The sequence below is a fragment of the Thalassophryne amazonica genome, chromosome 4 (genome assembly GCF_902500255.1).
Source record: "Thalassophryne amazonica chromosome 4, fThaAma1.1, whole genome shotgun sequence".
NCBI classification, from domain to species: domain Eukaryota; kingdom Metazoa; phylum Chordata; class Actinopteri; order Batrachoidiformes; family Batrachoididae; genus Thalassophryne; species Thalassophryne amazonica.
The window spans coordinates 4,127,199-4,199,287 of NC_047106.1; the positions used below are offsets into that span (position 1 = coordinate 4,127,199).

The 72,089-nt window shown below is 43.8% G+C and overlaps 1 long non-coding RNA gene across 1 annotated transcript; it reads right to left on the reverse strand.

The window, feature by feature from the left end:
* Nucleotides 1-29,587: 29,587 nt before the first annotated feature.
* LOC117509082 lies at nucleotides 29,588-37,246 on the reverse strand. Its single transcript, XR_004560228.1, has 3 exons — nucleotides 37,166-37,246; nucleotides 30,520-30,524; nucleotides 29,588-29,599 (listed from the first exon to the last, which is right to left on the reverse strand). It is a non-coding gene; the product is annotated as an uncharacterized LOC117509082 (long non-coding RNA).
* Nucleotides 37,247-72,089: the final 34,843 nt, after the last annotated feature.

A 72,089-nucleotide genomic window follows, 5' to 3' on the forward strand; every position in this document is an offset into this window, starting at 1 on the left:
TGAATGTTTGGTCTTCAAAGTAAAGGTCAAACAATGCTGACGTCCATTGGATTCTATGACATGTGGTTCTCAAGACCAGGAACCTAAGTGGCTCTACTCTACTCTACTCTTTTCTACTCTCCTATTTTACTCTTCCTTTTTAGATATTAGATAGACCTTTGTATACTGGCATAATTCCACCTTAGAATTGGAATATAATATATAAGATATACCTTACTGAATTTTCATGTGACATATGTTACCCCGCAACATGATAACTAAGCATGACACATGGTGCAAACTATTCCTTTTTAAAATCCTACTAACTCAACCAATAATTTTCATCACTTTTTACCAAAATTGGAGCAACTTTAACTTTTGACCCCTGTACAAACTGAAATTGACCTTGGTCACCATTTCTGCCATTTTTACCCCATAACTCCAGAACATTCCATTATAGATAGTCCAAACTATACCTTTTTGGAATCAATATGACCAGACAAATAATGTGGTATACATTTCAATATGATTGGAACATTGTTCTATTTTGACCCCTACCTGGCTGCAGGTACCACCCTGGTTGACCTCCAAACGTTCTGGTGTAGGTCATGGTACAGTGAGGCTCAACTGTAAGTGTTCTTTAGTCCCTTAAGTAGTACCAAAAACCTGCTTGGCACATGGACTGTTTGCAGGGAGCACTGCAACTCAATCATCACGGCAGAAAGCAGAAACCGCACAACTCCAAACACACACCGTCTCTGAATAAGTGCACGTTAACTCACAGAATCTGTTAATGATGTCAGGAAGTGTGTTGAATAAAGCGTGTTTGTTAACACCCTGGGGGCTGAAAGAACCTGAGACAGAGAGTGTTTAAATTGATGATCAAACACCCACCAGGTGTAAATGGATGTTGTTGCTTTATATGTGTGTCCGAGTGACGCACCATCATCTGTGTGTGAGTGTGTGTTCACACAGGAGATTTCAAAGAGCCATTCAGCGCGCAAGGCTTTCATATTGACCTCAGGGTGACACAACGGCAGCACGTGGTGCGGATCATCAAGATGAAAGCAGCAACAACACACACACACACACACACACACACACACACACACACACACACACACACACACACACACACACACACACACACACACACACACACACACACACACACACACACACACACACACACGCGGCTGTGTAACTCTTATGAAATTCAAATTGACCTGCGTCAAATGATTCGACACCTAAACACCTCTTTGATTTGATGCCATGGAGTTCAGTGCTACATCAGCCGGCTCTAAATTAGAAAGAGAATGAACACAAGAATGACATCTTTCAGGACAAAATAAATCTTCACCATGAACATTCTTCAACCACATGAGTTTGTGTCACATCCCAGTCACAAGCCGGATACATTCTGCCGGTGACGGGACGGAGGAGCCAAAAACGAGCTGTCAGACACACCGAAAAGATCGACACTTTACTGATGTTACAAACCAAACAGCAAATGCAGCCGCAAGAAATGCATAAATACAAACTCCACAAGCACACTAAGTGCAAGACTGAGCAAAAATCCTCATCGACATTTGCCCTTTTTGCTGAAAAAAACAACAACAACAACAACAAAAAAAAAACAACTAAATAAAGCTGAACTCATAAGACCATCAAGCAACCAAGGAGCAATCAATCATTTGGTGTCTCCATAGTGAGAGAGATGAGAAGATTGCTGTCACAGAAATGGGCCACATTTTTCCAAGCCCCTTTTACTTTTTACCAATTCTCTCTTTGTCTCACCGACACAGGCATGCATGCCTGCATACACACACACGCATGCACGCACACATGCACGCACACATGCACATACCAGTGTTGGCTGCCTTCACGTAGGGGTCTGATTGACTAACTTTGTGTGTTGGGCTTATAACAAATCAAACATGAATGTTTCCTTGAGAATGGGAGGTGCTCAGTGTTTGGCAAAGCTTGATTTAAAGTGTGTTTAAGGTTATGATCTTCAATTGTGTGATCCCACGACAGCGCGATCGCTCTGGAGTTAATGGTTTCTCTTCAGTTTCACATAATCGGCAGGGATGTGACACAGAGTGACAATCATTTGTGTCTGTTTTATATGGAGATGGCTGTGGCTGCTGTCCAAACTGTCCACGGAGCTGTCCATGGTCCCGACTGTACACTGTGGGACGTTCAACACACTCAGGTGGACACACTCAAATTGCGTGTACATGAAGGCAAAGGTGAAAAATGGACAATATGTGTTATTTTGTACTTCTGTGATTCTGTTTGAGTACATTTTTTACACATGCAAACCTTCAGCAAATCAGGTCCTTAGACTCCTCTATCTCCCACCAGAGCTTCTGATGTCACCATGACAGGTCCATCTGGAAAAGCAGGGGGTGTGACATCAACGCTGAATGAACGTAAAGACCTGGCCCAGTTTTACAAAGAATGAACTGCTCTAAAAACCAGTCAGTTTTAAGGTTTTTGATTGTACAAGTGGCAGGCTAGTTAAGGCAGCAGGGATACTACAGACAAAGTCAGGTCCATAAGTCCACTGGACACTAATTCCATGTTTGGACACCACCACATAGGAACATTCAAGATGTACTTGTAGTTCAGGATTCTTTCAGAGTTGTCTGGGTGTATTGATAGCGTCCCTCACTTGTTCCTTCTTGCACATTCACTCACTCACTGTCTTGTTTTTTAACCCTTTGACTTAATGGTTACACTACAATCACATCTTCATTGATTCATTACGACACAGTTGTGGTATTTTTCAAAGGCAAAGTGACAAAAAGCTCTGTCACTGTCCAGTTACTTATGGACCTATGTGTAGCAGACTGATAGTCACCTTCCGCCGGCTCATCCCGTTTCCACTCATTATTCAGGTGTGTCAAAAGTCTTTTTATATTCCTCGTACACTCAGGAGTGTTTCATGGGATTGGATCAATCTCACCAAAATAGCTCATGATCCCAACAGCTTTTAATGTAATATTAAAGGTATTCAGTAGGCGGTGCTGTGGAGCAGATGCACTCAGTGGCTTTGTTGCATGGCAAAAAAAAAAAATCAGTGCAGAAGATGAACACAGTGAAATAAATGAAAGCTGTCCATTGGATGGCTAAAAGCATGTGTGTAAATAGAAAACTGGTAATTAAAAGTACTGCTGCAAAAAGTGATTCACTATCCTGAATGATTGCCGGGTATGACGGACCACAAAGAGTCATGCTGGTTTTAATGTTTGCCACACAACTTGGTTCCTAGTTGTGGGCAGGTGTGGGCTTGTCTGTCAAAATAATTGATGATGTCCGTGAAATGAGTGCGGAGACGTCACACTGGGAGAAGAGTGGATTAGTTGCGTGAACATGCATCAGTGGAGTTAAGTGGTGTTTGTGCAAATGTAAAACTGTCCTCAGGAAACATCTCAACCAGATCCTCAAAATAATGTCTGAAGAACGCAGACGCAGATGTTTTGTTCTTCAGAGTATCTGAAACTGTTTCAGACCAGTTTAGTTGGAAATAGTCATAGAACCTGATTTTACTGCCATTAAAGTCAACCGGGTTTAAGTCGCGATAATGCAAGTTTTCATAAATTTAGTATGCTGAATAGATCCCAAAAGGATGGTCATGACACTTTGAGCCATGATAAAAAGGCGAAGCTTGGAGACTGATGAGAGAAAGAATGCTCCAGGATTCCACCCCATCAGGTTTGGACCTGGGCACTGCCTTGCAGTGGATAACACTCAGCACGGTACCTGTCGTGAAGCTTTTAGGGACCACTTAAAGAGGACTAAACAACATTTACAATCCAGCCTCAGTATTCCATCCCGTATACTCGGTTGTGAGGCTCGTTGGTGCCGTTTGTTGCTCATCTCCAGATTCTGTGGATTCTATAACTTCCCCTGGATGGGATGGCAGCATGATGCAAGTTGATTCTCAGCTAAGGCTGGTACCCATTTTTATAGCTGGGTGTAATGAGATGATGCAGATTAAGTGTTTTGCTCAAGAACACAGGCAGATAGTGTGAGCAGGATTCAAACTCAGGTCTACATACTGGCAGCACAGTTAATTATCCAATGAGCTACCTGCTCTGCTAAGACTTAATAGGATTAATTAATGGAACAGTTGTGACTGTGTTAAATGTTTGGCCTCCAATGTAACAAACAAAGAAAACATCCATTGGCTTCTATGACATATGACATACTGTATGTTTGAGTGTCCAAATCCAACCCCTCATCCCCCTGGGTGATGGATCAAGTAGGAGATTGCATGTTGGAATGAAATACGGTGGGGACCTTGTATGTCCTGTGACCTCTACAGTAACCATGAAGGCCCAGCAGAAACCCTGAACTTGAGATGGCTAATGGGGCTCTGGTCAAACAAGAAGTCCTCAATGGCAGGGTTGGTTGAACATCACAGGGTTTTTGACCCCTGAGATACAGATTTGAACAAAAGCTCATAATGGTCAGTATTTGTGATTGACTGATGATGAAGTCACAAAGCAGGGGGCACCACCCTGTTCCTGGAGAGACCCCGCCCTGTACATTTTCCACATCAACCTACTCAAGTCACACCTGTTTTTTTGTAAAGTGGTGTCTTCCAGCTGTTGATTGGCTGAGCTCACCTAATTGCCTGGGAGCGGAACAGGGAGCGTTAGAAAACATGCAGGTCAGGAGCACTCCAGAAACAAGGTTGATGACCCCTGATGTAAACCATATATTGATCAGCAAAGTATTTGTGATTGATTGGTATGAAGTCATATTTATGGGTACGTTTCCACTGTCGTGTGTCGAGCATGCAGCATGTTCACCGGCCCTCTGATGGTCTTCCATTATCTTTGTAAATTTCACTGCTGCAGAAGGACGAGGTGGATCGGGCTTCAAACACGACGTGTTCCTGAGTGGAGATGTCCCTTAGTTTTTGTCCTTTCTAACTCTGACTGCAGGCCTGCAGATAGGTTAGCTCTATTACCAATTCACCGGCCCACAAATATTTAAAACAAATTGAATTGCACACCCAATACCCATCACAATTACGCCAGGCACAATAACTAAATTAGCAATTCAACACAATAATTGGAAATGCGGCTTGCCTGGACCTGCAGGCCTCCCTGGAGGGCTGGCTGATCTGTGGAGGCACGTCAAGCCCGCTAATTCCTCAGCTAATTACTGATGCACGGCGGAATGAAGTTGTTTGTCTCCCAAATACCATTTTCAGTTCACGGCGAGAACGCGGGGCCGTGCTGAGATAGACAAAAACAACAAAGACGAGTGGCCACGCTTCGTCTTGTCCTCACATTCATTTACTGGCCTTGGTGTGTTTTTGATTTTCTTTCCTGATGTTGAACGCCGCATTGAAACAGACATGTTTGCAGGAAAAAGGGGCTGAAGTGGAAAAAGCATGTGGCTAATGTAGGTAAGACCATCAGGAGCTGAAATCAGAGCCAGGAATGAAGAACTGACATTTGCTGTTCTGCTGCCACCGGCTGAGCAAAAAAAAAAAAAAAGAAATCACAGAAAATCCTGAACTTCCTCAATGATGATATTTAGTTAAATCAAAACTAGAACTGAAATTTTTTTTTTTTTTTTTTTTTTGGTGGGTTGGGGGATTCAGATATTAAGGAGTAAAAACAATCTACAAGTATGATACTAATATATCTGCTAACATAAATGTAAGATACTGATATATCTGCTGATACAAATGCAAAATACTGATATATCTGCCAAAATAAATGCATGATACCGATATGTCTGCTGATACAAATGCAAGATACTGATATATCTGCCAAAATAAATGCATGATACTAATATATCTGCTGATACAAATGCAAAATACTGATATACCTGCCGGAATAAATGTATGATACTGATATATCTGGTGATACAAATGCAAAATACCGATATATCTGCTGAAATAAATGCATGATACTAATATATCTGCTGATACAAATGCAAAATACCGATATATCTGCTGAAATAAATGCATGATACTGATATATCTGCTGATACAAATGCAAAATACTGATATATCTGCTGATGCAAATCCACAACATAGATATATCTGCTTATATAACTATATGATACTGATATACAAAGGGTGATTGAAATGTTTTGAGCCTAACCCAGACAAAGTAGGGTGTAGTTCTCCATCTTTTGCATTCTGAGAAACCAACATTTCTCAACACTGGACCCACTGAGTCAACACTTCACACACTCTTGAGAAATGGTGGTTTCTGAGAAAGCAAAAGATGAAGAACCACACCCTACTTTTTCTTGGTCAGGCTCAAAATGTCTCAATCGTCCACAGTTTAAACATGTACATTACTAGAAATAACTTTAAATATAACCAACAATCAACCAACCTACATCATACTTCCATCATTCAGATTAGCAACCGCTCCATTGCCTAAAACAGACCTCTGGACTATTTTGACACCACTTGGGCCGCAGTATGTGACTGAATGTCTCTTACTGTAAAATGCCCACTGTGTTTGAAAATGAATGGCAGCTGGTCACTATGCCACTGCCTCTTTTAGCTAATGTGACCAAGGGGTGAGGGGGGTTCCAGCCTTGCTTGATAGCATTGTAAACAATACTGTTAGAGTGCCCTCTGCTGTACAAACTACATAATGAAACCATTTACAACATCCGCAGCGGTTTTCTGCATTGTTCATTCAGGAAAATAAAAATTTTCATATCTGGAAAATTAATCAGTTAAATTAATAAAGTTTCAAAGTTGCAGCGTGCTGCTCGCACAAGCAGAAAAACAAATGTTACACAGAAATCCTTGGAAAAATACATCAGAATGAACATGAAGTAAAAGCAGATACAGTGATCACTTGATATGTGAATGACCCCGGGTTTAGACACCGACAGCAGGATTCTCGAGTGACACGGTAAAGACGGAACACACAGTCCCGTCTTTGGGCTTTCTCAGCTTCGAGGTGTGAATTAGCGGCCAAATTGACCATGTTGAAGCATCAAAAATTTTCTTGCCAGTCAGCCTTGAACATGACTGACAGCAGAAGAAAACGAGCCGTCGAGCCTGGTATGAGCGCACAGTGTGAGTGGAAAAGGACGTTTTGGGCTGGGTGACTGAGGCGGGCGCTAATTTGGATCCTGTCCTCGCAGCTCACCAGCTAATCCTCTCCATCTCTATTTATCCTCTCAGCATCTCATCAGGGGGAGCAGGCGCACATTAACAGCTGGAGCCATCTGAAGGGCTTCCTTTTGAGATGTCGGCTGGCTCACGTGCCGAGAGCTTAGCCACCGCTAAGACTGGTCGCTGACGTGTCCAATTGAATGTATAGATTTGTTGTAGGGTTTGAGGGACTGAAGACGGTGTGATAATATAATCTGACTGCCTCTCAGCTGAAGGGTTGTGTCCAAGTTGTGGACTTAAAAAGGACGAACACGAACAAACACTGTGACCCTAAACTGTCATTGTTGGGTGAGAAATCAAAAGTCAAGAGGCAGATCCAGTCAGTAACAATCCAGGGCTTGAGCTGCACTCGACCAATCAACGGAGGGGAAAAAAAGTTTGATATTATCCTGTAAAATGTTGTGGACCATAACTGTTTAATCTGATAATGACCAGACTAGGATTACAGCCAGCTCAGATTTGATCCTTTTGATCAACATAATGACTGCAGAATTTAGCAATACTACTAAATACTTTTTAAACTCTGTGTAAATCATCTTGTCGTGGATGTCAGATATGCACATGTCCATTTTTATGCAGATGACACTGTAATTTACCATTTGGCATCGACTCAGAGAACTTGTGTTACATTGCAGTTCACATTTAACACGATTCAAAGTCACCTCAAAAAATTCAAATTGGTTTTATGTGCCGATATAACCAAAGTCACGATATTCTCAAACTCCAAAAAAAAAAAAAAAAAAAAAAAAAAGCATTCTGACCTCTGGGAACATCCATGCATCCACCACACCATGAACCACCCAAGCAGACAAATGGCCCATTTCCACCTCCCTTGAGTCAAGATCTATCTACTGCAGTGAAGTGAACTGTGGACGTGTCCTTGCTCTCCTCCACCCACTGGGGGGTCCTCAACACTCAGGCAACAATGTGCTGGATCATGAAGAGAGAAATGTACCATATGGACAACATGTTGAAACTGATGCTTCCACACAATGTCAGGAATCCTCCTCATCTCAGTCTCACTAAGTAACCGCTCATTTGATACAAAGTGGGATGCAAGGATCCTCCGCAGAGACCTGGTACCAAAGACAACCAATAACTGACTTAGGTCACTAGTTGGAGTCCAAGTGTCTCAGCCATCCAATAAGGTAGGAAGCACCAGGACCCTAAAGACTTGGACCTTCATGGACAAACACCAACACAAAGCCCAGCAGATAATATCCAGAAACTACCAACACAAGGTCAGAAGAAGAAGTCTTCTGCAGCATCTGCCATTCAGAATCAATTTATTATTATTTTGTTTTTGAAAATAAACAATGCACCTTATTCTTAAAGATTTTTGCAAACATTTTTGGGGGGTGGGGGTGGGAGGGGAGTGTTGTTTAGAGTTTCTGAAAATGAATTTGTGGGTGTCACACTATCGTAGGATTTCACCCGGCGTGTTTCAGCTCGACTCCAAAAAACATGCCAGAGGTCCTTCAATTCTAATCCAAAACAACTGCACCGACCTTCAGAACCAGGTTCTGCTGTCCTACTGATGACACGATGAACCACCAACAAGGTCTCACGCACGCACGCACGCACGCACGCACGCACGCACGCACGCACGCACAAGGTGTCATTTCTACCAATGTCCAAGCTGAAAACCATCACTTCACCCAATTCTGAAAGTCCCCCAACACACACACACACACACACACACACACACACACACACACACACACACACACACACACACACACACACACACACACACACACACACACACACACACACACACACCTCCTCCTCCTCCTATTCCCTCCTCACTGATTAAAATAACCTCCACTCCCGTTGGGGAGGAGTCGAGCTATTTTAGAAATAAATATTCCCCTGGCGGACAAATAGGACAGTCTGAAATCTGTGCAAGTCGATTCTCAGCTGTGTGTCACCCCCCGATGCCTTATCTCCACACCCCCCAACACACACACAAGTCTTTATCACGACCCGACACTTGGGCTCGGGTTGGTAATCAGAGTGCCGAGCTCCCTGCCTGTCTCCCCCGTCTCCCCCGTCTCCCCCTCCCACTGAGGGACGAGGCGCATTCTAATCTCAACTGTTGCATATCTAATACTAATTGGAATCCTGCAACTGGGTCACTCTCATTGTTTTTCAAGTATTGTCATGTCGGGAGGGAAACATATGAAACTGAAATGACACCCCCTCCCTGCGCTCTTTAGCTGCAGTGATTGGATTCTTTCGCTCGAACCGATTTGCGTCCGAGTCCGAGCGAAAGAAAAAGAGAGATCAAAGGAAACAGACATGGCTTTGTAGAATTGATGCTAACGCACGAACACCGCGGCTATGTTAGCTCCTAGCAGTGTACACTTTGGTCGGGAGTGAAAGTTAAATGATGATGGCGTACGTCGAGGTCGTTTTGTTGATGTTGAATTCATCACTTTAAACATTTTATACTAAAGTCTTTGTAACAGACAGTCAAATAGTAATAAGGCCCTTATAGGTCCTCAAACGATACTTAATAACATTATTATATGTTGGTAAAAGGACTGCATTCATATAGCACTTTTCCATCTGAATCAGAAGCTCAAAAACGTTTTACAATTATGCTTCACATTCACCCATTCACACACCCACACACACCAATGTCAGGGTTCAGTTCCATTAGTGATTTTCCACCAGATGGGGGTTTGAACTGAGCTGAGGCTCTTAATAATTATTAACTATTGCATACTGTATTTTTTTTTTCTCAAGATTTGTTTTTGCATAAGTTTGAAAAAACAACAGATCAAGTTTAGGATAAACTACTTATCATGAATTTAATTTTTGAAGTGGCACTAATGACAACACTCATACTGAACATAATTTCGCTTGCATAGACTGATTTTGGAGATCAAGCAATAATTGCAGATGGGCTTTCTGAGGTCCCAGATTGCTTTTCTGATTTCCTTTTCTAACTTTCAGAATTTAGTCAATTAGCATATGGTCCATTGATACTTGTGTGTAGACACTAGTCCCTAGAGGCAACTATTTCTGGTTTCAAATCTGGGCAAATGCAGTCCCAGAAAATTCCAAATGTGACAAACAAGAAACAAGTGTTGTAAACAAGTCAATGCTGCTAAAAATACAAACTTGCAGAAACAAAGATACAATTCTGACATGGTTTTGCACACAATACTGGCATAGCATGTTTCAAGTACACACATAAATGTCAGAAGGTGGGGGAGACATACCATATTCTGTCCCCCCTGGTTGAAAAAGTGTGGGGGGGCATGTCCCCCCTATCCCCACCAAATTGCGCCCATGGCCCTGTCCCACTGGGGAGAGGATTAATTGCGCATGAATTAAGTACACAAATTATGGGCATTTGTTGTCGTCCACAACAAAAATGGCTAAAAATGACAAATGCATAAATTAGGGATACAGTGGTCCCTCGCTATAACGCGGTTCACCTTTCACGGCCTCACAGTTTCGCAGATTTTTTTTAAAGCAATTTTGCATGCTTTTTTTTTTTAACAGCGCATTGTGTTCTGCGTCCTTATCAGGCAGGTCGGTTGCGGCACCGGTCGGCATCACCGCGATTGCTCTCACTACCTCCGATGCGCTTTCTGAGTCTGCGGGCTCGGTAAACGCCGCAGCGGGCCACTCACACCGCCCTCCTGTCTGCTGTGCAGAGCTGTGCCAAATCTGGGAACAGGTCCAGAGACTACGCTCGCTGTTTTGATGCGGATGGTGACCGCAACTGCAGAGCTCCGTGACCACCAAGAGAGGACTTGGATTCTTTGCGGGTCCTGTATCCGTACCTCCAGAGGCAGTGAGCGAAGGGAGAGCTGCGCATTGTGTTCTGCGTGTGTCTGTTTATAATCTTCTCGCCCAAAAGAAAAAAGAGAGTGAGAGAAAAGTGAGAAAATGTTAATGCCTGTTTGAGAAAAGTGTATAAAGTGTGTAGTGAGGGGTTTTACAGCCTTAAAACATCTATAATAATTGCAAAAAATAGCGCTGACTACTTTGTGGATTTCGCTTATCGCGGTTTATTTTTAGAACGTAACTCCCACAATAAATGAGGGATAGCAAATATATGATGAACAATCACTGTTGTATAACGCATGTAGTGAGGAAACGGATCCGACGCATTGTGATTATCACAGCAGTATTACGGGTGTATTCTGAATGCATCGCACACGTGTTTACGTGTGCACGGCATCTGCAGCTTCCTCTGTGATTCAGGAGGTGATTAGAGCCATTTTCAACAGCCAAATTGCAGAATAAAATGATTAATCCACCACGAAATAATTATTTTATATACGCAGAGTCCAGCGCAGAGTGCTTGGCAGCTGGTAGAATAAAGAACGGAGTCCAGCTGTGAACACAGCGCATCTGATTTGCATGGATGCGATGTGACTTTCCTTGTCTGCGAAAAGTGCTATATAAATAAACATTACTTACTTACTTATCTGTTAAGTCCGTGACGAAGAGTCATCAGACTTGATTTCTTATAAAGTTTACCATTCACCTGTCTGGCTTCCGCGTAAAATCGACCAAGTACTCGTCAAGCATCTACCTGTCATAAGTTTCAAAGTTGGGCGCATGTCCCTTTTCAGTGATGTACTTGTCAAACAGGTTGGCTGCTGACTGTGTATTTCTGCGGCTGTTCTTAACATCTTTTTTGTGTAAAATTCGTTTTATGTCAGCGTCGCTAACAGACGCAAACCTGTCTTCTGCCATCTTGTCAACAAACTGACAGCCAAAGTAGGCGTTATAACACATTATCTGATTGGTCGTTATCAATAGAAGGCATTGCTCGATTAGCTAGCACTACGTTGCACGCAAGGTGTACTCGTTTCACACGCGTGGTCTACTCGTCTCCACCAGGGGTCAACTCAGCATGTGGTACAGCTCAGAAAGTGGCGACTGGGCTAATCAGAAGTTGGCAAAATCCCATCACCATATAAAAATTCCAGATTCAACATTATCAGTTAACTCGTGGATTCAGTGAAGGACTCTGTTTTTGAAGGATCTGACCTTTGCAGAGAGGTGTGTACCAAGTTCCATGAAAACCTTCTGAACAGTTTCAAATGTGTACCAGAGATTTTTGGGGTACTTAAGGTTTAAAGCATAGACCAGTTCAAAGACGTACGCAAAAGCAGTTGGCAGGTCAGGAAGATCTTGAAGGACAATCTCTTCTTCCACAACAACAGCAACACTCACGACACTTTGAGGAGCTGCAGTGTTATCATCCTCCAACACAGTGAGGAACCCCACGATGAGGCCCTCCGCCTGTCCTCTTCTGGCTCAGTGGCCTTGTGTTGACAGACATACACAAATCAGCTGACATCAATTAGACTACATCAAGTCATAGGCAGGACAGGTCAACTACTGAAACTACTGCTATCTTTAGCTAATGACTAAAAAGTTGTTCAGTATGTATGTCGCCTTTTAAATGACACAGCTCCAAATAAAATTCCATACCATTTTAACTGAATTTAATTAAAAGTTACTTACCTGTGTGGACTGTTATGTGTCGGACGCAGCCCGAAGAACCGACCAGCGTTTGAAGGACCCAGTATAAAATAAGCAGAGCACGGTACAAAGGATAACAGAGTTTAATAAACATAACAGTGACGTGCTAATACAACAAATGAGTGCGCGGTCTGGCGTGGTGGATTACGGTGCGCTCCCAGCAGCACTAACGGCCCAGAGCCAGAAACAGTTCGGACCCAAGGACCCCGCCGACACCCCCCAGGTGGCCGCGACAAACCGAGTCTGTGAATGAAGAAATCATCATGTGAGTCCACACTCCACACACAGAGAGACCGCTCAAAGGTGTACAAACAGCAAACACTTCCTGGCTTAATTACTAATCAGCTTCCCACCCTGCAGGCATGGAACACCCTGTTCACAAACTCACTGCAGTGGAAGCTGATTAAAATGACTAACATAACAGCTCAATATAATAAGGTGTGAGGGACACCACATTTACTGACTGTACAAATGTTAGTCACAAAACCTAACGTACCTCAGGAAGTGTGCTGACGTGCGTGAGACCTCACCCTCTCCTCTTTCACAGACCATGCATCAAACCTGGACGCTCTCTGCATCCACTGATGATGAGATGGCTCTCGAGACGACGATCTCACCCGTCTGGTCACAAGGTCGAGTCTCTGGCAAATACACACTGTGTACTCCAGACTTAAATGCCACCATGTTCCAATCCGTGTAGATGCACCACAGCTGTGAGTCCTGACGAGCCGCACCTGATCAGCCTCAGGTGATCAGGGTGAGGTCCTGATAACTCAGCCACACAACCACTCAGTCCTAAATGCGCACCACCTGGAAGGAAAACCAAAAGACAGAAACAGAAGACAAACAAAAGCCAGCCAGACACGCCAGCCACAACATGGACTCCAGCTCTATGCAGCACCACCACAATGACACACCAAATGAGGGAAAGTTGGCTTTCCCGCATTTCACTACAAAGAAATAAGAGTTTGCACAACTGTTGTCCCTTATATTGAACCCCAACTTAAAGCTCTAAGTATTATCAACTCACCAAATTGTTTTGGAGCAATCACCTGGCTTGCTGTGTTGCGCTAACTGATGTTATTGCCCCAAATGTAAATAATTTTTATTTTCAAGTTTTACCAAATTAAATGATTAAATGTTTTAGGCCAAAAAATACAAGTTGTTCTTTTTTTCAGTGTACAAATCAAACAATAAAAACAAGTGTTAAAGACAGGAAACAGAAAAGAGATACTTCTTCAATCTAGAGTCTCCTGGCAAACCAAAGAAAAGGTGCTCGATAAGAAAAGGTCCTGTGACTAGCTGACTTCTTCTTCACCCTCAGAACACACAACAAACTTAGATCCTCAAAACGGACGCACCACCAGGTATATACACTCAGAAATATTTAACCCTAACTTTTAAGATTTATGTAATTTTATTAAATGACAAATTCCCATTTACTTTTTTTTTTTTTAGATAATTTTAATACAAATCTACCAAATAAACCTTACATGATTCATATTCATTGCTGTAATAAATCCTATTTATTTGAAATGCATCAGCTTTATGTATTTAGTATTTGCCCCTTAACATCTGAACAGCCCCCACTGTAGAGTGTTTTAAGTCTTGTCTAAAGACACATTTTTATGCTTTGGCTTTTAACACCACGTGAGTGTGTGGTCCTCTGTGTGTGTGTGTGTTTTTTTTTTTTTTGTACAGCACTTTGGAAACTATGTTTGTGAAATGTGCTATATAAATAAAGGCTATGGTACGGTATGGTATAGTATTAATAAAATATAATTACTCTAAATCAATAATAATGACAGTATTTATTCAAAATACATAAAGTATATTGTTTGAAATGCATAATAATTATGTTACCTATACAAGATAAATGTGTATGACATTTGTAAATCAACCAAATATGAAGGTGCAAGTCCATGAATAATTTTATATGTTAGTACCAGAAGTTTCAGTAAGTTGGAAAATATATACACACACACATGTACATGTGTAACACATAACCTGATGTTGTAATAGACTGATATTATTTGTCAAGGAAATTTCTAAAGGAAATAGGGCTGGATGCAAAAAATGGGAGAATTTGAAAAATAAATATCAGGTTAACAGAACTAGATGCAGCCCAAAACATCCATACAGGTGCTGGTCATATAATTAGAATATCATGAAAAGTTGATTTATTTCAGTCATTCCATTCAAAAAGAGAAACTTGTATAATGTATACATTCATTCCACAGACGGATATATTTCAAGTGTTTATTTGTTTTAATTACTAATTATTAATTAATTAATTAATTACTAACTAATCAATTAATGATTAATCATTTAACAATATTAATTATTACTATAATTAATGACTAATCATTAATTAATTACTAACCAATCAATTAATGATTAATCATTTAACAATATTAATTATTACTATAATTAATGACTAATTATCAGTATTATTAACATTAATCAATTACAAATTAAGTAATTATTTATTAATACTATTAATTATTATTCTAAATTACAAATTAATTAAATTAATTATTAATACCACAAAATTCTCGACATGATTGCGATGTGTCGAAGAAATCTGCGACTTCTTCTATTTCATTGCATTTACGCAGAAAGGCGAGAAAATAAAAAGAGCAAACAGGCTACTGCAACAGGTTTCATTTCGGTTGCCATGTTAACAAACAGTGAAGACGGGCAGTTTGACACAGGCAGGTTTTTTTTTTCCCCTAAGGGTGTCTCAATTCATAGGGCTAGAGCTATACCCCTTCACCTTACCCCTTGTTTTAAAGGGGTAGGCCTAGGGGTAGGTTTAGGGCCAAGGGGAAGAGGTACAATAGAGAACTGAGATTGGGCCTAACTCTCTGTGCACGTGCCGTTTCTGTGACAGGGTGGAAAGCATCAGAAACTCCAAATCCACCAAAAAAATGGAAGAAAACAAAGTTCTTTAAAGTTTGGCCAAGAAGCCGCAGAAGATGAGTTACTTTAAACACCATTGAACTCCGTGCACATGCAGGAGTCACACACTGTGCACACGCAGGAGTAACACACCGTGCACACACAGGAGTAACACACCGTGCCCACGCAGGAGTCACACACCATGCACACACAGGAGTAACACACCGTGCACACGCAGGAGTAACACACCGTACCCACACAGGAGTCACACACCGTGCCCACACAGGAGTAACACACTGTGCACACGCAGGAGTCACACACCGTGCCCACGCAGGAGTCACATGCCGTGCCCACACAGGAGTCACACACCGTGCCCACACAGGAGTAACACACCGTGCACACGCAGGAATCACACACCGTGCCCACGCAGGAGGAACACACCATGCCCACACAGAGTCACACACTGTGCACACGCAGGACTCACACACTGTGCCCACACAGAGTCACACACCGTGCCCACACAGGAGTCACACACCGTGCACACGCAGGAGTCACACACCGTGCCCACACAGAGTCACACACCGTGCCCACACAGGAGTCACACACCGTGCACACGCAGGAGTCACACACCGTGCCCACGCAGGAGTCACACACCGTGCCCACACAGGAGTCACACACCGTGCCCACGCAGGAGTCACACACCATGCACACGCAGGAGTCACACACCGTGCCCACGCAGGAGTCACACGCCGTGCCCACACAGGAGTCACACACCGTGCCCACACAGGAGTAACACACTGTGCACACGCAGGAGTAACACACCGTGCACACACAGAGTCACACACCGTGCCCACACTGGAGTAACACACCGTGCACACGCAGGAGTAACACACCGTGCCCACGCAGGAGTCACACACCATGCACACACAGGAGTAACACACCGTGCACACGCAGGAGTAACACACCGTACCCACACAGGAGTCACACACCGTGCCCACACAGGAGTAACACACTGTGCACACGCAGGAGTCACACACCGTGCCCACGCAGGAGTCACATGCCGTGCCCACACAGGAGTCACACACCGTGCCCACACAGGAGTAACACACCGTGCACACGCAGGAATCACACACCGTGCCCACGCAGGAGGAACACACCATGCCCACACAGAGTCACACACTGTGCACACGCAGGACTCACACACTGTGCCCACACAGAGTCACACACCGTGCCCACACAGGAGTCACACACCGTGCACACGCAGGAGTCACACACCGTGCCCACACAGAGTCACACACCGTGCCCACACAGGAGTCACACACCGTGCACACGCAGGAGTCACACGCCGTGCCCACACAGGAGTCACACACCGTGCCCACACAGGAGTAACACACTGTGCACACGCAGGAGTCACACACTGTGCCCACACAGAGTCACACACCGTGCCCACACAGGAGTCACACACCGTGCACACGCAGGAGTTACACACCGTGCACACGCAGGAGTCACACACCGTGCCCACACAGGAGTCACACATTGTGCCCACACAGGAGTCACACACCGTGCCCACGCAGGAGTCACACACCGTGCCCATACAGGAGTAACACACCGTGCACACGCAGGAGTCACACACCGTGCCCACACAGGAGTCACACACTGTGCACACGCAGGAGTCACACACTGTGCCCACACAGGAGTCACACACCGTGCCCACACAGGAGTCACACACCATGCCCACGCAGGAGTCACACACCATGCCCACACAGCAGTAACACACCGTGCCCACACAGGAGTCACACACTGTGCCCACGCAGAGTCACACACCGTGCACACGCAGGAGTAACACACCGTGCACATGCAGGAGTAACACACCGTGCACACGCAGGAGTAACACACCGTGCCCACGCAGGAGTCACACACCGTGCCCACAGAGGAGTCACACACTGTGCACACGCAGGAGTAACACACCGTGCACACGCAGGAGTCACACACCGTGCCCACACAGGAGTAACACACCATGCCCACACAGAGTCACACACTGTGCACACGCAGGAGTCACACACTGTGCCCACACAGAGTCACACACCGTGCCCACACAGGAGTCACACACCGTGCACACGCAGGAGTTACACACCGTGCACACGCAGGAGTCACACATCGTGCCCACACAGGAGTCACACACCGTGCCCACGCAGGAGTCACACATCGTGCCCATACAGGAGTAACACACCGTGCACACGCAGGAGTCACACACCGTGCCCACACAGGAGTCACACACCGTGCCCACACAGGAGTAACACACCTTGCCCACACAGAGTCACACACTGTGCACACGCAGGAGTCACACACTGTGCCCACACAGAGTCACACACCATGCCCACACAGGAGTCACACACCGTGCACACGCAGGAGTCACACACCGTGCACACGCAGGAGTCACACACCGTGCCCACACAGGAGTCACACACCGTGCCCACACAGCAGTAACACACCGTGCCCACACAGGAGTCACACACCGTGCACACGCAGGAGTCACACACCGTGCCCACACAGGAGTAACACACCGTGCCCACACAGAGTCACACACCGTGCACACGCAGGAGTCACACACTGTGCCCACGCAGAGTCACACACCGTGCACATGCAGGAGTAACACACCGTGCACATGCAGGAGTAACACACCGTGCACATGCAGGAGTAACACACCGTGCACACGCAGGAGTAACACACCGTGCCCATGCAGGAGTCACACACTGTGCCCACGCAGGAGTCACACACCGTGCACACGCAGGAGTAACACACGTGCCCACGCAGAGTCATACACCGTGCACACGCAGGAGTAACACACCGTGCAGATGCAGGAGTAACACACCGTGCCCACGCAGGAGTAACACACCGTGCCCACGCAGGAGTAACACACCGTGCACACGCAGGAGTAACACAACATGCACACACAGAGTCACACACCGTGCCCACACAGGAGTAACACACCGTGCACACGCAGGAGTAACACACCGTGCCCACGCAGGAGTCACACACCGTGCACACGCAGGAGTCACACACTGTGCACACGCAGGAGTCACACACTGTGCCCACACAGGAGTCACACACCGTGCCCACACAGGAGTAACACACCGTGCCCACACAGGAGTAACACACCGTGCACACGCAGGAGTCACACACCGTGCCCACACAGGAGTCACACACCATGCCCACACAGAGTCACACACTGTGCACACGCAGGAGTCCCACACTGTGCCCACACAGGAGTCACACAACGTGCCCACACAGGAGTCACACACCGTGCACATGCAGGAGTCACACACCGTGCACACTCAGGAGTCACACACTGTGCCCACACAGAGTCACACACCGTGCCCACACAGGAGTCACACACCGTGCACACGCAGGAGTCACACACCGTGCCCACACAGGAGTAACACACGTGCCCACACAGAGTCACACACCGTGCACACGCAGGAGTCACACACTGTGCCCAAGCAGAGTCACACACCGTGCACACGCAGGAGTAACACACCGTGCACACGCAGGAGTAACACACCGTGCCCACGCAGGAGTCACACACTGTGCACACGCAGGAGTAACACACCGTGCACACGCAGGAGTAACACACCGTGCCCACGCAGGAGTCACACACCGTGCCCACACAGGAGTAACACACCGTGCACACGCAGAAGTCACACACCATGCCCACACAGGAGTAACACACCATGCCCACACAGAGTCACACACTGTGCACACGCAGGAGTCACACACTGTGCCCACACAGAGTCACACACCGTGCCCACACAGGAGTCACACACCATGCACACGCAGGAGTCACACACCGTGCCCACACAGGAGTCACACACCGTGCCCACACAGGAGTCACACACCGTGCCCACACAGAGTTACACACCGTGCACACGCAGGAGTCACACACTGTGCCCACGCAGAGTCACACACCGTGCACACGCAGGAGTAACACACCGTGCCCACACAGGAGTCACGCACCGTGCACACGCAGGAGTAACACACTGTGCCCACGCAGAGTCATACACCGTGCACACGCAGGAGTAACACACCGTGCACACGCAGGAGTAACACACTGTGCACACGCAGGAGTAACACACCGTGCCCACGCAGGAGTCACACACCGTGCACACGCAGGAGTAACACACCATGCACACACAGAGTCACACACCGTGCACCCACAGGAGTAACACACCGTGCACATGCAGGAGTAACACACCGTGCACACACAGAGTCACACACCGTGCACCCACAGGAGTAACACACCGTGCACATGCAGGAGTCACACACCGTGCACCCACAAGAGTAACACACTGTGCACATGCAGGAGTCACACACCGTGCACCCACAGGAGTAACACACTGTGCACATGCAGGAGTCACACACTGTGCACCCACAGGAGTAACACATCGTGCACACACAGGAGTAACACAGCGTGCACACACAGAGTCACACACCGTGGTAACCATGGAGGCCCACCAGGAAGCCTGAACATGAGACAGCTAATGGAGCTCTGGTGAAACAAGATGTCCTCAACGGTGGAACAGGAGGAGGTGTTGGTTTGTCACCCAGTGACTTTGGAGGCAGATGAAGTCTGCAGCAGGTCTGCCATTGTTTGGGATTTCACAGCCATCAGACCAGACTCAGAATGTGTCAAGGACCATGTGTTTGACAGCATGCAATGACATTCCCACGTTAAACAAACCCTCACATAGATGTCTCTCATCTTGAATGCAGAATTCCATCATCCCATTTAGGAATCGACCAAGTTACAGTCTTCCTCACCGCCGAGGGTTTGCCACAACAGCCTCTCTCTCTCTCTCAACATGATCTGGGCATTTCCAAAGTTAAGACCCAGAAACCGCAGGAAACGTTGGGGTTGTGAGAAGCTTCCATGTGCACGTGCACTGTTCAGTATCTATGAACACGTTACCCGTCAGCAGCACTCAGGAGAATTAAAACGTTTCAGAACAGAGCAAAAAGCTGATTTTTAATGTGTGGCGACATTAGCAGGCTTCTAATCTTTACTGTAAAGCCATTTCCCTTCCAAATAATTGATGCTTGCAGGCAGCTGGCATTCTGCAATGATTAGCTGCAGAAGAACGTCACAGCTGGATGTTCTGTAGCTGCTCACACAGACATGTGGTGGAAATCTTTTATTTTGGGGGTCATGTAACAAAGTTGGTTGCAAACCAGTGCACTGAAACAGATAATGAACATCACGGCTGACAGAGGAGGAACTCCGCGTACCTGCTCTTTTATCTGCTGCCATCTTCTCGCTCACCAGTGATCGATGCTGCAGCTCGCGTGTGCCATTTAACAGATATACACCATTAACTGTACCACGGCAACCAAATGTAACCGGAGGTGCTCTCCAAAGGCCGGCAAGTAAATTGAAATGTCTTTCTAAAGCTTGATCTTTAGTGGCCTTTAAGTAGAAGAGAAATATCACAGCACGTGTGAGACAAGATGATGATGAGAGCGCAGCTGTCATTTTAAGACAATTCCACAGAAACTGTATGCAGTCGTTAAAGAAAAATGACAAAGAGTTCAATTTAAAGGTGGATAACAACTGACGAAAGAATCCTTTAAGCAAATCAGTCCTCAGACGGCTTCCTTCCTATGTAAGAATGTGAAGCCTGTTCCTACGATGACGCTTCACAAAGTCACCAAAATCAGCATACGGACACCTGATTGGTTGTGATTCAAGCTCAGAAGAAAGCGATTGGATAAGAACAGATGAAAGAAGCATCACAGATTTTAACCATCCTCCCCAGTAATTTAATTTTTCCAGAATAAAAAGAACAAATGTCAGTAAAAATGCCAATATGACATTTTACTCTCTATTTTTTTTTTCTTGAGTTTCCCGCTGACGTTGTTGGGGATTCCCCTGATGTCTCCTTACTCCCCAAACTGTAAAAATTATCAGGGTGATTCAACTTAAAAACGTAAGTTCAACTGTTGCCTTAAAAGCACAAGTAAACTCAACTTCAAGAAAAGCTTTGCTTCAACTCAGGAAGGTAAGTTATATAAAACAATATATAGTTATATAAGTTATATTACTTACCTTTCTTTACGTGACATCGACAGCAGTATGTAATTAGGATTTTGTTTGTGTTAATGATCATGAGTGGAAAATAACTTTCAATCAGCCATTTGCAGTTATGTGTAAAATAAAACAAATGCATAATTTTAAATAAAAATGCCATTTATTGAACATTTACCAAATCAAAAATGAATGTGCCTTGAAAATGGCTTGTCACAGGAGGTGTGCAGTGTTTGACACAAGTCCAAATCAAGCCTCGCTCATCTTACACTGTCACTTTAAGGTGATGATCTTCAAATGCGCGATCCTAGAATGGGCGATATCTCAGTCCTGTGTTAATAAATTCTCCTTACTGACGCATAATCATAGGGGATGTGATATAGACTAACAATTATTTGTATGTTTCATATGTAGATGCTGTCCTTACTGTCCACAGAGCTGTCCATGGACCTGTCCGTAGGCTGTGGCACTATTTATTTTTTCATTTATATGACATGTCTCGTGTTCAGGGTGCCTGGTGGACACTGACTGCTATCAGCTCAGCCGCACTGAACACATGCACAAGCAACTTTCTACCTACAGTTCATTACACAGAAGGTCATGATAAATGTTATATTTCATTTTATTTCAGCAGTGGATGTTTTGCTTTATTCAAAATGGTCCACTCTAAAATATTTATTGTGGGGATTTCTGCATGAAAGAAAATACCTCAGTGAAAATAAAGAAATACATACCCAAACAGTTCATGGGCAATGACTTTGAAATTTTTGTGTGACCACATTGATCGCAAACAGTGGAATTACAGACACAATCTCAGCCCCTTAAATTACTTTTTGCCTTGAAAAATTGTGTTGCATATACAAACCTCATATATTTGCAATGATTTGCAACACCCACATTTTTATGAAGCTATGGTGTTTGTGAATTTTCACACGCAAACTTTTCATACATCAGGCCAACTATGTTTATTTAGGACAAAGTGCAATTCTTGATCACTGGCTGCACATGAACAAAAGTAAAAATACCAAATTCAACACTTTCAGAAGCATTTTCAAAATGTTGAAAATCTTTGAAAATAAGAATTAAGTCTACAATCTTCTGCATGGAAACAGAGTCTTCTATTGGCACCATTAAGCCACTTGAAAGGTACCTTGTCACAAGTGCTTCCAGAAATTACATAAAAATATCTGATGAAAATTGATTTACAATGTAGTACAAATACCTGCAGCCTGATTAATATTTCTTATTCTGCTATTCAATCGCACTTCTGTCTTTTAACTTTCAGAAATGAGTCCCAGTTTATCAGACAATTAAAAAAAAAAATACTTAAAGCTTAAGGTATTCTCTTGTTACATGTCAAAACAGAGGACAAGACGCTGAAGACAGCAGGAATTTGGATCTTCTTGTTACAATAAAGTCATTCAATCAAATTATTTTAAAGGATGTGTACAGATAATTCCTACGAGGTTTGGCATGTTGCTGTCGAGTGCTTCACGTGTCATTTCAACATCATTTTATTCTCTATTTAAATGATGATGTGATAAATTATGGGCTGATTTTAATGTTTATTAAAGTGATTGAAAAATCATTTAAATTAGCTTTATTTTGACCAACTATAAAATATCATTGTTAGGGTTATAGTTAGTTAGTTAGTTTAGAAAAGGGAGCAAAGCTCAAAATCCTTATATCTTTCCAACTCTTTCTGGTTTTTGTTGTCATTTTAAACCATTTGAGATCATTTTCTGCACGTCTTCAAATGTTTTCTCCACTCCAATCAACTTTTGAATTAAAGTACTGTGTTTTTTTTAACAATAACGACACATTTTACTCAGGTTTTCAGAGACAAAACCACAACAACCAGCAGGAACAACATTTACTGTCTTCATCCTTAAATACGTTGAGCCACAGAAAGAAAACTGCACACACTGATATTTATTTGAACACAACTGTAGCACCAAACTGTACTTGCATTACAAACTCTAATGTTCAAATACTCTTAATATCCCTAACTGGGTATAAGCCTGATGCTAATCCATAAAAAGTTAAAATGTTCGTGTACAAATTAGCTCAACACACTTATTATGGAGCTAAATACACGTTAACTAGCATGAGAACCAAGCAAACAGAGTTCTGGCACCGGATGGGACACTAAAATGTTTGGGATTGTTATGAAGGTGTAATGCGATGGCTGCGCTAGGCCATGTAGCTTGCTAGCGTGGCCGCTATCCAGAAAATAATTATGATGAGCAGATGAATTTAATTATTGGGTCTTGTCTTGTGAAAGAGTGCAAATAGTTCTGTCTGCTGTGGGAACTGTTTATACGTCTGCAGGGCAGAACTGTATGAATTAAGACATCATAGGTCAGCTCGCGAGTATCTGAGCGGAATCTGAGCTCCGACCGGCGTCATCGAGCTCGCCAACTGGAAACAGGTTCAAATTCAGTTTGGAATTTTTCAGCCAACATGCAAATGTGAGTGCAGAAGCATTTTCTATCATGATTTAAATTCAGTTCTGCCCCCCCCCCCCCGAACCAATAGGCCCTATCGGCCCCCGAAGACCAGCGGCGGCCCCCCATCGCTCCCCCAACCTCATTACCTCCAGCCCCTACACACTCCCCCCGTTAGTCACAATTCAGAAAGCATACATCAAGTGAGCGTGCATGCACGTGCACTCACACATCAGTTAAAAAAAAAGAAAAAAGAAGTAAAAAGCAGCTTTGCATATTTGCATGTGTTGCTGCTGTTTCTGCATAATAATCTGAACCATCAGACCAGGATCACGTTTAGGTACTAAAGACTGATTTCATCCAAATCAGAGAACAAAAAAATCCAAACTATCCACACAATCACTGATTATTTGTGACCTTCTGCCTTTTTACAGGTGATCCTCCTCAAGGACCACCAAAGGTCCCCCGACCCCCTATTGAAAACCAGTGCCCTTAGCACGCTGTAACATGGGACACAATCTGATCTGAAGGACAGGATCGCTGTCACAGTGTGTGTGTGAGCGTGTGTGTGCGTGTACAGACATGCACGTGCTTCTTTAATGCCCTCAGCTCACCAGAACTGGCTCTCTATGTACCACTAGATGGCAGTGTTGAGTGTCACTGCACACATGTTTGGGACTTGAGCACAGTCAGGCCTCAGGAGTCTGAAAAGAGTGAATATTAATACATTAACCTTTTAAAAATGCTGGCAAATGAACACACAAACATCTGTAAAGCTGTTCAAGTAGATACTTACACAATTCTATAAAATCAACTGAAAAAGAAGGAAAAGTTTATTGAAAGCAAATTCCACTTGTTTATATTGTTATATGTTGTTCATTTATTTATATTGGTTATTTTTTCAGTTTTTGTAAAGACAGTTTTGATACATTTAAATTTGTTTTAAATTAAAAATAATAATATTAATAATAATAATGTTTGGTGGCACCAAAATGCTGGCATTTAAAACAAATTAAGTCAGATGTGTGTGCAACAAAAATTAAATATATAAATAAACTGTATTTTGGAAATGGAGCAGCCACTTTAAGCGTGTTGTTCAAATGAAGCATGTGTGTGAGTGAAGCAGGATGACAAGTTGAATGTTAGTGGTTTAAAGCGTTGCCCAGAGGATGGACCGTGTCCAAAGTGCCATCTTGGATTATCAGTACCTCCGTAGCTTATTTCTGTGTTTAAATCAAAGCTAAAGAACAGCAGGTTTGCAGCAGCTATGGACTAAATTCTATGATTATACTTAAAAAAAGTTCCACTAAAATTTATTGAAGTGTTTTTGGGTCAATGATGATTCGGGGATCCCTGGCTTAACTAGGGTCTACCAAACTGCTGATCTGGAACAAATGGCTGATCTGGATCTGAAGACTGTTGTTGTGAAAGTGTAGGTACACGGACCCACAACAGGGGGCGCAATGAACGGACAATAGAGAAAGGTGAATAACAAGTTTTACTGTTGTGAACAGGGCACAACCAATACAACAATTAATACTTTAGAGTTGTAAGTCGAAATCTGCTGGTGTTGTGTGGGCAGGCTCGAAGGTAGGAGACGTCCGTCCCAGTCGAACCGGAACCACCCAGATTTCCTCTGCCACCGAAAACCAGGAGTACTGGAACCGCCAAGTCCCGAATTCCCAGGTGGCCACTGCCTTCGCTCGTCGGATCCGGTACTGCTGGCGGGAAAGAGCACAAACACACAGGTATGGATGCGACAGCACCCAGTAGACGGAGAGGGGAGAAGCCGCCTCCACCTCTTGTAATAATGAAGCAGGAAGGTGAGTACTTATCCAAGCAAGGTGCTTTCTGTAATCAGCTGTCCTGAAATGGTTTAGCAAGGTTTATCAGAGTCCTCAATATATATACTAGCAAAGAAGGTTACCTTAATCTCAAGGCGATATCTCGGCACTGAGGTGGAGACGCTGTCCTGCTGATATACTCCGTCCTGAGTGCAGTCAGCTGTGTCTAGTAATGGGTGACAGCTGTCATCCTGACAGCCTTCATCGGCGGCAGCGCCCTCTGGTGCCTGGAGCCCGCACTCCAGGCAGGGCGCCCTCTGGTGGTGGTGGGCCAGCAGTACCTCCTCTTCAGCGGCCCACACAACAACTGTGTTGTCACATCACTCTTACATTTTGATGTGGAGAACCGATGGACTGCCTGAGGGTCACTGTTGCAGGTCCTTAATGTCATGGACGTGGTTGTGTTGTGTGACATTTGATTATTCTCTATGGTTGTTGTCCATTTTGTTTTCCTTACATGTTACTTCATTATTACTTTGCAGTGAACTGGTTTCTCTGGTTGCTACACAGTAAAATCATTAGTGTAAAACTAACACAGTGTTAAATTCACACTGTCAGCGTACATATGGTCCTACTCTGGCTAGAGTGGGACCATATGTACACTGACAGTGTTCATTTAACACTGGTGATTTTACCGTGTATGTTTTCTCACAGAGCACTCCACTGGTTTCTCTGGTTGTTATGTGTTCTTACAGAGCACTCTACTGGTTTCTCTGGTTGTTATGTGTTCTTACAGAGCACTCTACTGGTTTCTCTGGTTGTTATGTGTTCTTACAGAGCACTCTACTGGTTTCTCTGGTTGTTATGTGTTCTTACAGAGCACTCCAGTGGTTTCTCTGGTTGTTATGTGTTCTTACAGAGCACTCTACTGGTTTCTCTGGTTGTTATGTGTTCTTACAGAGCACTCCAGTGGTTTCTCTGGTTGTTATGTGTTCTTACAGAGCACTCTACTGGTTTCTCTGGTTGTTATGTGTTCTTACAGAGCATTCCAGTAGTTTCTCTGGTTGCTATGTTTTCTTACAGAGCACTCCAGTGGTTTCTCTGGTTGTTATGTGTTCTTACAGAGCACTCTACTGGTTTCTCTGGTTGTTATGTGTTCTTACAGAGCACTCCAGTAGTTTCTCTGGTTGTTATGTGTTCTTACAGAGCACTCTACTGGTTTCTCTGGTTGTTATGTGTTCTTACAGAGCACTCTACTGGTTTCTCTGGTTGTTATGTGTTCTTACAGAGCACTCCAGTAGTTTCTCTGGTTGCTATGTTTTCTCACAGAGCACTCCAGTGGTTTCTCTGGTTGCTATGTTTTCTCACAGAACACTCCAGTGGTTTCTCTGGTTGTTATGTGCTCTTACAGAGCACTCTACTGGTTTACCTGTGGGGTGTTTTGTATCCCATGCAGGGTTGGGAAGGTTACTTTAAAAATGTATTCCGATACAGTTACTAGTTACCTGTTGAAAAATGTAGTCAGTAAAGTAATCCAAGTACCATAATATTAAAGTAATGTAATTTGATTACTTTCAATTACTTCTGGATTACTCCAGTATCAAATATGCTAATACAGACAAAAGAAACTAAATATAAATAGTCTTGACCACATAGTACAGTTTATTAAGCAAAAATAAAACAGTTTCTTTTCCATGGCATGCTCTGTTTTACTTCACATTATGAATTAAGAGCACCACAATATTGTTTTAAACACACCCAGTGTTCACCTGCTAAATTTTCAACAAAAAATGCCAAACAAATGAAGGATAATGAAAACTCAGGTGTGTGCAGATGAATTTGTAATTAAAAGTGGCAGAACAATATACAAAACAAAACAAAAAGTCTACTACTTGTTCAGTAAAATTATCTTACTTTAGTCTTTCACGTAGCATTTGCACCATGTTTAACATATAAGTCCACTTAATGAACTTTCAAAATAAGAACAACAGCATAATGAAAACCATTAAGTAAATACTGTCAGTAAGGAGGCGTGGTTGCCATTTTAATTCCGGGCAAGTTAGTGATTTGCGTGCATAGAAGTTCAAGAAACAGGTGGAATATACCGGAAAGCTGCACATGTTGGCAAAGCCACAAACGGAGGAACAAGGGAGACAATATTTCCTCCCATAAGTAAGTGGATTTGGTTCTTCTTGTCACTTTGTCCGTGATATTTGGATGATAAACAGCTGTATGTCTCCTGACATACCTGTGTCGCCCGATGACACGGACCATTAACTCTTCACTTATGTCTAGTTGATATTTTCCACTGTTAGACCAATGTCTAGTTAAAATACTTGTCGTTAGTGATTAAAATTGTTCGACAAGACTGGGGATTTTTTTAAATTTGCACCTTAAAATAATGAGATTATAATGACCCGCGCTGTGCCGCTCACAGTCACACCCACACATAGAGATGTGCAAACACACCACTGACTTCATGAATGAAACTCGGTCAATAAAGGATAACTGTGTAAAAATATAATATATATAAATGTATTGTAATGGTTTTAGGAGCCGCGTTGAACAGAGCAGCAGCTCAGTCGAGCAGCGTAGCATAACAGCGCAGATCCGTGTAACTTGCAACACTAATATTTGAGAATGTGTGTGAGTGTCAGAGTAAGTTGAATACTTTCCTGACATAATTTAATGTAATTTTTTACTGGCTCGATATCCAGGTCAAAATGTCATTTTTTTAACATGTATTTTGCGAGCATTTTTCTGAGTGTGTTCAGTGGCAAATCTCCATTGAAAATGCATTAACATCCGGGCACTTCATCAATATTTTGCCCGGTTAGGAGGCGTCATGCTGTCCACATTTTCATTTCAAAGAAAAAAAAAAAATATATATACAGATAACATGCATTAAAATTGTAATCCTGCAAACTAATCCCCATTTTTACTAAATATACCTGTAATCTGAATATGTCTTTTTTCTGTAACTGTAGGGGAATAAAGTTACCTTTTTTTTGTATCCTAATTACGTAATGCTGTTACATATATTCCGTTACTCCCCAAGCCTGATCCCATGGTGTACAGAGCGGTTTCCCTTTGGGTAAAGTTTTGGTTTGACGTTCTCTCAGCGCTCCAGCATTGTCCCTTGTGCTTGTACTTTTTTCTTCAAATGCTTTTTGCGTTTTCTCTCTCATCCTTAGCACAATCACTGTTTATTATTCATTTCCCCTCAAGATACAGGCTTTTATTAAGTGTATTTCATATTTCCTCGTGTACTGCTACATCTGGGTTTTAATTCGTGGAGCTCTTAATTAATGAATGAATGCCTTTTTTTATATGCACTTTTTTTCCCCTCTGTCAGCTGCCAGATTGTTGTGGATGATCCCATTTTCTTACATTCCACTGAGTTCCTGGTGCTGTTCCTAGTATGTATTTTCCAGTGTGCCAGGTCCTACCGTGTTTTGAATTTTGCTACATTTTCTGATCTCTGAGGTTCCTCAGAGGTTGCCTAACTGAAAGGACACTGCTACATGTTGGGCTACCAATGTGTTGCTGGCGTTTTGCCTTTGAACTGGTGAACCCACCTCCTCTGTCCTTTGAAAGACTCCTGTCTGATAATCTGACTCACTGAGTACTGAACCTTTGCCTAGACTCCATAGTGGATTGGAACACAGCCTTCCCTGGACTACCTTACTGTGTACACTGAAAAAAGGAAACACAGCTTCTCCTAATGTGACCAAATAACAAATTTCTAATTCTGTTTCTAATTGAGAAAATCCAACAGACTTTTTCCCCAGTCTACTACCCAAGCCTGTTCCTGATTCGTTGTGGAAATCCCTCTGTGGTGAGGAAGATTGTCTCTTGGTAGATTCCTGGATGAGATGGTGGAATTCTACATCCAGGATTGATTCAGTGATGTCTGAGCATTAGTTTGTTTAATGTGGGAATGCCGTTGCATGCTGACAAACACACGGCCCGTGACAGATCTGTAACTGGCGTTGAGGACTTCTTATTTCACCTGAGCCCTCCGTTTGCCGTCTTCTATTCCGGGTTCCTGTTGGGTCTTCATGGTTACTGTAGCATCAATCAGGCACACAAGCTCCCCACCGTATTTTACCCCAACAGGCCATCCCCTACTTGATCACATACTCAGGTGCCACGACGCGTACGTGGAGTTGGATTTTGACACGCTGATCCTGATTAAGAATAAATGCTGGTACATCAATCGACGTGGTCGTTCACTGCGAGGCGGGTTCACAGTCTGGTGTGTGACACTTAAAGTTTCGAGGAATGATCCAGAATAAGCAGAATATTGTTCAGAAATGATGACAATCCTGTTTTACGTACACTTCGCACCGTGCACTTTATTACGAGGAGAAGAGAACTGCAGGTGGTGTTCTAATGAAGCCTAAATGGAGCTGACTTTATTAACACCTATGATTGTGAAAAGAGAGAGTGGCAAAGAGAAGAGGAAGAGTCGCCTCCAGAGGATTCGGTTCTCATTAGGCTCTTACGCCATTTATTAAGAGCCAGTCATTGGGGTTGCAGGGAAATTTCCGCTGCCTGCCACTATGCATGTAGGAGTGATTTTTCTTTCACTCAATTGGCTTAGCGTTGCACTATTTGGTCTCTTTTGTTTCTGACTCCTTCTCTCTCTCTTGCACACTTCAATGGAAAGCTGTCAAAGTTATTGGGAAAGTCAGAGTGGTGTACAACCTGATAAAAATGTCCTGCTATTGGCTGTCAGATGTGTCAATAAGGCGGCTTTCTCTCTGCTCAGCTCGTTTGGTTTGTTTTATGAACCAAAGTTTCCGTGTTTCACTGTGTTTTTCCTCAGAGATGTCACTTATCCAGTGCTTCCTTCTCTGTATTAAATTTATTGTTATGGTGTGGTGAAATTACAGTGTTTATCCTGGTGCAGGCTTCACATCACTGGTTGCTGTGATTGTTACTGAGCAAATGTTCTGGTAACACACTGAGTCAAACCACTGCAGCAGGAGCAGGTTACGGGGTTCGTGCAGGAACCCCGGCCTGATCCCGCCCCTGTCCAAACGTCTTCTTGTCTTCTATACTCTGCCATTGCCATGGCAAAAAAAAGGGGGAGGGAACATGGCTTCAATGTTGCAGAAATTCATGGATCACCTGTTGTCCATTCGGCTGCTCCTGTTTTTGTGTTTGGGGTCGCCACAGCGGATACAACCAGATCTGCATTTGTTGTTCTTGGCACAAGTTTTCTTTACGCCGGATGTCTTTCCTGACGCAACTCCAGTGTTGCCTGGAGAAACACACACAGCTGCTGGTATCCCAAAGAGGTTGCTGTGTGGGCCGCTGAAGAGGAGGTACTGCTGGCCCACCACCACCAGAGGACACCCTGCCTGGAGTGCGGGCTCCAGGCACAAGAGGGCGCTGCCGCCTCACAGGAGCAGCCGGGGTGACAGCTGTCACTTATCACCTACGACAGCTGTCACCAATCATCTGATCTTCAGTAGTATATCAGCAAGACGACATCTCCACCTCGTTGCCGAGATATCGCTCTACCTAGGAGGTAAAGTGCTCAGCCGATTGTGTTGTCTTCCCGACAATAATACTTTGTTGCCTTGTGTGTTTAATAGCAGACAGTGAGTATTTACAGCTGGAGACTGTGTTGGACTTTTTCCCTACCTCTTTGATAAGTACTCACACTCCTGCACTTACCAGTTTCTGATGAGAGGTGGAGGTGGTTTTCCCACCATACGTGTTGCTGGGTGCAAACGCATCCACATCTAACTGTTTTTTGTTCGTCGCCAGCAGTACCAGATCCGACAAGCGGAGGCAGTGGCCACCTGGGAGTTCGGGACTTGGCGGCTCCAGTATTCCCGGGGTTCGGTGGCGGAGGAAATCGTGTGGTTCCGGTTCTGCTTTGGACGGACGTCTCTTATCTTCGAGCCTGCCCACGTGACACATTTTTGTGAATTGACTTCATTGCTTACTATTGTGATCTGCCGTGTTTGTTGTGCTTATTCACAACAGTAAAGCGTTGTTATTTGACTTCCTCCATTGTCCGTTCATTTGCGCCCCCTGTTGTGGGTCCGTGTTCCTACACTTTCACAACAGGATATCTCGGCCAACGTCATGGACCCCGAGGGGCGTCAATCGGTTGTTGAACGGCCAATGGAAGAGCAGGGCGCACAGGCGTCTGCAGGAGGAATGATCGGTGAGTTGCAGCGGATCCTCACCGCTTTTATGGCTCGGTTGGATCTAATGACCGAGCAGAACGTCCTCCTTAACCGCAGGGTGGAGGCTCTCGCCGCACAGGTGGAAGCGCGCCCTCAGGGCGCTGCTGCGGCTCCCCCTCCTGTCGATCCTGTGCGCAACAGTGACGTTCCACAGGTCGTTCAACGACCCCTCCCACCTTCCCCTGAAGCATACATAAGCCCTCCAGAGCCGTACGGGGGTTGTGTGGAGACGTGCGCGGACTTCCTTATGCAGTGTTCGCTCGTCTTCGCACAACGTCCTGTCATGTACGCGACTGATGCTAGTAAGGTAGCTTATGTGATTAATCTGCTTCACGGTGAGGCACGCGCTTGGGCTACAGCGCTCTGGGAGCAAAATTCACGGCTCCTTCTGACATATGATGGGTTTGTGAGGGAGTTCGGAACAGTGTTCGATCACCCAAATAGAGGAGAGACCGCTTCAGCCGTGCTGCTGTCAATGAGACAGGGGCGCCGGAGCGCAGCTGCTTATGCAGTCGACTTCCGCATCGCGGCTGCGAGGTCCGGCTGGAATAGCACTGCCCTCCGTGCCGCCTTCGTAAACGGACTGTCGTTGGTTCTGAAGGAGCACCTGGTGGCTAAGGACGAACCGCGGGATTTAGACGGGCTTATTGATCTCGTTATACGGTTAGACAATCGGTTAGAAGAACGCCGTCGGGAACGAGATGAAGGGCGTGGCCGGGCACGTGCCGTCCCTCTCCCTTCCGGTTCCGACCGAGTTCCGCCCTCCCCACGCTCCACGGCCTCTACGCTCCGTATGGTTACAGCTCCCCCTGCTGATGAAGCTATGGACACGAGCAGGGCCACATTTAGGCCACGAGATAGACCGAGGAGGCTGGTCCGCGGAGCGTGCTTTGTTTTTGGCTCGATAGAGCACCAATTGAGAGACTGCCCCGAGCGGTTAAAACACCAACGCCCGCCCCTAGAAACTGGGCTAGGGGTGGGCCAAGACATTCATGTGGGACATACCCATATTGCCACACGACTCCCAGTTACAATCCTTTACGAGGATTTAACCCTTCAGGCCCCAGCACTGGTGGACACGGGCTCTGAAGGGAATCTGCTAGACAGCAGATGGGCCAGGGAGGCAGGGCTCCCTCTGGTGGCGCTTACTTCACCAGTGCAGGTGCGGGCACTAGATGGCTCCCTACTCCCTCTAATCACACATAAGACACCACCAGTAACTCTGGTGGTGTCAGGGAACCACAGGGAGGAGATTAAGTTTTTCGTGACTCCTGCCACCTCCCGTGTGATTCTCGGGTTCCCCTGGATGTTAAAACACAATCCCCGGATCGATTGGCCGTCCGGGGTAGTGGTTCAGTGGAGCGAGACCTGCCATCGGGTATGTTTAGGTTCCTCGGTTCATCCCGGTTCCCAGGCTAGGGAGGAGGTCAGAGTCCCGCCCAATCTTGGGACGGTGCCGGTGGAGTACCATGACCTTGTGGATGTGTTCAGTAAGGATCTGGCGCTCACCCTTCCCCCGCACCGTCCGTACGATTGTGCCATTGATTTGGTTCCGGGCGTTGAGTTCCCGTCCAGCAGGCTGTACAACCTCTCACGACCTGAGCGCGAATCAATGGAGACCTACATCCGGGACTCTTTAGCTGCCGGGTTGATCCGGAATTCCACCTCCCCGATGGGTGCAGGTTTCTTTTTTGTGGGAAAAAAAGATGGCGGACTTCGTCCATGCATTGATTATAGGGGGCTGAACGAAATCACGGTTCGTAACCGATACCCATTGCCCTTGTTGGATTCAGTGTTCACGCCCCTGCATGGAGCCCAAATTTTCACTAAGCTGGATCTTAGAAATGCGTATCACCTGGTTCGGATCCGGAAGGGAGACGAGTGGAAGACGGCATTTAACTCCCCATTAGGTCACTTTGAGTACCTGGTCATGCCGTTCGGCCTTACAAACGCCCCCGCGACGTCCCAAGCATTGGTTAATGATGTCTTGCGGGATTTTCTGCACCGATTCGTCTTCGTATATCTGGATGATATACTCATCTTTTCTCCGGATCCTGAGACCCATGTCCGGCATGTACGTCAGGTCCTGCAGCGGTTGTTGGAGAACCGGCTGTTTGTGAAGGGCGAGAAGTGTGAATTTCACCGCACTTTTTTGTCCTTCCTGGGGTTTATCATCTCCCCCAACTCCGTCGCTCCTGATCCGGCCAAGGTTGCAGCGGTGAGAGACTGGCCCCAACCTACCAGCCGTAGGAAGCTGCAACAGTTCCTCAGCTTTGCAAATTTCTACAGGAGGTTCATTAAGGGCTACAGTCAGGTAGTTAGCCCCCTGACAGCCCTGACCTCTCCAAAAGTCCCCTTCACCTGGTCGGATCGGTGCGATGCCGCCTTCAAGGAGTTGAAACGGCGCTTCTCGTCTGCACCCGTTCTGGTGCAGCCCGATCCTAGTCGCCAGTTTGTGGTTGAAGTGGACGCCTCGGACTCAGGGATAGGAGCTGTGCTTTCCCAGAGCGGAGAGACCGATAAGGTCCTTCACCCGTGTGCCTATTTTTCCCGCAGGTTGACCCCGGCTGAACGGAACTATGACGTCGGCAATCGAGAACTCCTTGCGGTGAAAGAGGCTCTTGAAGAGTGGAGACATCTGTTGGAGGGAACGTCCGTGCCATTCACGGTTTTCACTGACCACCGGAACCTGGAGTATATCAGGACCGCCAAGCGGCTGAACCCCAGGCAAGCCCGCTGGTCACTGTTCTTCGGCCGTTTTGACTTCCGGATGACCTACCGCCCCGGGACCAAAAACCAGAGATCGGATGCCTTGTCCCGGGTGCATGAAGACGAAGTCAAAACGGAGTTGTCGGATCCACCGGAACCTATCATCCCGGAGTCCGCTATCGTGGCCACTCTCACCTGGGACGTAGAGAAAACCGTCCGGGAGGCCCTGGCACGGAGCCCAGACCCCGGAACTGGGCCGAAGAACAAACTTTACGTCCCACCAGAGGCCAGGGCTGCAGTCCTGGACTTCTGTCACGGCTCCAAGTTCTCCTGTCATCCAGGGGTGCGAAGAACTGTGGCAGTTGTCCGGCAGCGCTTCTGGTGGGCGTCCCTGGAGGCCGACGTCCGGGATTATATCCAGGCCTGCACCCCCTGCGCCGGGGCAAGGCTGACCACTGCAGGGCATCGGGGCTGCTCCAGCCGCTGCCTGTGCCTCATCGCCCCTGGTCCCACATCGGCCTGGATTTTGTCACGGGCCTCCTGCCGTCCCAGGGCAACACCACCATCCTCACGATAGTGGACCGATTCTCCAAGGCGGCCCACTTCGTGGCCCTCCCGAAGCTCCCGACTGCCCAGGAGACAGCGGACCTCTTGGTCCACCACGTCGTCCGGCTGCATGGGATCCCAACAGACATCGTCTCCGATCGCAGTCCCCAGTTCTCCTCGCAAGTCTGGAGGAGCTTCTGCCGGGAACTGGGGGTGAGTCTCTCGTCCGGGTATCATCCTCAGACCAACGGGCAAGCAGAACGGGCCAATCAGGAGGTGGAACAGGCCCTGCGCTGCGTGACGGCCGCGCACCCGGCGGCCTGGAGTACCCATTTGGCCTGGATCGAGTATGCCCATAACAGCCAGGTGTCTTCTGCCACCGGCCTCTCCCCTTTTGAGGTGAGTCTGGGGTACCAGCCCCCGTTGTTTCCGGTGGTTGAGGGAGAGGTCGGTGTGCCCTCGGTCCAGGCCCACCTGCGGAAGTGCCGTCGGGTGTGGCGTGCCGCCCGTTCTGCTTTGCTAAAGGCCCGGACGAGGGCAAAAGCCCATGCAGACCATCGGCGGACCCCGGCCCCTGCGTATCGGCCAGGGCAGGAGGTGTGGTTGTCGACAAAGGACATACCCCTCAAAGTGGACTCCCCTAAACTGCAGGATCGTTACATCGGCCCCTTCAAGATCCTCAAGGTCATCAGTCCAGCCGCAGTGAGGCTTCAGCTTCCGGCCTCACTGCGGATCCATCCTGTGTTCCATGTGTCCCGGATAAAGCCGCATCACACCTCACCCCTCTGTGCTCCGGGTCCGGCACCACCTCCTGCCCGGATCATCGATGGCGAGCCGGCTTGGACTGTGCGCCGGCTCTTGGATGTCCGTAGGATGGGCCGGGGCTTCCAGTATTTGGTGGACTGGGAGGGGTATGGACCCGAAGAACGCTCCTGGGTGAAGAAGAGCTTCATCCTGGACCCGGCCCTCCTGGCCGACTTCTACCGCCGCCACCCGGACAAGCCTGGTCGGGCGCCAGGAAGCGCCCGTTGAGGGGGGGGTCCTGTTGTGTGGGCCGCTGAAGAGGAGGTACTGCTGGCCCACCACCACCAGAGGACACCCTGCCTGGAGTGCGGGCTCCAGGCACAAGAGGGCGCTGCCGCCTCACAGGAGCAGCCGGGGTGACAGCTGTCACTTATCACCTACGACAGCTGTCACCAATCATCTGATCTTCAGTAGTATATCAGCAAGACGACATCTCCACCTCGTTGCCGAGATATCGCTCTACCTAGGAGGTAAAGTGCTCAGCCGATTGTGTTGTCTTCCCGACAATAATACTTTGTTGCCTTGTGTGTTTAATAGCAGACAGTGAGTATTTACAGCTGGAGACTGTGTTGGACTTTTTCCCTACCTCTTTGATAAGTACTCACACTCCTGCACTTACCAGTTTCTGATGAGAGGTGGAGGTGGTTTTCCCACCATACGTGTTGCTGGGTGCAAACGCATCCACATCTAACTGTTTTTTGTTCCTCGCCAGCAGTACCAGATCCGACAAGCGGAGGCAGTGGCCACCTGGGAGTTCGGGACTTGGCGGCTCCAGTATTCCCGGGGTTCGGTGGCGGAGGAAATCGTGTGGTTCCGGTTCTGCTTTGGACGGACGTCTCTTATCTTCGAGCCTGCCCATGTGACACATTTTTGTGAATTGACTTCATTGCTTACTATTGTGCTCTGCCGTGTTTGTTGTGCTTATTCACAACAGTAAAGTGTTGTTATTTGACTTCCTCCATTGTCCGTTCATTTGCGCCCCCTGTTGTGGGTCTGTGTTCCTACACTTTCACAACAGAGGTCTCCCATCCAAGTACTAACCAGGTCCCACACTGCTTAGCCTCTGAGATCTGACGGAATCAGGCTGACACACAGCAGATCGGCTGCAAATTCATGGATCACCTGATTCACAAATTTTCCTAAGACGACTCAACAAGGACTTGATGGTTCTGTGTGACACAGAAGGTATTTTAGAGCATTACTAACATGAAATTCTGGAATGGAATTCAAACGTATAAAGCAATAAATGCTGCATTTTCTCAGAGCTCACACGTTGTTAATCACATGACACTTTTGAACCAATGGCCAATCAGAAAAGCAAAAATATAATCTATATTTCCATGTTGTTTCAAAGTCTTCAGACTGAGCCAAAAGCTGAAACTCTCAATTTACCAGTCAATTTAAACTCCCATCCTCAGCTGTGGTCATGAACTTTGGGTAATGAATGAAAGAACAAGGTCGCAGATACAAGCGGCGTGAATGAGGTTCCTCCGTCGGGTATCTGGTCTTACAGTCCTGGACAGGGTGAGAAGCTGGACTATCCAGAAGGGACTCTGAGTACAGCCACTGCTTCTGGTGGTTTTCCTAGGGAGGTTTTCTTGACAGGTCCAACCGAGAGGAGGCCCCGGGGAAGATGCAGGACACGCAGAAGATTTACAGGACTTGGCCAAGGATGGGGACGTGTGGGATGAGCTGCTTGCTCTGCTGCCACCACGACCCCAACCCGGATAAGCAGCAATGAATGAATTTGCAATGTTAAAAAGATTTCAATATCATGATAATATTTTTTTCAAGTCACTAGAATGCTGCTGATGAGTGGATATTGCTGGTCTTTGATTTAATATTTGTAATGTTTAAGAATAAAATAATGTCTTTGTGACATATTATACAGGTTTTTGTTTGTTTGTTTTTCTCAAGTCAACAATGTGGCAGCATAATTTTATTTAGTTATTTTCATTTGGGATTTGTTTGAAAAATCCAATTTTTATTTTTGTTATTGGAGAAAAATACACTATAATTTTTCACTTATAATAAGAAAACGTGTTGATTTTCAAAGTTTATAGAAGGAATATTTTTCATTATCATAATTTAATCATAATTTGTCTGGAGCTAATTTTTTTTTTTTAGGAGTTGAGTGTATATATATTTGTATGTAAAATCTCTCACGCCCTAATTTGGAAAAGCAAATTGGAAATTTTTGTAAAATTTGATTTCAGTGCAGTACAGTCCCCTAAAAACTATGACCTGCATCAAGGAGGTTATTTTCAATTTCAGATCAATTTTTTTTCCAACCCAAAGTCATAATGTGTTCAAAGCGCTCCACACGAGTAAAGTCTCGACCTCAGTGACCCGATGAGCGTGCACAGTGGACTCAGAAAACTCACTGTTGATTTATTTATTTGTTATTTCACAGGAAGAAATCTGAAGCAGACTAGGCTCAATGGGGTGTCCATCTGCTGTGGTCAGTGGTGGATCAGTGGTGAGTGATCACAACTGAATATCAGAATCAAAGTTCAGCAATGAGCATTTAAGATGACTGATCAGGATGAACGTTCAGCAACCAGTATCTAAGATTACTAATGAGGATCAAAGTTCAGGATCAGTGATGGGTGATCAAAGTTGAATATCAGAATCAATGTTCACCGATGAACATTTAAGGTTACCAATCAGGATGAATGTTCAGCAACCAGTATCTAAGATTACTGATGAGGATCAAAGTTCAGGATCAGTGATGGGTGATCAAAGTTGAATATCAGAATCAACGTTCAGCGATGAACATTTAAGGTTACCAATCAGGATGAATGTTGAGCAACCAGTATCTAAGATTACTGATGAGGATCAAAGTTCAGGATCAGTAATGGCTGATCAAAGTTGAATATCAGAATCAACGTTCAGCGATGAACATTTAAGGTTACTAATCAGGATCAGCGTTCAAAAAATATCTAAGATCACTGATAAGGATTAAAGTTCAGGATCGGTGATGGGTGATCATGATTGAATGTCAGGATCAAAGTTCAGCGATGACCATTTAAGATTACTGATCAGGATCAACGTTCAGTTAGTATCTAAGATTACTGATAAGGATCAATGTTCAGGATCAGTGATGGGTGATCACAGTGGAATATCAGGAATCAGTATTGAAGGTCAGTGATCAGGTTCAAAGTTGAGGATCTGTGATGAATGGTCACAACCAGAGTCCAGGATCAAAGTTCAGCCATCAGTATCTAGTAGGTCAGCAATCACAGTCAAAGTTCTGACTCAAAGGTGGGTTTTTAACATCAAATGACTGCAGTAGGAACCAATGAAAAGAACATTTCAACGAAGAAGAAAAAACCCACAGGAACTGAATTTCTGAATTCTTGAAATTCATGACTTCAGATCTCAGTGATACTGTGTTTACAGCAGCTGCACAAACAAACATCCAGAGGCTTTCTAATTATTAGTTATATAATTATTTTATGTGTGTCAGTGTTCGCATGCACACGCAAACACACACACACACACACCACGCAGCTATGACGTTATTGTGGGTGAACCTGACAACTGCACCATCGACACGCGGCGAGCTCGAGGCCGTCTGAGCGCCGTAATCCACAATCTGTGTTTGAGATGCAGAGCCAGGGTCAAGGATTACAATCAACTCCGCTGATCAAATAATGCTCTGATTCTTATTCCGCTGGAACACCACATCAGCTCCACTCTGGAATACTCAACTAGCAGAAGGAGGATGTGCGGGGTGCAGGGGTAGACCCAGAATATTCTCAAAGCATTGTTGGTATGAGGTCATCTGTGTTCCAGAATAGTGACCTAAAGAAGCACATCATGAGTAAAATCATCGGCAATAAACGTGCGGTGAAGTGACCTGCCGGACTGGAATGCCAAGTGTTTCTGGGCGCATCCTGCTGGAGACACAGAACACAGCAGACAGTTTGCCGAGCTCATCAAGCCTGGATCAGTGACGGGTAATCACAATCGAATATCAGGAATCAGTATCGAAGGTCAGTGATCAGGATCATAGTTGAGAATCTGTGATGAATGGTCACAACCAGAGTCCAGGATCAAAGGTCAACCATAGGAGCTCTATGATGTGTGTGAGGACGAGGAGGAGCAGGTTGGAACTATCTTAGAAGCTTGTTGCCACTGAGGCCCAGCTGGCACAAGTGGTGCAAAGTGGACAGATGGAAACATTAAAGACGTGTTCTAAACGTTTCTGTCAAAGAGACATACAGTCCACGAAGAAGAAAAATAAAAAAGACGGAATAATGAATGGGAGCAGAATCAACATGGAGTCTGGGCACTGGAGCCGGATGGAGTGGGCTCTGAAGCATAATGACTGGTGCTACACGTGTCGGCGTGCTACACTACATCTGCAGCTCCTTGTTGGACGGAACAGTGACGTGCACGCACTCTTTTGAGTGTGCATGTTTGTGTTTGCTCAGATTGTCAATGTGCACCATAAACAGACACATACACACACACACACGTGCACACGCATGTGTGAGTCGTAGCACCTTCCACTGGGCATTAGCATTCATAGAGCCAGCGGGGCATGTCAGAGCCCATAATGACCCCAGGGAGGGGCCCCGGGCTGGGGGAGGGCCTCGTGTTGACGAAGGCGAGAGACGCACAAGTACAGAAAACAATGGCGCCGAAAGAGTTCGTCAGCTAATTAATCCACTTAATCAACAAATTTAGGCCCCTTTTTTTTCCCATAATATTGTCCTGGAAATGAATTCATCCATGCAGACTCCTCTTTCTTCTTTCGATTGTTAATCAAAGGTTTAGATCGGAGGCTTTCCAGAAACTAATTCGTTATTCAAACATTATAGTTGAGTTAACAGTTGAGGTCAAAGGATCATTTAAGGAATGTCAACGGCGCTCTGCAGAGCACCAAGAAGCCTCAACCTCCGGCACTGAAAAATGAAGCCAACATGGAAGCGGAAAATTGAATGAGTACTTGAGGCTGACTCCAAAACTCACTCAAGCTCCATTGAACCTCATGTAAAAAAAAAAAAAAAAAAAAAAAAAAAAAAAAAAAATCACCAGCTTTACTACAGAAATAAACATGTTTACAACCTGGTGCAAAAAAACAGGTTTGGCCTTTACAGCTTGATCCACTTTAATATGTACAACCCCAATTCCAATGAAGTTAGGACGTTGTGTAAAAACAGAATACAATGATTTTCAAATCTTCTTCATCCTATATTCAATTGAATACACCACAAAGACAAGATATTTAATGATCAAACTGATAAACGTTATTGTTTTTGTGCAAATATTGTGCAAATATTTGCTCATTTTGAAATATGACAATATATGACAATGACAATATTAGTAATAATAACTAATAATGCTAAAATACAAAGACACCAAAGAAGACACCAAAAGAACCTGATTAAAAACACAACAGAAAATATAAAACCAACTAACAATGAATCTAAATAAATAAATAAATATAGAAATAAATAAATAAATATAGAAATAAATAAGTGTTTCCTGTGAACACCTAGTGACTCTCACACCTCCACTTCATTCCTGTTTTATTAAAAGTTTAATGACAGTTTGTTTCGGTCAAACCATAATGTCAATGTGTTAATTTCTTCAGTGATTTCCTCCAGAACTATCTGCCAAACTGGAAAACTGCTGCATCCTAGTAAGAGCAGAATACAACTGGAATGAATCTGAATAAGGAAAGTTGGGTTTTTTCTCACTAAATGGATGCTGCACTCACTGCAGGTTATTGTCTGGAATAGTCCCAGATTGCATTTCAGAGCTTCTAGAATTCAAACATTTTCATGCGGGTGGTGTTGGGGGGTAATTTTGGGTTTCAGCTTTTTTTGTTTTTCACCACTTTCATCCCTGAATATGTCAATCATGAGTCACTTTTGTGTGGATTAAAGTCACTAACTGGGACTCCTGTCTTGTTGGGAGAAAGAACTGAGAATCGTCCTCCGTTCTGTTCACACAGCTCTAAAAGCTGCGAGGCTCTCTGCCGAGTCAAGTTAGAATGATAGAGTCCAGTCGGAATTAATAACTTCAAAGCGAAACACCGTTTAAATCAAATGACACCTCTTTCCAAATGTTGTAATAAAAACAAACTACATTTGATCAAAACATTTTTTTCATCCCAAAATGAGACGTCCTGCGCTAACGTGCAGCAGCCGGCTGAGCTCAGCTCAGAGGTACGGAGAGACATTCATGCCAAAATGTCTGAAAGGAAATGCTTTTGACAAAAACTACAGATTTTATTCATTTTTATTTATGACCAGAGATCAAGGATCTGGTGACCAATTTCATATTTATTTACTTTAAGACTCAATAAAATCTTGAGATAGAAAACTTGTAAAGCCTACTTTTAGTACACAGAAAATTCACAAGAGGTATCGATAAGGGAATCAGTAAGGAAATTGGATCGATAAGCAGAATCGATAATGGCATTGATATCGATAAAATCTTATCAAGACCCATCCCTAATCATGACACTCACAATAGGTGTCCTCAGTTCCCAAACGCTTATTGAGTGTTGTTAGAAGGAAAGGTGATGTAACACAGTGGGAAACATACCACTGTCCCAGCTTTTTAGAAACATGTTGCAGGCATCCATTTCAAAATGAGCAAATATTTGTACAAAAACAATAAAGTTTATCAGTTTGAACATTAAATATCTTGTCTTTGTGGTGTATTCAATTGAATATAGGTTGAAGAGGATTTGAAAATAATTGTATTCTGTTTTTATTTACATTTTACACAATGTCCCAACTTCATTGGAATTGGGGTTGTATATGTCACGGACATGAAGTAATGAAGATCTTCAGCTTCTCACCATGTCATTTAGGTCCTTCAGACTTTTTTCACTAAATAAGCATGACTCCCTTTAAGCATTTTTTTTTTAAATGTAGATGTAAATTCATATTCTAACTTTTCAGCTAGTTGACAGTACGGCTGCACAATATGGCCAAATTAGTTAAACTTTCAGGTTTTCTTTTTTAAAAATCCTCCTCTACACCACTCCATCAGGAATCTGTATTTTATATTATTAATTAAATTTATACCATGTTGTAGACATTTGCTATCAGTTTGAGTTTAATAACCAATAACCACTCTGGACCTCGATAAAGACTGAAATTGGAAAAAAGCAAAATTACTTATAAGCACTAGGAGGCGGCCATGATGTGCACCACATGCACACGGCCCGTCAGTCGTGTGTAAATTATAGCTGGACCCGGGTGGTGTGTTATGTGTTTTCGACAGAACGTGCACGAGCAAGTGTGCACGCACACATATGAGCTTTATTCTGTGACAAAACATTTATTCTGTGCACACAGCCACGTTCATAGAGCCCGATGGTCAACCCCGCCCCCCCCCGTCCACAAAGGTCAGCGTCTGCTTTGATGTTGGCCTCATAGATCACCATTATGACTGTAGTCTATTGATTGGTATGGAGATGAGGCAGCGAGCGGCGGCTCAGGGTGACTGACGCTGAGGTCAGGGTCCGCCTCCTCTGGCTTTTCTTCAGAATAGAAAATTCACACAACTGCTGCTGACTGCTCAGCATGCCGAGCGCACTGTGAAGGACACGCCGCAACGCGCCGTGAATACGCCACACACGTGTGCGTACAGTTAGGCCCATATATATTTGGACACCCGCTTAGAGCGTCATAACGATGTTTGCAGCTTGTGCCCGTATCAGCCTGAACCGTTCAGTCTTCACTTCTGATTCTTGATGAATATTGTTGTTATTTGGTGTAATATCCACAAAAGCTCCTCAGATGTTGATGGTTAAACTTTGCCCTCATGGATTCTTTTTCAGAGCGAGTGACATAAAACAAGTGGCGTTTATGGTGCGTTTCTAAAGCTGATGACGGGTTTGTTTATATTATTTATATTATATTATTATTATTTATATTATATTTATATTGTAGTATTTTAAATTTATATCAAGTTGTAGTGACTTGCATCAGTTTGAGTTTAAGGAAGATAATTTTAGTATTTTTTTTTTTGTATTTGAAAATGGCATAAACAAATTAAAGTGTGTGAAATACCAAGTGTTTCAATACTTTTGGGGAGGTGATGGTCTAGTGATTAAGATGTTGGGCTTGAGTCCAAAAGATCATGGGTTTAAATCCCCGCCTGACTGGAAAATCACTAAGGGCCCTTGGGCAAGGCCTTTAATCCCCTATTGCTCCCGGTGTGTAGTGAGCACCTTGTATGGCAGCACCCTGACATCGGGGTGAATGTGAGGCATAATTGTAAAGCGCTTTGAGCATCTGATGCAGATGGAAAAGCATGATATAAATGCAGTCCGTTTACCATTTACTTTTGGTGGGCACTGTATTCAGTAACTTGGAAATGTTCATGTATCCATCCCCTGACTTATATGAAGAAAACTGGCACTAAAACTGATTTACAAGTGTTTATACCCATTACTCATACAATCCATCATCTTGGCTTTTATATTTTTTTATTTAATACGATCAAGTTGAAGAGATTTGCTTTAAGTTCAAGTTTAAGGAATGATCTCCCTGCATCAATAAAACAGTCAGATTCTGTAGAGACTTTCAAGTCCAGACTGAAGATGCATTTATTCTCCCTTTCATATGGCTAGCATACTGGCATAGTATGTTACTATGTTTTTTTACCCTTTTAATTCATATTACTACATCGTACCTTAGGTGCAGTTTGTCCAGCCGACTGATTCTGCTCTTTTTCTCTCTGTCTGAGGCACTGAAGACACTGTGTGAGGCTGACGGCTGTGCGCCCCAGGGTGTTGGATTGACAATGAGATGCGCTGGCAGAAGCAGCGGCCCGTGGACCACCGTGCTGAGGTTGACCTCTCTGAGCCACTGCAGTCTGTTTTTGGAATGCAGTCTTCCATGAAGACATTTTTTTTTTTGGAAGAGTGAAACTGACAAGGTGATGGATGGAGGCTGGTCCTGCACCCCAGGGTGCTGGACGACACCCTGTCAAAGACTGTGTGCTCATCTCAATATTACACTTTGTTTTGATGCTACTGTGGTTTTCCTGTTTTCTGTTCCTTCAGCTTTGTAAAACTTTGTAAAAACTTTGTAACTGTTAGCATGGCCCAAGCAGAGGGTCACCCCTCTGAGTCTGGTCTGCTTGAGGTTTCTTCCTCAATACATCGGAGGGAGTTTTTCCTTACCACTGTCACCTGTGTGCTTGCTCTAGGGGTTGGTAAGGTTAGACCTTACTCATGTGAGGCGCCTTCAGGCAGCTTTGTTGTGATTTGGTACTTTATAAACAGTGCTGCCACAGTAACTTTGAAAAGTTACAGTTGCATTAAGCAGTTACTTTATATAGTTACTTCATAAACAGCTGTGGACAACTTGTCAGCAGCTGCTGAATATAACTAATAAAGTAACTAGTAATCTAACTTGGTTCCTTTTAAGATTGAGTACTCAGAACAGTAACTATTGATTACTTTAGTGATTATTTACTTCATTGATAACTCAGTCTTAAGAGTAACCAAGTTAGATTACTAGTTACCTTGGTAAATTACTCATTAGTTACAAGTTGCTGGCAGCTCCTAATAAACTAACTGCATAAAGATGCTAATGAAGTAACTATTAAGTAAGTTTTCACAGTAACTGTGGCAACAGTGTATATAAATGAAATAAACTGAACTTGAAATTCATGACTTTTTCTTGTATCCATCCACTGACTTTTTTTTTTTTTTTTGTGGATGTGGTGTAGTGCCACAATCTGGCGTAGGTGATAGTCTAGTGGATAAGCATTCAAATCCCAACCTGACCAGAATCAAATCAAATCAAATCAATTTTATTTATATATCGCCAAATCACAACAAACAGTTGTCCCAAGGCGCTTTATATTGTAAGGCAAAAGCCATACAATAATTACGGAAAAACCCCAACGGTCAAAACGACCCCCTGTGAGCAAACACTTGGCGACAGTGGGAAGGAAAAACTCCCTTTTAACAGGAAGAAACCTCCAGCAGAACCAGGCTCAGGGAGGGGCAGTCTTCTGCTGGGACTGGTTGGGGCTGAGGGAGAGAACCAGGAAAAAGACATGCTGTGGAGGGGAGCAGAGATCAATCACTAATGATTAAATGCAGAGTGGTGCATACAGAGCAAAAAGAGAAAGAAACACTCAGTGCATCATGGCAACCCCGCAGCAGTCTAAGTCTATAGCAGCATAACTAAGGGATGGTTCAGGGTCACCTGATCCAGCCCTAACTATAAGCTTTAGCAAAAAGGAAAGTTTTAAGCCTAATCTTAAAAGTAGAGAGGGTGTCTGTCTCCCTGATCTGAATTGGGAGCTGGTTCCACAGGAGAGGAGCCTGAAAGCTGAAGGCTCTGCCTCCCATTCTACTCTTACAAACCCTAGGAACTACAAGTAAGCCTGCAGTCTGAGAGCGAAGCGCTCTATTGGGGTGATATGGTACTACGAGGTCCCTAAGATAAGATGGGACCTGATTATTCAAAACCTTATAAGTAAGAAGAAGAATTTTAAATTCTATTCTAGAATTAACAGGAAGCCAATGAAGAGAGGCCAATATGGGTGAGATATGCTCTCTCCTTCTAGTCCCTGTCAGTACTCTAGCTGCAGCATTTTGAATTAACTGAAGGCTTTTCAGGGAACTTTTAGGACAACCTGATAATAATGAATTACAATAGTCCAGCCTAGAGGAAATAAATGCATGAATTAGTTTTTCAGCATCACTCTGAGACAAGACCTTTCTAATTTTAGAGATATTGCGCAAATACAAAAAGCAGTCCTACATATTTGCTTAATATGTGCATTGAAGGACATATCCTGATCAAAAATGACTCCAAGATTTCTCACAGTATTACTAGAGGTCAGGGTAATGCCATCCAGAGTAAGGATCTGGTTAGACACCATGTTTCTAAGATTTGTGGGGCCAAGTACAATAACTTCAGTTTTATCTGAGTTTAAAAGCAGGAAATTAGAGGTCATCCATGTCTTTATGTCTGTAAGACAATCCTGCAGTTTAACTAATTGGTGTGTTTCCTCTGGCTTCATGGATAGATAAAGCTGGGTATCATCTGCGTAACAATGAAAATTTAAGCAATGCTTTCTAATAATACTGCCTAAGGGAAGCATGTATAAAGTGAATAAAATTGGTCCTAGCACAGAACCTTGTGGAACTCCATAATTAACCTTAGTCTGTGAAGAAGATTCCCCATTTACATGAACAAATTGTAATCTATTAGATAAAAATGATTCAAACCACTGCAGCGCAGTCCCTTTAATACCTATGGCATGCTCTAATCTCTGTAATAAAATTTTAGGGTCAACAGTATCAAAAGCAGCACTGAGGTCTAACAGGACAAGCACAGAGATGAGTACACTGTCTGAGGCCATAAGAAGATCATTTGTAACCTTCACTAATGCTGTTTCTGTACTATGATGAATTCTGAAACCTGACTGAAACTCTTCAAATAGACCATTCCTCTGCAGATGATCAGTTAGCTGTTTTACAACTACCCTTTCAAGAATTTTTGAGAGAAAAGGAAGGTTGGAGATTGGCCTATAATTAGCTAAGATAGCTGGGTCAAGTGATGGCTTTTTAAGTAATGGTTTAATTACTGCTACCTTAAAAGCCTGTGGTACATAGCCAACTAATAAAGATAGATTGATCATATTTAAGATCGAAGCATTAATTAATGGTAGGGGTTCCTTGAGCAGCCTGGTAGGAATGGGGTCTAATAGACATGTTGATGGTTTGGAGGAAGTGACTAATGAAAATAACTCAGACAGAACAATCGGAGAGAAAGAGTCTAACCAAATACCAGCATTACTGAAAGCAGCCAAAGATAACAATATGTCTTTTGGGATGGTTATGAGTAATTTTTTCTCTAATAGTTAAAATTTTATTAGCAAAGAAAGTCATGAAGTCATTACTAGTTAAAGTTAAAGGAATACTTGGCTCAATAGAGCTCTGACTCTTTGTCAGCCTGGCTACAGTGCTGAAAAGAAACCTGGGGTTGTTCTTATTTTCTTCAATTAGTGATGAGTAGTAAGATGTCCTAGCTTTACGAAGGGCTTTTTTATAGAGCAACAGACTCTTTTTCCAGGCTAAGTGAAGATCTTCTAAATTAGTGAGACCCCATTTCCTCTCCAACTTATGGGTTATCTGCTTTAAGCTGCGAGTTTGTGAGTTATACCACGGAGTCAGGCACTTCTGATTTAAGGCTCTCTTTTTCAGAGGAGCTACAGCATCCAAAGTTGTGCTCAATGAGAATGTAAAACTATTGATGAGGTAATCTATCTCACTCACAGAGTTTAGGTAGCTACTCTGCACTGTACTGGTATATGGCAATGGAGAACATAACAAAGAAGGAATCATATCCTTAAACCTAGTTACAGCGCTTTCAGAAAGACTTCTACTGTAATGAAACTTATTCCCCACTACTGGGTAGTCCATTAAAGTAAATGTAAATGTTATTAAGAAACGATCGGACAGAACGGGGTTTTCAGGGAATACTGTTAAGTCTTCAATTTCCATACCATAAGTCAAAACAAGATCTAAAGTATGATTAAAGTGGTGGGTGGACTCATAAATCTTCCAAACCATGACTATCCAGGGTTGGGACCAGGAAGCAGAGTTGTAGTCTTACACACCTCTCTGCAGCTTCTCTCCCCCTGCCATCCCCTCATTACCCCATCCCCGTAGAGACGGTGCCTGCTCCCAGACTACCAATAACCAGCAAAAATCTATTTAAGCATAAAAATTCAAAAAGAAAAAATAATATAGCACCTTCAACTGCACCACAGACTAAAACAGTTAAATGTGGTCTATTAAACATTAGGTCTCTCTCTTCTAAGTCCCTGTTGGTAAATGATATAATAATTGATCAACGTATTGATTTATTCTGCCTTACAGAAACCTGGTTACAGCAGGATGAATATGTTAGTTTAAATGAGTCAACACCCCCGAGTCACACTAACTGTCAGAATGCTCGTAGCACGGGCCGGGGCGGAGGATTAGCAGCAATCTTCCATTCCAGCTTATAATTAATCAAAAACCCAGACAGAGCTTTAATTCATTTGAAAGCTTGACTCTTAGTCTTGTCCATCCAAATTGGAAGTCCCAAAAACCAGTTTTATTTGTTATTATCTATCGTCCACCTGGTCGTTACTGTGAGTTTCTCTGTGAATTTTCAGACCTTTTGTCTGACTTAGTGCTTAGCTCAGATAAGATAATTATAGTGGGTGATTTTAACATCCACACAGATGCTGAGAATGACAGCCTCAACACTGCATTTAATCTATTATTAGACTCTATTGGCTTTGCTCAAAAAGTAAATGAGTCCACCCACCACTTTAATCATATCTTAGATCTTGTTCTGACTTATGGTATGGAAATAGAAGACTTAACAGTATTCCCTGAAAACTCCCTTCTGTCTGATCATTTCTTAATAACATTTACATTTACTCTGATGGACTACCCAGCAGTGGGGAATAAGTTTCATTACTCTAGAAGTCTTTCAGAAAGCGCTGTAACTAGGTTTAAGGATATCATTCCTTCTTTATGTTCTCTAATGCCATATACCAACACAGTGCAGAGTAGCTACCTAAACTCTGTAAGTGAGATAGAGTATCTCGTCAATAGTTTTACATCCTCATTGAAGACAACTTTGGATGCTGTAGCTCCTCTAAAAAAGAGAGCTTTAAATCAGAAGTGCCTGACTCCGTGGTATAACTCACAAACTCGTAGCTTAAAGCAGATAACCCGTAAGTTGGAGAGGAAATGGCGTCTCACTAATTTAGAAGATCTTCACTTAGCCTGGAAAAAAGAGTCTGTTGCTCTATAAAAAAGCCCTTCGTAAAGCTAGGACATCTTTCTACTCATCACTAATTGAAGAAAATAAGAACAACCCCAGGTTTCTTTCAGCACTGTAGCCAGGCTGACAAAGAGTCAGAGCTCTATTGAGCTGAGTATTCCATTAACTTTAACTAGTAATGACTTCATGACTTTCTTTGCTAACAAAATTTTAACTATTAGAGAAAAAATTACTCATAACCATCCCAAAGACGTATCGTTATCTTTGGCTGCTTTCAGTGATGCCGGTATTTGGTTAGACTCTTTCTCTCCGATTGTTCTGTCTGAGTTATTTTCATTAGTTACTTCATCCAAACCATCAACATGTTTATTAGACCCCATTCCTACCAGGCTGCTCAAGGAAGCCCTACCATTATTTAATGCTTCGATCTTAAATATGATCAATCTATCTTTGTTAGTTGGCTATGTACCACAGGCTTTTAAGGTGGCAGTAATTAAACCATTACTTAAAAAGCCATCACTTGACCCAGCTATCTTAGCTAATTATAGGCCAATCTCCAACCTTCCTTTTCTCTCAAAAATTCTTGAAAGGGTAGTTGTAAAACAGCTAACTGATCATCTGCAGAGGAATGGTCTATTTGAAGAGTTTCAGTCAGGTTTTAGAATTCATCATAGTACAGAAACAGCATTAGTGAAGGTTACAAATGATCTTCTTATGGCCTCGGACAGTGGACTCATCTCTGTGCTTGTTCTGTTAGACCTCAGTGCTGCTTTTGATACTGTTGACCATAAAATTTTATTACAGAGATTAGAGCATGCCATAGGTATTAAAGGCACTGCGCTGCGGTGGTTTGAATCATATTTGTCTAATAGATTACAATTTGTTCATGTAAATGGGGAATCTTCTTCACAGACTAAAGTTAAATATGGAGTTCCACAAGGTTCTGTGCTAGGACCAATTTTATTCACTTTATACATGCTTCCCTTAGGCAGTATTATTAGACGGTATTGCTTAAATTTTCATTGTTACGCAGATGATACCCATCTTTATCTATCCATGAAGCCAGAGGACACACACCAATTAGCTAAACTGCAGGATTGTCTTACAGACATAAAGACATGGATGACCTCTAATTTCCTGCTTTTAAACTCAGATAAAACTGAAGTTATTGTACTTGGCCCCACAAATTTTAGAAACATGGTGTCTAACCAGATCCTTACTCTGGATGGCATTACCCTGACCTCTAGTAATACTGTGAGAAATCTTGGAGTCATTTTTGATCAGGATATGTCATTCAAAGCGCATATTAAACAAATATGTAGGACTGCTTTTTTGCATTTACGCAATATCTCTAAAATCAGAAAGGTCTTGTCTCAGAGTGATGCTGAAAAACTAATTCATGCATTTATTTCCTCTAGGCTGGACTATTGTAATTCATTATTATCAGGTTGTCCTAAAAGTTCCCTAAAAAGCCTTCAGTTAATTCAAAATGCTGCAGCTAGAGTACTGACGGGGACTAGAAGGAGAGAGCACATCTCACCCATATTGGCCTCTCTTCATTGGCTTCCTGTTAATTCTAGAATAGAATTTAAAATTCTTCTTCTTACTTATAAGGTTTTGAATAATCAGGTCCCATCTTATCTTAGGGACCTCGTAGTACCATATCACCCCATTAGAGCGCTTCGCTCTCAGACTGCAGGCTTACTTGTAGTTCCTAGGGTTTGTAAGAGTAGAATGGGAGGCAGAGCCTTCAGCTTTCAGGCTCCTCTCCTGTGGAACCAGCTCCCAATTCAGATCAGGGAGACAGACACCCTCTCTACTTTTAAGATTAGGCTTAAAACTTTCCTTTTTGCTAAAACTTATAGTTAGGGCTGGATCAGGTGACCCTGAACCATCCCTTAGTTATGCTGCTATAGACGTAGACTGCTGGGGGGTTCCCATGATGCACTGTTTCTTTCTCTTTTTGCTCTGTATGCACCACTCTGCTTTTAATCATTAGTGATTGATCTCTGCTCCCCTCCACAGCATGTCTTTTTCCTGGTTCTCTCCCTCAGCCCCAACCAGTCCCAGCAGAAGACTGCCCCTCCCTGAGCCTGGTTCTGCTGGAGGTTTCTTCCTGTTAAAAGGGAGTTTTTTCTTCCCACTGTAGCCAAGTGCTTGCACACAGGGGGTCGTTTTGACCGTTGGGGTTTTACATAATTATTGTATGGCTTTTGCCTTACAATATAAAGCGCCTTGGGGCAACTGTTTGTTGTGATTTGGCGCTATATAAAAAAATTGATTGATTGATTGATGTTAAAATCGGCCACTATAATTAGTGACCAGAAAATCACTAAGGGCCCTTGGACAAGGTCCTTAATCCCAGAGTTGCTCCCGGTGTGTCGTGGGCGCCTTGCATGGCAGCAGGCTGACATCAGGGTGAATGTGAGGCATTGATGTGTAAAACGTTTTGAGCATCTTATGCAGATGAAAAAGCGCTATATAAATGCAGTCCAGTTATCTGAACTCACCACAGTTTGAACATAGTGACAGAAGTCATGATTTATCTGATATGTGAGGGAAGCCACCAAAAGGGAATCCAGGTATTCTATGCATCATTTTCTTTTAGATTTTGTTTTCCCCAAAAGTTTAATAAGCATAATTTTCTTTTTTTGATTTGGCAGGCTTAAGGTTGCTTTCTGTGTGTAATTTAGCACACTGACTGAAGAGGGTGACAAGAAGTTCACCTCATTTATGTATAACGTACTTCCTCGTCAACCTTTTCTGAGTCAATCAGAGTAGAGAGATATTCCTGACTTCCTGTGACTTCCTGTTCCGGAGCACAGCGGTGTTCTGCTGTATCTGTTAGCTGTTTGAACTGAGCTGTTTGAGTTCTTTGAATTAACAGTCTTTTTCAAGACTTTTTTACTTTTTTACTTTTTTTTACTTTTTCACCGTGCTCCAACGCCTAAAGAAGACCTCTAACGGTCGAAACATCGCGACGGAGCACTTTTATCAGCTAACTTTCATCAGCGTTGGCAAGCTAACTAGCTTGCTAACGCTTTCGTTTTTATTTTTATTTTATTTTTTAGCACTGTTGTTGTGCTGCTCCACAGCCTGTCTAGTGGATTTTTATTTTATTTTAGCACTGTTGTCGTGTGTTACCTGTGCTGCTCCACAGCCTGTCCAGTGGATTTTTATTTTATTTTTTAGCACTGTTGTCGTGCGTTACCTGTGCTGCTCCACAGCCTGTCCAGTGGATTTTATTTTATTTTTAGCACCGTTGTCGTGCGTTACCTGTGCTGCTCCACAGCCTGTCCAGTGGATTTTTATTTTATTTTTTAGCACCGTTGTCGTGCGTTACCTGTGCTGCTCCACAGCCTGTCCAGTGGATTTTTATTTTATTTTTTAGCACTGTTGTCGTGTGTTACCTGTGCTGCTCCACAGCCTGTCCAGTGGATTTTTATTTTATTTTTTAGCACTGTTGTCGTGCGTTACCTGTGCTGCTCCACAGCCTGTCCAGTGGATTTGTATTTTATTTTTTAGCACCGTTGTCGTGCGTTACCTGTGCTGCTCCACAGCCTGTCCAGTGGATTTTTATTTTATTTTTAGCACCGTTGTCGTGCGTTACCTGTGCTGCTCCACAGCCTGTCCAGTGGATTTTTATTTTATTTTTTAGCACTGTTGTCGTGCGTTACCTGTGCTGCTCCACAGCCTGTCCAGTGGATTTTTATTTTATTTTTTAGCACCGTTGTCGTGCGTTACCTGTGCTGCTCCACAGCCTGTCCAGTGGATTTTTATTTTATTTTTAGCACTGTTGTCGTGCGTTACCTGTGCTGCTCCACAGCCTGTCCAGTGGATTTGTATTTTATTTTAGCACCGTTGTCGTGTGTTACCTGTGCTGCTCCACAGCCTGTCCAGTGGATTTGTATTTTATTTTAGCACCGTTGTCGTGCGTTACCTGTGCTGCTCCACAGCCTGTCCAGTGGATTTGTATTTTATTTTAGCACCGTTGTCGTGTGTTACCTGTGCTGCTCCACAGCCTGTCCAGTGGATTTTTATTTTATTTTAGCACCGTTGTCGTGTGTTACCTGTGCTGCTCCACAGCCTGTCCAGTGGATTTTTATTTTATTTTTTAGCACCGTTGTCGTGCGTTACCTGTGCTGCTCCACAGCCTGTCCAGTGGATTTTTATTTTATTTTAGCACCGTTGTCGTGTGTTACCTGTGCTGCTCCACAGCCTGTCCAGTGGATTTTTATTTTATTTTTAGCACTGTTGTCGTGTGTTACCTGTGCTGCTCCACAGCCTGTCCAGTGGATTTTTATTTTATTTTTAGCACCGTTGTCGTGTGTTACCTGTGCTGCTCCACAGCCTGTCCAGTGGATTTTTATTTTATTTTTTAGCACTGTTGTCGTGCGTTACCTGTGCTGCTCCACAGCCTGTCCAGTGGATTTGTATTTTATTTTAGCACCGTTGTCGTGTGTTACCTGTGCTGCTCCACAGCCTGTCCAGTGGATTTGTATTTTATTTTAGCACCGTTGTCGTGCGTTACCTGTGCTGCTCCACAGCCTGTCCAGTGGATTTGTATTTTATTTTAGCACCGTTGTCGTGTGTTACCTGTGCTGCTCCACAGCCTGTCCAGTGGATTTTTATTTTATTTTAGCACCGTTGTCGTGTGTTACCTGTGCTGCTCCACAGCCTGTCCAGTGGATTTTTATTTTATTTTTTAGCACCGTTGTCGTGCGTTACCTGTGCTGCTCCACAGCCTGTCCAGTGGATTTTTATTTTATTTTAGCACCGTTGTCGTGTGTTACCTGTGCTGCTCCACAGCCTGTCCAGTGGATTTTTATTTTATTTTAGCACCGTTGTCGTGTGTTACCTGTGCTGCTCCACAGCCTGTCCAGTGGATTTTTATTTTATTTTTACCACCGTTGTCGTGCGTTACCTGTGCTGCTCCACAGCCTGTCCTAGTGGATTTTTATTTTATTTTTAGCCACCGTTGTCGTGTGTTACCTGTGCTGCTCCACAGCCTGTCCTAGTGGATTTTTATTTTATTTTAGCACTGTTGTCGTGCGTTACCTGTGCTGCTCCAGCAGCCTGTCCAGTGGATTTTTATTTATTTTTTAGCCACTGTTGTCGTGCGTTACCTGTGCTGCTCCGCAGCCTGTCCAGTGGATTTTTATTTTATTTTTACCACGTTGTCGTGCGTTACCTGTGCTGCTCCACAGCCTGTCCAGTGGATTTTTATTTTATTTTTTACCACCGTTGTCGTGCGTTACCTGTGCTGCTCCACAGCCTGTCCAGTGGATTTTTATTTTATTTTTTACCACCGTTGTCGTGCGTTACCTGTGCTGCTCCACAGCCTGTCTAGTGGATTTTTATTTTATTTTAGCACTGTTGTCGTGTGTTACCTGTGCTGCTCCACAGCCTGTCCAGTGGATTTTTATTTTATTTTTTAGCACTGTTGTCGTGCGTTACCTGTGCTGCTCCGCAGCCTGTCCAGTGGATTTTTATTTTATTTTTTAGCACTGTTGTCGTGTGTTACCTGTGCTGCTCCGCAGCCTGTCCAGTGGATTTTTATTTTATTTTTTAGCACTGTTGTCGTGCGTTACCTGTGCTGCTCCGCAGCCTGTCCAGTGGATTTTTATTTTATTTTTTAGCACCGTTGTCGTGCGTTACCTGTGCTGCTCCACAGCCTGTCCAGTGGATTTTTATTTTATTTTAGCACCGTTGTCGTGTGTTACCTGTGCTGCTCCACAGCCTGTCCAGTGGATTTTTATTTTATTTTTTAGCACCGTTGTCGTGCGTTACCTGTGCTGCTCCACAGCCTGTCCAGTGGATTTTTATTTTATTTTAGCACCGTTGTCGTGTGTTACCTGTGCTGCTCCACAGCCTGTCCAGTGGATTTTTATTTTATTTTAGCACCGTTGTCGTGTGTTACCTGTGCTGCTCCACAGCCTGTCCAGTGGATTTTTATTTTATTTTAGCACTGTTGTCGTGTGTTACCTGTGCTGCTCCACAGCCTGTCCAGTGGATTTTTATTTTATTTTTTAGCACTGTTGTCGTGCGTTACCTGTGCTGCTCCACAGCCTGTCCAGTGGATTTTTATTTTATTTTTTAGCACCGTTGTCGTGCGTTACCTGTGCTGCTCCACAGCCTGTCTAGTGGATTTTTATTTTATTTTAGCACCGTTGTCGTGTGTTACCTGTGCTGCTCCACAGCCTGTCCAGTGGATTTTTATTTTATTTTAGCACCGTTGTCGTGCGTTACCTGTGCTGCTCCACAGCCTGTCCAGTGGATTTTTATTTTATTTTTTACCACCGTTGTCGTGCGTTACCTGTGCTGCTCCACAGCCTGTCTAGTGGATTTTTATTTTATTTTAGCACTGTTGTCGTGTGTTACCTGTGCTGCTCCACAGCCTGTCCAGTGGATTTTTATTTTATTTTTTAGCACCGTTGTCGTGCGTTACCTGTGCTGCTCCACAGCCTGTCCAGTGGATTTTTATTTTATTTTTTAGCACCGTTGTCGTGCGTTACCTGTGCTGCTCCACAGCCTGTCCAGTGGATTTTTATTTTATTTTTTAGCACCGTTGTCGTGTGTTACCTGTGCTGCTCCACAGCCTGTCCAGTGGATTTTTATTTTATTTTTTAGCACTGTTGTCGTGCGTTACCTGTGCTGCTCCACAGCCTGTCCAGTGGATTTGTATTTTATTTTAGCACCGTTGTCGTGTGTTACCTGTGCTGCTCCACAGCCTGTCCAGTGGATTTTTATTTTATTTTAGCACCGTTGTCGTGTGTTACCTGTGCTGCTCCACAGCCTGTCCAGTGGATTTTTATTTTATTTTTTAGCACCGTTGTCATGCGTTACCTGTGCTGCTCCACAGCCTGTCCAGTGGATTTTTATTTTATTTTTTAGCACTGTTGTCGTGCGTTACCTGTGCTGCTCCACAGCCTGTCCAGTGGATTTTTATTTTATTTTAGCACCGTTGTCGTGTGTTACCTGTGCTGCTCCACAGCCTGTCCAGTGGATTTTTATTTTATTTTTTAGCACCGTTGTCGTGTGTTACCTGTGCTGCTCCACAGCCTGTCCAGTGGATTTTTATTTTATTTTTTAGCACCGTTGTCGTGCGTTACCTGTGCTGCTCCACAGCCTGTCCAGTGGATTTTTATTTTATTTTAGCACCGTTGTCGTGTGTTACCTGTGCTGCTCCACAGCCTGTCCAGTGGATTTTTATTTTATTTTAGCACCGTTGTCGTGTGTTACCTGTGCTGCTCCACAGCCTGTCCAGTGGATTTTTATTTTATTTTAGCACCGTTGTCGTGCGTTACCTGTGCTGCTCCACAGCCTGTCCAGTGGATTTTTATTTTATTTTTTACCACTGTTGTCGTGCGTTACCTGTGCTGCTCCACAGCCTGTCCAGTGGATTTTTATTTTATTTTTTTACCACCGTTGTCGTGCGTTACCTGTGCTGCTCCACAGCCTGTCCAGTGGATTTTTATTTTATTTTAGCACCGTTGTCGTGTGTTACCTGTGCTGCTCCACAGCCTGTCCAGTGGATTTTTATTTTATTTTTTACCACTGTTGTCGTGCGTTACCTGTGCTGCTCCACAGTCTGTCTAGTGGATTTTTTAGCTTTTTCCCTAAAAAGCCTTCAGTTAATTCAAAATGCTGCAGCTAGAGTACTGACGGGGACTAGCAGGAGAGAGCATATCTCACCCATATTGGCCTCTCTTCATTGGCTTCCTGTTAATTCTAGAATAGAATTTAAAATTCTTCTTCTTACTTATAAGGTTTTGAATAATCAGGTCCCATCTTATCTTAGGGACCTCGTAGTACCATATCACCCTAATAGAGCGCTTCGCTCTCAGACTGCAGGCTTACTTGTAGTTGCTAGGGTTTGTAAGAGTAGAATGGGAGGCAGAGCCTTCAGCTTTCAGGCTCCTCTCCTGTGGAACCAGCTCCCAATTCAGATCAGGGAGACAGACACCCTCTCTACTTTTAAGATTAGGCTTAAAACTTTCCTTTTCGCTAAGGCTTATAGTTAGGGCTGGATCAGGTGACCCTGAACCATCCCTTAGTTATGCTGCTATAGACTTAGACTGCTGGGGGGTTCCCATGATGCACTGAGTGTTTCTTTCTCTTTTTGCTCTGTATGCACCACTCTGCATTTAATCATTAGTGATTGATCTCTGCTCCCCTCCACAGCATGTCTTTTTCCTGGTTCTTTCCCTCAGCCCCAACCAGTCTCAGCAGAAGACTGCCCCTCCCTGAGCCTGGTTCTGCTGGAGGTTTCTTCCTGTTAAGAGGGAGTTTTTCCTTCCCACTGTTGCCAAGTGCTTGCTCACAGGGGGTCGTTTTGACCGTTGGGGTTTTTCATAATTATTGTATGGCCTTGCCTTACAATATAAAGCGCCTTGGGGCAACTGTTTGTTGTGATTTGGCGCTATATAAAAAAAAAGTTGAGTTGAGTTGAGTATTTACTCAAATTGATCATTTTATTTTGCTTGGTATCTTTTCTTTGTTTTGCTCTAACTTGTGACTTCCTGTATGAGGTCATGTGACCTGGCTGCCTGTAAAATTCATAGAAAATTAGTGTGCTGTGTTTTACATGGTTGTATGTGCTCCTGAGCGTGACCCTGACCCCTGAACCACAGTGCTTTGCTGCTGTTAAGCATTTTGTCATGATGAGCCCGGGGTCAGTCGACTTCCTAGTGCAGGCTGTCGCCGTAGTGACGGTCGGCGAGCACTCGGCGTGACTGCTGCTGCCCGCTGGTGTGTTGACATCAATCACGCTCAGCCTGAGACACCAACCTTTCCCACCTTCACTAATGCTGCTGCCTCATTTGCAGCCACAGCAAGCTGCTGCAGGTAACCTCCACCTCCTCGCCAACGTAACCTTGTACAGGTCGGCGTTGCAGTACTTCCTGCACGGCCTCTCGCTCGCCCTTTACAAGCAGCTCCAAACGCAGGACGGGGATAATACGCTTAGTTTAAAGTCAACTCTAATCAGAATTTGACGCAGCTGCACCCATACCGACCTCTGCAGTTGGATCGGGGAACCTCAATCAATTTCAAATTCTGATTAGAATTGGAACCAGATTTACATTTGGTTTGTTTGATCAGTGCCATGCAGCTACCTCCCTATTTAATGCTTTTTACTAATGATTTCAAAAGCATGTCGATGCTCTGGTTCACTTCAAATATGCACAAAGTCTGTTTGTGTCACCTGCTGCAGCTGTTCAGCCAATCAGGGAGAGGTTTCCCACATGAATCATCAAGTCATTCATATATATATATATATATATATATATATATATATATATATATATATATATATATATATATATATATATATATATATATATATATATATATATATATATATATATGCTGTGTGATCTGTGCAAGTGCAATACATCATAAAATGCAAGTATCAAATCAGGGCTTGATACTCAGTATTAAATGCTTGGAATGGGATGTGGAGGGGAAGAAAACTTGATCATAACAACGCCAGCTTTATTTTATCCATCTCGTTAAGAAACAATGAAATTGTTCTTCTCATCTCTTGGAAGATGGAATTTGGAGTGAAAATGGCACATTTAACAATGTGTACACACCAAGTGTTGAAGCTTAGACAGCCAACTGCTTCAACAAAAGCTTAATTACTTGAGGCCTGATTTAACAGCTCTTTAGAGATTGCTGACATCTACTGGTCCAATAATGTATAGCACACTTACTGCAATAGAAGCTGGAAGCTACAAAGGACAGCTTTTGTGGATATGTAACAGCAAGCAAAGTGGTATCTTGTTCATTATAGAGCATCACGACTCAGATAGGATGTTCTGGACGGATATGTTTTTTAGAAAGACGCACACACACACACACACACGCACGCACGCACGCACGCACGCACGCACGCACTCACGCACGCACGCACGCACGCACACACACACACACACACACACACACACACACACACACACACACACACACACACAGTGCCAGTTTATTAGGCACACCCTTTATCTCACCGTGTGGTTGCCGTGCATTTACCATGAAAATGTGCAGATTCTTGCACTCAAATGTGAAAATTGGTAAACTGTTTCTAAAACATGATTTCATTCAGGCAATGTTTTCATCTACAACACATCGTCGTAAGAGTCCAAGATTTCCTTCCACTCTGACACATGATTTCCCTGGAAGCCTCAGACGCCACCCGAGAACAAAAGAGGACGTGAAAGCAGCCGAGCGACTATCTCCAACACACGCCGCTGTTAATCAAAGACAATTAAAACGGGCCCTGCCAGCAAAGGCAGCCGTGATGATTTATGAATAAATTACAGAGCTCATTTGTATGCCATAGATCATATTTGTTGGGCACGCTACCCCCGTGGAGACGGATCGGGGTTTCTCTGAATTACAGCACAGAGATAATGATTACAGGATCTGAAACGGTGTTTCAGACTTCAACCTGTTCATGGAAGACAAACGGACACAAACTTCTCAGGTGTCATCAATCTTATTTACACGCTCAGGCCGTCTTATTTTTGCAGTAGTGCGTTTTATTTTCTGTATATATAAAGTCTGTGTTTGTATGTACGGCTCTTAAAAAGTTGATCTTTGTGTATTTTTGTTGATATTTTAAATGATATTCCTATGAAGCCGTCATTCAAAGTTAAACATGACAGATTGATTGATGTTATTAAGATGTATAAGCCAATAAATTTTTTGTTGTTCACGAGATGAATGTGGAATCTGGATTCTGATCTCTACCAAGGTGATTTTTCCACCTGCATCAATTAATTTGTTTGCTAGAAGAATGACATAAAAATGAATAAAACTATTTGAATGAAACTTGGAGTAGATACAACACGTGGATCAAAGAGGAAGTTATTACTCTAAACTCTAAACTCTAAATCCAAGGTATGCAATTTGCATCAAAAACTCAGCGATTATGATCAAAGGTCAGGATCATGGTCAAAGATGAGCAAGCAGGATCAAATGTCCAGCTGAAGATCACAGGTCAGTAAAAACAAAGGTAATCAATCAGGTGAAAGCACACAATCAAGAATAAAGGTCGGTGATCAGGATAAAAAAAAAAATTACTCAGTTATTAGGACCAAAGGTCAGGAGCATGATCAAAGATGATAGTCCAGGATCAAAATTTGAGCAGAGGATCATAGGTCAGTCACAACAAAGGGGAACAATCAGACTCAAGCTTGCAATCAGGATTTAAGGTCTGTGATCAAGATCAACAACTCAACATTAGGATCAAAGGTCAAAAACATGATCAAAGATAAGTGACCACAACAAACATCCACCTGAGGATCATAGGCCAGTAACAACAAAGGAGAACAATCGGGCTCAATCTCAGAATCACGATACACGGTGTGTGATCAAGATAAAAAAACTCAACATGAGGATCAAAGGTCAGGAATATGATCAAAGATGGGGCTTTGATAGATGAATGTGCTTTTTTTGGTTCCTTTTGTTTTGATTTAGAACCCTTTATTAAAAACAAATCCATTGATCTTGATGAAATTCCTCATTCATTCATAACCAGTGACAATAAACCCAGCAGAGCTTTGAATTCCGATCTCATTGATTCTTCTTTAATTCAGAGATGTTCGCTCTCTAAGGCGCTTCCAGACAGAACACTCAGTGTTTTGGTTCTTGGTTCTGATTGGTTTACTGACAAACATTTTGGCATCCCGTTTGGATGGGTCACGTTTGAAATGCAGTAATTACAGTCACTGTGTGCAAGCGCTGACCTACAGGGCTGCAGCTGGAACAGAGTCCAGCAGCCGCTCGCCGCCATTACAAATGGTGATCTGATAAGCAGAGATGGAGGACGAGGCTGAGCGAAGGTTTGGAGAGTGGCTCAGTGCCGCTGTGCAGAGAGGAGCTGATGATCATCATTAATCTGTTTGCTGGCACCAGTCATCATTCACACGGCGCGCTGGTCAATAGGTGCCGCGTTAGCCAATCAGAGGAATCCAAAGAGCAGAAAATAAAACCTCCAGACGCAGCTGGAGTGGGCGGGACCACACTGAAGACCCCGTCCAAAGAACTGAACAGAGTTTGGTTAAACTTTGTGGACTGAGAGTCACTTGGATCACATGTCATGAAGGTCTGATCAGGTCTGGGGGTCGTAATGGTGCTCCATAACACCATGGAACCACCATGGGTCCTGGATGGCAACCAGCTAGGCAGACAACTGGCCCAACCCCACCTCTCCAAAGTAACCATCTACCTGCTGCTGCCAGGTGAAATGTGGGCATGTCCTTGACCTTGGCCCACTGGGATCCTTATCACTGAAGCACTTGTGTGTCAGATCAGGATCAGGGAAACACACCACATGGACAAAATGCCAACACTGACACTACCTTATAATGAACGTGATAATCCTCATCTCAGCCTCCCTACGTAACCAGTCCTTTGACATCAAGTCAGTCTAACGATACCCAAAGATCCTCCAAAAGGTCGAGTACCAAAGACCTGCAGCTGTCACCTCGGGTCACTGCTTAAGGTGGAGTCACACTGTGACGGACGGAGTAAACTGATCAGTAACAGATTGAAATCATTTGTCCTGTGGCAAAAATGACCTAATCAGTCAGTCTCCGGTGCATTTGGAGCTCTGATGGATTGAGTGGACAACCATCGAATGCGGGTGCACAGCTCCTCTGGACGCAAACAAAAGACGAGTAGATAACACATGGTTAAAAGCAACATCTACTGGTTGTCCACTGGCAAGCTAATGAACAAGTATAGGAAAAAATGGTAAACAATTGTGCAACCAGCGGGGGTGGGGGGTGGGGGAGCTGGCCATCTGAAGTTATGAGCAAGCACAAAACTTGTCAACAGACTCGCTGGACATCAACTGTCAAGTGGACACGGGCGGACTGACCGCGTGTCCCGGAGTAAGACATGAAGTGGACACAGGTGGACTGACCTGAGGTTACTCACTTTTATGGCTGAACATCAGCTGAATCTGTTCTGTATTTTCAGACGCTGTATGAATAATTTTATTTTTACCAGCTACATCAGGACTCACACAACTTAAAGAGTTGGAAGTAATGCTTCATAATCTATAATATAATGTCTTAAATGACAGAGCTGATTGGACTGAGATGTGATTTAAGGAATGAGAAAAAGATTTGTTCAGGACAAAAACGAACACCAACATTTAGTGTCCGTTACTCATCTGTTTCCTCAATCTCACAGTCTGACTTAGACTTCACAGTTTGATTATGGACTCTGGGACCCAAAGCCCTGGACCTTCATTCTCTTGCAAAGATATCAGCATCATTAAAACACATCTGACCTTTGACCTCATGACTCCATAAGATCTTCCCAGGCGTCTCTAGCTTTGGGATTGACCCGGATCAAGAGCGATTCTTCACTCAGCTTCTCAAAGGCTGCATTTGGGGTATCCATGACAACGGTCAGGGTACCTTTGCTCACCGACACAGATCCTGAGCCAAACTGATTCAAATTGTAGATCTGATTTTGGGGACGCGTACCAATAAAACACAAACTGGTGAGATGGAGAAGAAGCAGGAGCCACATCGAGTCTTTTGAGCGTTGAGGCTTTGTGTCAAAATCCAGTGCTACAACCATCAGAACATTCTGTCTTATTCTTCCTGTTCTACATGGAGGGATTTCAGTGAAATATGGTGCAGAGGTCGAGCTGGGGCCAAAGAAGCACCGAATGCATGTGGATCCATATCAAGAGCTGGATCTTGTTTTCAGATACATTCACAGTACATCTTTGTGATAGAAGACTTTTTGTATGTGGCTCAGGCCTGGTTTATTCTTCCTTTGGATGGTGACATGATGGCGATCATACAGACTACTACCACATCTACTGCTACGACTACTACGTCACTCCTGGCCGAACATGTATTGCGAAAAGAAAAAAATGTCACACTTATTTTCAGTATGTGGAACTTACTTTGAAACATAGCGTTTCTCTGGGGGCGGGTTTCACAACGGACAGGAAATTAGTGTAGCACAAGTGCACACCACAGCCTGTGCTGTTACTTAACATAAGGACTTTTAATTTCCAATAATGATAAAAGTGCTTTGGACAACATGTCTGATGTTATTTGACACAGTTTGGACAAAAGAAATCATCTGATGGACACAGATCGCTGGTCCACAGTGTTAAAAATACAACAATAAATACATGAGACTGTTTGATTGTTTTTAAATCAGCTCTTTAATTTCAGATTTTTATGCATTGCTGTAGTGTACTCTTATTATTACTACTACTATGAATAATAATAACCTACTAAGGGCAGCACAGTGGCTTAGTGGTTAGCACTGTTGCCCCACTACAACATGGTCATGGGTTCAATTCCCACCTGTGGCCTGTGTTTGTCTGTATGTGTCCCAGTGACAGAGGAGCATCCCATCCAGGGTGAACCTGCCTCACACCCTATGACTGCTGGGATAGGCTCCAGCCCCCAACAACCCTTAACTGGAGTAAACGAGTATAGAAAATGGATGGATGGATAAACTACTACTACCATTAATAATGACAATAATAATTGTTGTTGTTGTTGTTGTTATTATTATTATTATATAAATGCATGATTGTTTTTGGTATTTAAGTCACGTTAGAGTCCCATGACTTTCGAAACTACTTAAAAAAACACAACATGAATTATCCTCAGGAAAACAGGGTAGATGTCTCATTAAAACAGAATTCCAGTGGACTGATTGAAAACTGGATTTTGTACAAAATACAGAAAACACCCTCAGCTGGCAAAGAGTTATAGCTGTTAATATCCAAACGGTGCCAGACGTCCAATAAACCATAACAAGACCAAACTGCCATCTGGACTCTGTCTTCTATAGTGGGACTTAAAATGCCCCCCCCCCAAAAAAGAGAAAAGAATCCATGGGTTATCCAAGAGAAACCCTCTCCTGGTGTTGGAATCTTTCATTGTTTGTCCATGATGTCGAAACAGAAGACGGTTGTTTGACTACTAAGTGGAGCAGAGAAGGAAGAAGCTTTTATGGTCAGTTTTGAGTGTCTCATTGTCTCCATGTGTGTTTTATTGGAGTGACAAAACACTACAGATGCTCAAACACAGCTACACAGTAAAAAAACAAACAAACAAATACACAAACAAACAAATGGCCATTATCTCTTACAAACATTAAGAACAGATGGAGAAGGCTGCTGCTGAACATTTCCAAGACAAAAACTGTTTCTCAACAAAATCAGTTTGCTGATCTCTGGCGTGAGCGAGAAGCAGAGACGTTTAGCCGAGAAAGTCACAGCCGAGTTAAATAGTAACTCAACATCCAGCACACTTATAAATATTACAAAATCATCCTCAAATGAAGAAAGAAAAACAGAAATCTGATACTGAATCATTTGGGAGTTTGAACACTTCAATTGTGAGTGTGAATGCTTTAAAATGAATTATATTGCAATGATATCAGCACATGGATACATAGAAACATGATCCAAAATACGAAGGAAATCCACTGAGAGGTCAGTGAGATCGAGCTCCAGATGGACAGGCGCATATCAGCTGTTTTACTCCCCCCTCCCCTCCACTATAAGACTTCTGCCCAGTAGGGGGTGTCCCGTCGAGATGAGGTGAATGTTGAGATGAGGTGAATGTTGAGATGAGGTGCGTCGTGCTACTGCACATGTGGAGATGATGTAACTCGCTCAATGTGCGAGATGTGTGTGTTTTTTTTTGTTTTTTCCATCAAGGTTTTTTTATTAATTGTATTCAGTGTATTTATAGCCTAGTAAGTAAAGCATTTTCTGTATTTTACGTTAGGAGCATAAATGTATGTATATGTATATTTTGCCTGTCGAAATAAGCTAACTCCAGCTTAAAAATACTTATCGTTTTATAGTGAGTAGATTTTATACATTACTACATTCGGATGAACAATTTATACATTTATTTGCCCATCAAAATAAGCAAACTTCGTCAAGTAATTTTTTCAGTGCACACATATGCAGTTACACAAGGAACCTCATCTCAACGACGCACCTCATCTCGACAGAACAGGGGGCACACAAAGGTCAAACGGTGGTCAAATAATCTTGAATCCTCAAACCGAAAAAGTGAATTTCAACAAAGTACAAAATCATTTGCGGAGTTGTGCCGGCTCACGCAAATTTTTCCAATAAGAGGATTCACTCGAGCAATCTGAGCAAATACTGACGAGATCAACACCAGCGATCTTTGACACGCGAGTGTTGGCCTTTGCTAGCCGTCTCTTATTGTTGATGGCTCAGGAACTGGAATTACACAAAACACCACAATCATAGTGGCCGTCCTCACTGACCAGACACCGACTACCACAAATACATCTGCATCACGCAAGTACGAACGTAGTGTTTGCAAAGCAGCGAGTAAGCTAATATCCCAAACTCAGTCACCACAAACGTTTTTAAGGCAGACAGTTTGGCTCATTAACACGTAGTTCAAAAATGAGTCCACTGAGCTCACAGCGAGTAAATAACATATTCTGCTAACGCAAGTCCTTCAGGTCGGTTGTTACGTTAGATATTTGAGTTTCACACTGACGGTGCAAAACCTGCAACAGGACCAAGAAAAAACTGCCCCGCCCACTACACACACACACAGATTAAGTTTGGACGCACCTGTCCGAAGAGCTAGATTAAACCCGGCTCAATCCGGATTGTCAATCCCAGTCTGAACGGAGTCTTAGTGATCAAACAGAGGATCCTCTGGTCACTAACCTGCCGTCCTAACCCGCTCCACCATCACCTCCCTGGAAAACAGCATTTATCAGACATGTAATAAACAACAACGCCTCTATTAAACACGTTTTTTGCAGAAAATGTTGACATTTCCTGCAGCGATGTAAAGCTGAGCCGCACTGATGGATTTATCAGAGACCACGCTGACCTGATTCCTCTCATTTTCAAATGATTCTGTCCTGGTTTGTGATACGTTGGAGGACAACACATCCAGAAAAACACACTTACATGCGGCCAGACGATGACAGTGTTTGAGGGCATTTAACCGTGACTAAAGGTAGGCAAACAGCTCTCTGGTTTCCCTCCGCGTGCAAGACGAGCTGCATTTAAAGAATCAATTAAGGTGGAGATGGAGAACATTGGCACTGACCTTTCAGAACGGGAAATTAAAAGAGCACCGCCGGCTGGTGGGGGAACGTGGCGCTGGATAAGAGGTTCTTTCTGGCTGCTTTTGCCTCTTAAATACACTTACAGTCAGTCTTTTGTGGGAATTTGTTTTGTGGGAAATGAATGAGCGGGCTGTATGGGTGACATTTACAGAGCTGATGGCGCCGAGGCGGGTCACGCTTTGCTCGCTCTACTGTACCGGACGCAAAATTAACTGAAGCCTACGGTATTAACGCGGGTCAGCTCTGAAGTGTGCACTAGCCGGCACAGCTACACTAATGTCTTTGGAGCCACCAATCAATTTAGACTTTAGGCTGACGAGAACAAAAGCGCCTCATCCAAAATGAACATTATGGAGACGACTGCGGTCGTTTTTGTCTCATTGATTGTCTTTTTCAACGTTGTTCATATTTATCAAGAACTGGACACCTCGTTGGTGCTAACATCATTTATATTTCTTCTATATTTATATTTCTGCCCCCTGGGGGCTTCTGTCTGTTTCTCCTTAAATGAAATACCAAAACGTAACTTATTACTCCTGAACATGTCACAGGAGGAGGAGTCCCTTATTTTCTACTAACAGAAAAAAAAAAAAAAACACAACAAAAAAAACAATTAGTTCAATAATGACTGTGACTGACTGAGACCAGAAAAACAAGCAAATTGACCAAACACAAACACAAAACTTTAATTAGATAGTGTGTCTGCTGCACATTCACACGACGCACCCAAAACCAAAAACACTTCAGGACACAAAGTGAATTCGGACCAACAAACAACAAAAAGAGGTTTCTGTCTGCAGCACTTTTCATCACAGCATGTCACAGCACTTGGCTCTTTATTGCAGCCTGAGTACGTTTAGTCCGGATTTTACTCAAAAGCAGCTTTTCTCAAAGAGTGGTCCATAGATCACTGGTGGTCCATGAGAGACCCCTAGTGGTCTGTCAATATATTGGCAAAATATCACATCTGAACTTAAAATGTGTTTGTAAATGGTTTTAAATGATTCCAAAGTCTAACAGGTAGTAATATGGAGCCATCAGAAGACATGTTGTCGGTGGATATTTGTGGAGTTAGGTGGACTGTGAGATTTAAAGTATTTTTATTGGTTAAGTGGTCCTTGACATGAAACTGCTGCTCTAACACAAGCTAAATTTTCATGGAGTATGATCTTATTTGTGATGCACTGAACAGTAGACGTCAGAAAAAGTCCTCCAGGTAAAAACCTCTTTCTGTGTTTGTAGTACTTCCGTTGTGTTGTGGAGCTTTGAAATCCGTCTACATTTTTGGTTGCATTGTCTGAATTAACAGCAGAAATGATATCAAATCAAATTGTTACATGTTTATATTCTCTGTGTTTGCAGGTAGTTTGTCCACAATTTGAAAGACTTTTTTTTAAAATATAAAACTACCTGTTCATCAAACTGACGCAGATGTTTTTGTATTTGCTAGTGCTGCGTTAATTTAGACGTTTTGTGGCCATATCAGCCTCTGTAAATAATAACTGTAAATATATAAATAAATAAATAAATATTGTGGCATAAAGAGGATTTTTCAAACAGGTTTCAAACAGGAACACAAATCAGCTCCTTGGATTCACTTTTGTGATGATACTAAATACAATATCAGTCATTTAAAGTCACTTTCAAGTTCAACTGAAAGGGAAAGTCTGTCCAAACATGTATGTGTATGCAAAGTATGTAAAGAAATAATAATAATAATAATAATAATGGGATCTGATGTCTTTATTGTCCCTTAAAACTGATATTTCTGCCTGGTTCTGCTGGAGGTTTCTTCCTGTTAAAAGGGAGTTTTTCCTTCCCACTGTTGCCAAGTGCTTGCTCACAGGGGGTCGTTTTGACCGTTGGGGTTTTTCTGTAATTATTGTATGGCTTTTGCCTTACAATATAAAGCACCTTGGGGCAACTGTTTGTTGTGATTTGGCGCTATATAAATAAAATTGATTGATTGATTGATTGATTGATTTCTATCCCGTCTCCACAAAAAGGTTAACTGACAGTTTCCTGCAGATTTATTCAGACAATGATTGCATCATGCATCCTGTCAACACAGCTGCTTATTCCTTTGTGTTAGCTGCTACTTATACACATTTTACAAATGGACAATTTGTGGCTTTGGACTTTAATCTGAACACTTCATATGTTACCAATTTCTTGAGAAATATTGATTATGAAACCTCATAAATGCTACATGCAGGGTCCTGGCCTTGGATTTAAAGGGTTAAATCTGTTGACTATAGCAGCTCCAATTTGTTGCCTTTGATTTGATGTCATAAAGCATTTTAAAAACCCATGTAAATGCTTTGGGTATAAATCTTGTATTTGGCCCTGCAGCAGAAGACATTGCTATTAAAGTCCTCACGGTATGACACCATCCCTGGCTGTTCTTTGTGCTGCCCCACCACCAGCGGTCCACAGGGGGCGCCCACACCCAGCCGGCTGCCCTCCTACCTGGGGCCCACAGTGGCAGATGGCCAGGACAGGCTGTGATGAGCAAAGCACTGTGGGTATGGAGAAAAGCGGCAGGATGCCGAGCCGCTCACATCGACACACCTGTGTTTATACAAACGTTCAGCCGCTCACTCCGGCGCCATCTGACTGACGTCAGGAGGACCGACACACATTCAGCTTAAATTTAAACAGCTGCTTTGCAGGGTTAGAGAAAGAACCAACACAGTCCAAACATCAGATTCTAATCAGTCCTGTAGGAAAAGTGGCATGTTTCTAACTGAATGAAGGGTTGCATGTTTTATACATTTTAAGGGCCGGTCACACCTTCACGATTTAACCAGCGTGTTTGGTGAATACGCTGGATACGTCGAATAACATGTCCAGGTGAACCACTATTATGAATTGTTGATATCATTGGCAGGTAACAGTGGGATAAGGGTTTGGGTCTACCAATATGTGGACATGGGTTTGATTCCCCTTCGCGCTTCCTCTCAGTGTGCTTGGACAATACGCTTCATCTGCGTCCTCACTGTCCATTCAGCTGCAAATGGGCACTGGTCTTGGTTTGGGAAGTGACTTATGATGGACCAGGGTCCCATCCAGGGGGAGTCGCAGAGTCTCACCTTCTTCACTCTGCTGCATTTAGCAATAAGCTTCGGATCGAAGTGCCTCAGCGTCTGTGTGATGTCTCCATTTGATTAGAAGCTGAAAGTTTTCTCATCCATAACATCTCAGTTGTCTCATTCCAACTTCACTGAGCTGGTGCACGGAAAGTAAAACGACAAAATGTGTCACTGTCCAAATACTTATGGACCTGACAGTATTTACAAATGGCATGAGCCAGTGTTCTCCATTGCCACATCCACCACAGAACGACCTTGGGTCCTGGATGGCAACCACCCTGGCAAACAGTCAGTCGGGGACAAGCAGCTGGTTTCGTTGCTTGATGGGCCTTTCCAGCGCGTGGACGCTAATATCTCTATAAGATGTTTGTCAATCACTTTAGAGGTGTTATCTGGTTACAAAAGCAGTGTTTATAGATTTAGAAGTGTTTATTTCTCACTAATGTTTACAAATTATATGAGAAACGTGTTCGATTTAGACAGAAACAGCTGATTCTGAGTGTTTTTCTGTCATCTTGCATTATTATCGAGTCACACAGACAAAATGTCACAGGTGACATTTCCTCACGGTGTAAGTGATGCTCGTCATCTTTGTCTCTCTCAGTAGGCACTTGTTTGATACAAAGTCATTCCTGGGGTTTCTGAGGATCCAAAAGGAACCAAGGACACCTCGTCACCGCCTCAGGTCAGTGTTTCGAGTCAAAATCTCACAATGACACAGTCAGCTGTGCATCTGCCGTTGACAAATTACACTTCCAGCACATACTGTGAGTTTGAAGCATTTGATTTCAAGGTTCAACCAATGCACACCCATAATTACCAGACGTGCACATAACTGGTGCTCACGCATGCTAAAAACAAAGGATGTGCAGCAGAACAAACAGAGGGAAGCACTTTTCCTCTGACCTGCTGCCATCGATTCCTCCTCAGAAGTGTTTCCCACCATGGTTTCTGCTACACATCATTTATTTTTAGCATGCACAAGCACCGGTTATGTGCACACCTGATAATCAAACCATCACACTGCGTCTCACAGATGAGATACATGTTTCAGATCATGAGCAGCTTCTCTGATTTGTCTTCTCTTTCGACATTCTGCTTGCTATCACTCTATCTGTCCATCAGACGCTCTTCCACAACTGTGCAAAACTCCTTTTTAACTCTTTGCAAAGGCTAACATAGCCTTCCTGTTTTGGGGCTGAGCAGTACTGATGAACTTGTCTCCTGATTGAGCCTTGGCTAAAGGGATGTTCATCTCATGGAAGGTGTTCTTGATCTGGCCTGCTCTTGTGAAGGGGTTTCCCTCATTCTTTCTGGAAGTCTTCTGGAACTTGTGAAGTGGATGACGTTATGGTGGCCACACGGTCTTTCTTGGTGTAACGACACGCGCCGATTTGGTTCTTCAGGCTTCACTGGGAGCAACAACCATTTGGACACGAGTGTCAAACGAAAGCTCCACTTTGGCTTTAAGTTCACTGTCTGCTGTCACATTCCTGAACGCTGATATGAGCAGAACTCACCTTGATCTTCAACAATAGGCCGGGATGTAGCCGATAGAGTGTCGTCTGATTCGAGGGCACACACACACACACACACACACACACACACACACACACACACACACACACACACACACACACACACACACACACACACACACACACACACACACACAAACATAACCACCTGCGAGGGGGAGGGGAAATGATCCACCTTGTCACAAAGTTGAGCGTAACGCACTCACTCAGGCGCACACAGTCTGTGTTCTGACAAACACATGGAGGCTGGAGTGTCGCCGCATACTGAGAGCCACCTGTGCCCGGGCAGGGCGAGATCGAAGGGCAAAGTCCCGACTCTCTGCAGGGAAGACAGACTGGCACTGCTGAGCAGGTAGGCATGAAGGGAGCGCGGCCCACCCTGTCTTACCCAATCAG